This window comes from Bufo bufo, chromosome 9, assembly GCF_905171765.1.
Source record: "Bufo bufo chromosome 9, aBufBuf1.1, whole genome shotgun sequence".
Lineage (NCBI taxonomy): Eukaryota > Metazoa > Chordata > Amphibia > Anura > Bufonidae > Bufo > Bufo bufo.
Window position 1 is genome coordinate 37232616 of NC_053397.1, and position 72089 is coordinate 37304704.

General features: G+C 42.8%; 1 long non-coding RNA gene across 1 annotated transcript; it reads left to right on the top strand.

The window, feature by feature from the left end:
• The first annotated feature begins 39203 nt into the window (after positions 1–39203).
• LOC120979648 lies at positions 39204–54641 on the top strand. The gene is made up of 3 exons (XR_005774349.1): positions 39204–39284; positions 50331–50381; positions 54520–54641. It is a non-coding gene; the product is annotated as an uncharacterized LOC120979648 (long non-coding RNA).
• The last annotated feature ends 17448 nt before the right edge of the window (positions 54642–72089 follow it).

A 72089-nucleotide genomic window follows, 5' to 3' on the forward strand; every position in this document is an offset into this window, starting at 1 on the left:
AGAGAAATTAGAAAAAGAGCAAACAGCAGGTGGCGCTATGCAGATCCTTTTTACTCGGTGGTTATGTAAAATGTTTAATTACATTCAGTTATAAAAGTATTCAGATCCAAGTGCTGGTTCCTGAATCCTGGCTGTGGGACAGCATCTGATCAGTTTAGCATTCATGGACTCCTTTAGCGAAATGGAATTGTCTCAAGAAAATCCTGTTACATTGTAAAAAAAATACCCTGTAACTTTACTTGCAGCATAAATGTGCTGTTTTCTTGTTATCTGCCAAGTGAACTGACTGTTAATGTATTTTTTGACCTTGCAGTTGGATAAGAAATGTGTATACTACGAAGCATTTGAAAAAGAAATGAGGGATTTTATGGTAAGAAGAGCAAACAGCTATTATTAATTATTTTCGAATTAGGGCTGAGTTCACACTTCAGTTATTTGGTCAGTTATTTCCATCAGTTATTGTGAGCCAAAACCAGTAGTGAAGCCTACTGAGAGATCAGGTGTAATGGAAAGATTGGCAAATGTTCCGTGTTTTTGACCCGCACCTGGTTTTAGCTCACAATAACTGACCAAATAACTGAAGTGTGAACTCAGCCTAAGCAGCACATTTACATTTCAATCTCTTTATGGTTTATGAAACTGTATTGAATCCTCTATTATCTATAAATCCAAAATTATTTTTGGGCTCTGTTGTTATTTCTGTTTCTTCAGGCTTTCGTTGTTTTTGACTGTCAGAATAGATAGAAAGGTTCAGTACTGCATTCAGCACAAAAGAAATTCTGATACCTGACTAAGTCTTGTCTGACCCATTATAACTCAATGGAGAAAGCAACAGGTTCTGCCCAATGAGTTATCGCTGATCACAGACTTTACCCCCAGTATCTGTTGTTTAAAACGGCAATATAATCACTTTAAATTGAGAAGCCATACCGGTGTCCATTAGTGTTGGGCACGAATATTCGTATCGCGAATATTAATTGTGAATTTAGCAACTTCGAGAATTTGCGAAGATTTAGAATATAGTGCTATATATTCGTATTCGAGAATATTCTAGATTATTTTTTTTTTTCATTTGAACCCATGATTCCTCCCTGCTTCTTGCTTCTATGTTTCTATTTAGAGGGGCAAAGGTTTAAAAGTAATATCAGGAAGTATTACTTTACTGAGAGAGTAGTGGATGCATGGAATAGCCTTCCTGCAGAAGCGGTAGCTGCAAATACAGTGAAGGAGTTTAAGCATGCATGGGATAGGCACAAGGCCATCCTTCATATAAGATAGGGCCAGGGGCTATTCATAGTATTCAGTATATTGGGCAGACTAGATGGGCCAAATGGTTCTTATCTGCCGACACATTCTATGTTGCTTGTGGGCCAATGAGAAGGCTTTGTCTGAGCTTAGCAACATCCCTAGCAACCAATAGAAAGTTGCCTACCCCTTACTATATAAGAACCTCCCCGGCAGCTATTTTCTAAAGTTTATTGCAGTCATGAAAGAGACAGCAGTGACATTGCTGTGCTCTGTGCTTTGTGTTACTACATTAGACAGTTAACTTATATATATAATTCAGATAGTTCGGCGGAAATAGTCAGTGTAGGTTAGATCGTGATATAGTGTAGCTGATAGGTTCCAGTGCAGGGTGTTAGGTAGTGTGGTAGGTTCTGCTGTCCATCCATACATGCTACAGACATAGTGCTGTGATGTCACAAGTTGCACGTATTGCGCAAAAATATGCGCATCATTAATTGCCGATTTGCCCAATCACTAATATATTGGAGCACTCTATCTGCATATAAAGCTATTGTAATGTTCCGCCCATAAAGCCTTAGCGGAACAAGTGGAACTAACTAAGAGGAACAGTAAAGACCCATAAAGCTCTTTAATTCTCAGACTCCCGGACTTTAACCGTCGCTTTCCTGGATGGATTGGCGCCCCCTGGTAAACCCAGTCGCTAAGGGCAACTTGATTCCGCAACTGTATATTTGAAAAGCCAAACACTGTCCTTTCCATCTTAAACATAAGAAGGCTCCCCCCTACTGGGTACCCTCCTCCTGCACACTGTTTATGGGACATATTCCTTAAAACCGGCGCTGATATCTCGCCTCGCTTTGATACTTTGCTGGACTCTGTTTTATGTCAACTTGATAATATGTTTTCACACTAATTGGGCTTTTTCTTACCCATACTTTTATGACCGTTATGTAACTGTTGATCACCTCTTCTCAGCCGGCTAGTGGCTTATCTCGCCTAACCTCACTAGATAAAATTCAGGGCAACTTTATTAAGACGTTTAATTGGGAGAGGTAGCCAGTCAACTTGCACATACCTTGGGCTTGTGGCAACCACACCTAATTAGTGACTGCTTTATTCCCTGATATGATATGTGCATATTTGTCTGGTATTTGCCTCCTTTTTCTATATGCCAGCCTAACATAGATGGGTGCCCTGTACATATTTGTATATGAGATATAGTCGTCTGGGAACTGTGTTCATAGTCGCAATAGATTGGACCTCATAAAAATGGCGCCAAAATATCGTAAATCAGGTGGTCTATCCCCTCCAAAAAGTGGATCAGGGGGGAGCCCACAAGCTCGGTTAGATACATTTCTGAAATCACCACCCCCCAAAACTAGAGGAGGGGTTCAGAGGTCTGCTCTCCAGGCTGAGATAGGACCTGACAATGCGGAGCGGTCAGAGCAGGGGCCATTAAAGACCAGCTCATCCCATAGTGAAGGTTTTGAGAGTATTAACAAAAAATTGCAGGATATACTGGGAGTAGTAAATGCTACCAGTACTTCGGTTGCAGAGTTGGCCTCTTCCCTTGCAGTAGTACAGGGGGACGTCACTATAATAAGAGATGAAATGTCAAAGCTTAGATTAAAGGTGAAGGAATTGGAAACTACAGTTAATTGTGTCAGTGTAGAGAATGGTATATTAAAGAACAGACTTAAAGAAGTAGACGAAGATCGTATATGGTTAAGAGGGAAAGTGGTAGAACTGGAGGATAGATCACGTAGGTATAACCTGCGATTAGTTGGGTTTCCTGAGGGGGCGGAACAGGATGATACGCCAAAATTTATCCAGAAGTGGCTGGTAGAAAATCTGGGGCCAGAGCATGATATGTCTACCTTCTGTGTGGAAAGGGCCCATAGGATTCCTTTTAAAATACCGCCCCCAGGTGCCCCTCCTAGGGCAATTTTAGCTAAATTTGTCTGCTCAAAGGATCGGGATTGGGTCTTCAAACGTAAAAGAGAAGTATTAGAAACATACTTTGATAATAACCTGATATCGATATTTCCTGACTTTTCTCGAGAGACGCAAAACCAAAGAAGATCTTTCTTTGAGGTTAAGAAAAGACTGATCTCAGCTAACATTAAATATTCAATGTTATACCCCGCTAAATTAAGAGTGGTAGACAAAGATACTGTCTGATTCTTCTCTAGACATGAGGAGGTGGCACATTGGTTGGATTCCAGGGGTTTATGAATTACCATGAAGATGAGGTGGGGAGGGGTGTGGGTGAGGGGAGGTGGCGGGGGGGAGGTTTGGTGGAAGGTGAGAGGTTGATGGGTATTGTAAAACGCCTTGTCAACCATATAGGGGGGTTTTTGGGGGGGGGGTTTAGGGAGGGATTGGCTGCCGTTCTCCGTCTAGTGGTTATGCGTGCCTCTCCGCTGAGATTGTAGATAATCTTACTCATATGAATGCCATGTAACATTTTATGTTGGAATGTGAGAGGGTTGGGAGACAGAGTGAAGAGGACGGTAGTATTTGACCTTGTGACCCGTCATTTGCCCGCGATTGTTGCATTATTAGAGACTCACGCAACAGAAGATAGGATTTACACACTGAAAAAGAAATGGACCTCTCTGGAGTACCACGCTTGTTTTTCATCTTACTCAAGAGGTGTCAGTGTATACATACATAGAGGGACAGAGTTCCAACCGCTAGACAGTGCCATAGACAAAGAGGGACGATATGTATTCCTTCATGGGTTTTGGAAGGGGCAGGAGGTGATACTGGCTTTTATATATATCCCCCCTCCATATAAATCAAATGTTATGTCACACTTAGCTCAATATATTTCTACTAAAAATCAATGTGCCTTATTGGTGGCAGGCGATTTTAATGCGGTACCAGACCCTGAGTTGGACCGGTTCTCTTCACTCTCTGGGCGCGGTCGCAGCGGGTCCCCTTTGACTGCCGTGTGCCAGGAGCTGGCGCTGGTTGATATCTGGCACCACCTCTATGGCAATAAAAAAAAAATTCTCATGCTTTAGCCAGTCATACGGGTCTATGTCCCGTATTGATCTGGCATTTGCTAGTCGGGATCTGTGCAGACGCGTCCGGAGGATGAGGTACGAGCCTCATGGAATTTCGGATCACTCCCCCATGTTGATTGTGTTTGTGGAGGCTCCAACTTTAAGTAGAGCCTTTAAATTGAACTCACACTGGTTTGAGGTGATAGGGGAGCAGTCCAGTGTAGATCATGATATTCAGGAATTTTGGGGCTTCAACGTAGGCTCAACACACATCCATTATGTGTGGGACGCGCTGAAGGCACATATTAGGGGACTGTACTTCAATAAAATTCATAGATTTAGAACGGAAATACGCCGTAGGGAAAAACAGTTGACAGACTCAATAAGGAGTTTGCGTGCCGCATTAATTAACAGCCATGAGGAGCAACTTGTTGCTCAATTAAAGGAGGCCAATTCTCAGCTTAACACAATTCTATATAAAAAAGCACAACATAAGCTCTTCTTTCAAGGTCAGAACCGATTTTGTGAGTCTGGTAAAACAGGTAGATTTTTGGCCCGTTTGGTGGCCAACCAGAGAGAGGTCACTACTATAAAAGAAATCAGGAACTCCCAAGGAATAGGGGTGAGATCCGTAGAGGAGATAAGAGAGGAATTCGTGAAATATTACTCTACCCTCTATAAATCTGACTCTATGTTTAGACGCACGGATATGGATCAATATCTCCAACAATTGGCGCTCCCCCAGCTATCTACCCAGGAGAGAGCGATGTTGGACTCCCCTATTCTTTTGGAGGAACTCCAAGCGACTCTTTCGGTATTAAAATATGGTTCTTCCCCCGGCCCAGATGGGCTACCGTTTGAAACTTATAGATACCATGCCAAATCTCTCTTGCCAATTTTACTTCAAGTCTTTAATGAATCCTGCGTATTTGGCTCTCTACCATCATCATTCAGAGAGGCAGTAATTATCTTGGTCCTGAAAAAGGACAAGGACCCCTGCGATGTGGGGTCATATAGACCCATATCGCTCTTAAATACGGACTATAAGATCTTTGCAAAAATTCTGGCTAATCGCTTGAAGAGGGTTATAGCCGGTCTGGTCCACCCTGACCAGACGGGCTTTATCCCGGGTCGCCAAATTCAGACGAGCATATATAGGGTCTATCTGAATTTGTCTGTTGGGGGTGGTGTTGACCACTCCGTCCTGTCATTAGACGCCGCAAAGGCGTTCGACAGGATGGAGTGGTCTTTTCTCTGGGCTACGATGTCCCATTTCGGCTTTGGAAATCCATTTTTGGAAATGACTCAGATGTTATATGCACAGCCAGTTGCACGTATTAGTGTCAATGGTATGAGCTCCTCTCCTGTGTCGATGTTGAGAGGGATGAGACAGGGTTGTCCCCTGTCTCCCCTTCTTTTCGCTCTCTTTATCGAACCATTGGCTTGTCGGATTCGTTTGGAGAATCGTATAGAAGGCTTCGGGGTGGCGGGAGTGAGCGATAAAATAAGTCTATATGCAGATGATGTGATTCTGTTCCTGGATCAGGGATGGAAAATCCTACCTTATGTCATAGAGGTAATAGAATCTTACGGTAAATTATCAGGATACATGATCAACTGGACAAAGTCATCGTTCCTCCCGCTGAACCGGAAAGCTGTAGATGTGGGGAGCCGAGTCTGTATTTTGGCCCCTAATGATTCCTTGAACTATCTGGGGGTTAAGATCGGGGTTCCAATAAGTAGATTCTACGACCTGAATCTTGCCCCAGTTTTGAATAAAGTTAGAACTAAAGTTGGCGCTTGGCGGAAGCTAATATTGGCACAGACAGACCGAATCGCATTGATCAGGATGATTATTCTACCTATGGTCTTGTTCCCGATGTGTGCCTCCCCTATTTGGATTGACGACATCTTTTTTCATAGATTGGAGACTCTGATTAATGACCTAATCTGGGGAAGGAAGAGGGTTCGTATAAAGCAGAGATATCTATGGCTGTCGGAGGCAGATGGTGGGCTGTCACTACCCTTCTTTCAAGGTTATTATTTTTGTGCACAGATTCAGCGGTGTTGCCATTGGAAAGAGAGTTTATTATCACGATACTTGAATAAAGTTATTGATACACCAATAGAGAACATTTTTGTATGTTTGGAAACTGGTACTATGGGAATGAGGAGGTCCTTGCTGGTCCCTTACTCACTGCAGAGGGTGTGGAACAGGCTGAAGGAGATTCTTAGAGTCTCCGGTCCGCTTGGTTTCACTCCTCTGTGGGGGAACGGGGCGCTGGAGGAGCCCCTCCAGGAGCCATACCAGGGTACTCTTTATACAGAAGAGACAGAGAAGGCAAGAAAGGAGGAGGAGTGGCCCTGTATGTGAAAGATAGCATTAAATCTAACCTAATACAAGTTGGTGAGGCCAACATAGAGTCCGTTTGGGTTACGTTGCAGTTTGCTAACCATGCAGTAACTCGTGTAGGTGTGATATATAGACCACCTGGTCAAGTTAAAGAACTAGATGATCTACTAGTTGAAGAAATAGCTAAAATGACAATGAAAGGAGAAGTTATCATTATGGGAGATTTCAATCTTCCAGATATAAACTGGAAAACCAAAATAGCAAGTTCTACCAGGAGTACAGATATTCTAAATTCCCTACTGGGGTTATCTCTACAACAAGTGGTTGAGGAGCCAACCCGGAGGGAGGCCATTTTGGATTTGGTATTCACAAATGGGGATTCGGTATATGATGTCATTGTAGGCGAAACCTTGGGATCTAGTGATCACCAGTCAGTGTGGTTTAATATAAGAACTGTGAAAGAGTCCCACCACACAAAAACAAAAGTTTTAGATTTTAGAAAAACAGACTTTTCAAAAATGAAATTAGTCATAAATGAGTCCTTATCAGACTGGAACGGATTACATGGAGTCCAGGAGAAATGGGAATACTTAAAAGGTGCATTATTGAAGGCAACAGAAAATTGCATTAGACTTGTCAGTAAAAGCAAAAAAAGGAAGAGACCACTGTGGTACTCAGCAGAAGTGGCCCAAATCATTAAAAATAAAAAGCTAGCATTTTGTAATTATAAAAAAACCCAGAGCAATGAAGATAAGGAAATCTACAGGATTAGGCAGAGAGAGGCCAAGCAAGTTATAAGAACTTCTAAAGCGCAGGCAGAAGAAAAACTAGCTCAGTCTATGAAAAAAGGGGATAAGACATTCTTCAGATATATAAATGAAAAAAGGAAATTAAAACAAGGAATAACTAAATTAAAAACAAAGGACGGAAGGTATGTAGAAGAGAATAAAGGGCTAGCCGACTGCCTTAATGAATACTTCTGTTCAGTTTTTACAAAAGAAAAAGGAGAAGGACCTCCACTAGAAAGGATGACTAATAAATCATTTGATGCATGTATCTTTACAGAGGAAGATGTTCTAAGTTTGCTGTCTAAGGTGAAGACAAATAAGTCACAGGGGCCTGATGAAATACACCCAAAATTATTAAAAGAGCTTAGTGGTGAGCTGGCAAAACCACTAACAGATTTATTTAACCAATCATTAGTAACAGGAGTCGTCCCGGAAGATTGGAAATTGGCAAATGTCGTGCCCATTCACAAGAAAGGTAGTAGGGAGGAATCGAGCAACTATAGACCAGTGAGTCTGACATCAATAGTAGGCAAATTAATGGAAACCCTATTAAAGGATAGGATTGTGGAACATCTAAAATCTCATGGATTGCAAGATGAAAAACAACATGGGTTTACTTCAGGGAGATCATGTCAAACAAATCTTAGATTTTTTTGACTGGGTGACTAAAATAATAGACGGTGGAGGTGCAGTAGACATTGCATATCTAGATTTTAGTAAGGCTTTTGACACTGTCCCACATAGAAGACTTATCAATAAACTGCAGTCATTGAGCATGGACTCCCATATTGTTGAGTGGATTAGGCAGTGGCTGAGTGACAGACAACAGAGGGTTGTAGTCAATGGAGAACATTCAAAACAAGGTCATGTTACCAGTGGGGTTCCACAGGGATCTGTACTGGGACCAATTTTGTTTAATATCTTCATAAGTGATATTGCAAAAGGCCTCGATGGGAAGGTGTGTCTTTTTGCTGATGACACAAAGATATGTAACAGGGTTGATGTTCCTGGAGGGAAACGCCAAATGGAAAAGGATTTAGGAAAACTAGAAGAATGGTCAGAACTCTGGCAACTGAAATTTAATGTGGATAAGTGCAAGATAATGCACCTAGGGCGTAAAAACCCAAGGGCAGAATATAGAATATTCCACACAGTCCTGACCTCAGTATCTGAGGAAAGGGATTTAGGAGTAATTATTTCAGAAGACTTAAAGGTGGGAAGACAATGTAATAGGGCAGCACGAAATGCCAGCAGAATGCTTGGATGTATAGGGAGAGGTATAAGCAGTAGAAAGAGTGAAGTGCTTATGCCGCTGTACAGAACACTGGTGAGACCTCACTTGGAGTATTGTGCGCAGTACTGGAGGCCATATCTCCAGAAGGATATAGATACTCTAGAGAGAGTTCAGAGAAGAGCTACTAAACTAGTACATGGATTGCAGGATAAAACTTACCAGGAAAGGTTAAAGGACCTTAACATGTATAGCTTGGAAGAAAGAAGAGACAGAGGGGATATGATAGAAACTTTTAAATACATAAAGGGAATCAACTCGGTAAAGGAGGAGAGCATATTTAAAAGAAGAAAAACTACCACAAGAGGACACAGTTTTAAATTAGAGGGGCAAAGGTTTAAAAGTAATATAAGGAAGTATTACTTTACTGAGAGAGTAGTGGATGCATGGAATAGCCTTCCTGCAGAAGTGGTAGCTGCAAATACAGTGAAGGGGTTTAAGCGTGCATGGGATAGGCATATGGCTATCCTTCATATAAGATAGGGCCAGGGGCTATCCATAGTATTCAGATATATTGGGCAGACTAGATGGGCCAAATGGTTCTTATCTGCCGACACATTCTATGTTTCTATGTTCTTCAAAATTACAGATTTTGGTTATTGGACACGCAATGGCTTCTACACGGTGTCTCACCTTTTTTACTTAGGTCGATTTAAATCATTTTCGGAATTTGGATTTAATTATTGTTCACCATTGGATGTATTTATGTATACACGTTTGAAACACTTATTTGAAGCCTCTAGGAATAGGGGTTGTATTTTCCCACGAGAGAATATATTTCTTGATTACTGTTATGCCCAGAAGGATGAGAAGGTGAAAATATCTAGATTATACTCTAAACTCCGAATGGCACTGGTGGCTGTGACGCCTTTCAAAAGCCCAAGTAAATGGGAGAAAAAGTTGAATTGCCCCCCTTTAGACTGGTCTACTATTTACAGGAACGTGAGAAGGGCGACAGTTGCCAGTGCACATAGACGAATACAATTCAAGATCCTCCATAGGTTGTATTATACGCCCCAAATTCAAGGAAAATTTCCCCAAAATAGGGGCCGGGACTGCTGTTGTCCTAAATGTGGACATGTTAATGCGAACTATGTCCATTTGCTCTGGAGTTGCAATAAAATTAGAAAATATTGGGATGAGGTTTTCTCTGCTCTACAAAAAGAATCCTCAATGAAATATAACCCGGGGATATTGACAGTGATTTTAGGAGATTATGGTTCGGAAACAGAAGTCCCCCCTCAGGTTAGACGGATTTGGATGAGGGGTTTGATGGTGGCGAAAGCTATATTGGTGAAGTACTGGGGCTCAGCCTCCCAGCCCTCTTCAAGGGAGTGGGATCTATACCTTCAACAAATTAAAATTTATGAGGATATGGAAAGGAAGCGGAGAGTAGCACGCAGAGCCACGTAGACATTTCTAAATGTATTTACTGTTTTGTTGTATCTGAAGAATTGAGGGGAACGACAGCCAATGGGGGGGGGAGGGATATAAGGATATGTATGTCTGTTTTATTATATATACTGATTTATTATAAAATGGTTTATGTATATAAAAAAAAAAAAAAAAAAAAAAGTTACGCCGTGTCAACCATTTTCTCCAGTCTCAGGAAACTTATACCAGCTTGAAAAATGTAGCATAAGTGACCCACACCTGTATTGCGCGCGCAATACGCGCAAATTAGGTTGCCGATAATCGCAATCAAGAATATAATCGCAAATTCTTGAATTTGCATATATATGACGAATATTCTACAAATAGTAAATAACAAAAGCAAAGAAGGGGCACACTCAAAAGGGCTCACTTGAAAGAACAACGATGCACAATTAATTTAACCTAAAAACATATCCCCTAAAATAAAATGTACATAAAATGCAGGCTATATACAGATATATGACCTCTATATAGATAGGAATGAGTCCCGTATATCAATGCACCCGTCCCAGGGTGATTCTTATAGCATGTATGCCGGCTGTATACCATTGAAATGAGGCCCGTGCTGATCAATAGAAAAGATGGTCCATATATGCCGGCTATATAGCACGTGTGTCAGTATACCGCAGCCAGATGTAAATCAATGGACATACAGCACATGTACAGGTGTGATGGTAAAAACTGTGTAGCATTTAATGCCAATGACTTCTGGTCGTTCACAGTTAAAGTCCAATTAATATATGCGGCAATATTCACAGTGGGTAGCACAGCCAAAAGTCACCTGGTACATTCACAATGCCATAATGGGTGCTCCCCAGGAGCTGGGTCTTACCCGTCTTCACTTCCTATTTTGCAGCGCTGATTCCAGGCGGCCGCACACCAGCGGCGTCCCACGTGGTGTGCTAGACCTCAGCGTGGCGTCCCACGTGACCTAGTTACTTAGGAGACCGGGTAAAGCTGAGATGACGTCACTAATAGGCGACCGCTTGCTCAGAATCCGGACAAAGCTGATTCTCCTTTATCTTCTTTTCTTATTGCAGATATTCAGTGCAACGCTCACTCCTCACGCCAGACGCGTTTCGAGGTGCTGTATCTCTTCCTTAGTGGCCAACTGAGTGAGCGTATCCTCACTCTTCTATATGGGACAACTACTCCCATAATGCTTCACATTGTCATGCATTTACTAAACTCCGGAGTGGACCAGGGTCATATTCCTTCTTCCTATCATACTCCCTAACCACCTAGTATAGAAAATACACTGCTCAAAAAAATAAAGGGAACACTTAAACAACACAATGTAACTCCAAGTCAATCACACTTCTGTGAAATCAAACTGTCCACTTAGGAAGCAACACTGAGTGACAATCAATTTCACATGCTGTTGTGCAAATGGGATAGACAACAGGTGGAAATTATAGGCAATTAGCAAGACACCCCCAATAAACTAGTGGTTCTGCAGGTGGTGACCTGACCACTTCTCAGTTCCTATGCTTCCTGGCTGATGTTTTGGTCACTTTTGAATGCTGCCGGTGCTTTCACTCTAGTGGTAGCATGAGACGGAGTCTACAACCCACACAAGTGGCTCAGGTAGTGCAGCTTATCCAGGATGGCACATCAATGCGAGCTGTGGCAAGAAGGTTTGCTGTGTCTGTCAGCGTAGTGTCCAGAGCATGGAGGCGCTACCAGGAAACAGGCCAGTACATCAGGAGACATGGAGGAGGCCGTAGGAGGGCAACAACCCAGCAGCAGGACCGCTACCTCCGCCTTTGTGCAAGGAGGAACAGGAGGAGCACTGCCAGAGCCCTGCAAAATGACCTCCAGCAGGCAACAAATGTGCATGTGTCTGCTCAAACGGTCAGAAACAGACTCCATGAGGGTGATATGAGGGCCCGACGTCCACAGGTGGGGGTTGTGCTTACAGCCCAACACCGTGCAGGACGTTTGGCATTTGCCAGAAAACACCAAGATTGGCAAATTCGCCACTGGCGCCCTGTGCTCTTCACAGATGAAAGCAGGTTCACACTGAGCACATGTGACAGACGTGACAGAGTCTGGAGACGCCGTGGAAAACGTTCTGCTGCCTGCAACATCCTCCAGCATGACCGGTTTGACATTGGGTCAGTAATGGTGTGGGGTGGCATTTCTTTGGAGGGCCACACAGCCCTCCATGTGCTCGCCAGAGGTAGCCTGACTGCCATTAGGTACCGAGATGAGATCCTCAGACCCCTTGTGAGACCATATGCTGGTGCGGTTGGCCCTGGGATCCTTCTAATGCAAGACAATGCTAGACCTCATGTGGCTGGAGTGTGTCAGCAGTTCCTGAAAGACGAAGGCATTGATGCTATGGACTGGCCCGCTCGTTCCCCAGACCTGAATCCAATTGAGCACATCTGGGACATCATGTCTCGCTCTATCCACCAACGTCACGTTGCACCACAGACTGTCCAGGAGTTGGCAGATGCTTTAGTCCAGGTCTGGGAGGAGATCCCTCAGGAGACCGACCGCCACCTCATCAGGAGCATGCACAGGCGTTGTAGGGAGGTCATACAGGCCCGTGGAGGCCACACACACTACTGAGCCTAATTTTGACTTGTTTTAAGGACATTACATCAAAGTTGGATCAGCCTGTAGCGTGTTTTTCCACTTTAATTTTGAGGGTGACTCCAAATCCATACCTCCATGGGTTGAAAAATTTGATTTCCATTTTTTTATTTTTGTGTGATTTTGTTGTCAGCACATTCAACTATGTAAAGAACAAAGTATTTCAGAAGAATATTTAATTAACTCAGATCTAGGATGTGTTATTTTTGTGTTCCCTTTATTTTTTTGAGCAGTGTAGAAACGGCCCATACTACTGCCATCATCTTATACAAGAAATTTCAATGCCTCCATGAATAAAACATTATATATATATATATATATAACATAAATAATCAAACATATATAAAATTGTATATAAAACATACGATGCTGTATACATCAACTGAAATAGGATCTGGAGAAATACGCAAGGTCACACAGTAACCTGCCAAAACAACACACCAAAAACGCATAGGTCACTCATGCTTCCCCATGAAGGTAGCTATCCTGTAGACACTGAGAGGACACATCAATATTCAGCCAGCATGTCGGTATAAGGACCCCAAAATGAAATATGGTCCCAACTATACGTTGTTTGACAGGGACCCTCTGAACATGGAGATCCCCGGTTCCCAGAAGAGGGAGAGGGGGTAACCATATAGCGCACATGTCTAGACAGGAATTGCGAAGGATCTTTGAATATGACACGATTGTTCCGAGGGGCTTGAACGCTGAAATGGAGGTCTTTGGTTTCCTGTGAGGAGTGGGGGGGTTGCCCGGTGGTGATGGGACATCGGAGTCTGGTCGTCTATCGACACTCTGATCTCCCCTCCCTGTGGGACAGCTCTCCCTTCTACATCATCCTCATTCTCTTCTGGGGACCGGGGATCTCCATGTTCAGAGGGTCCCTGTCAAACAACGTATAGTTGGGACCATATTTCATTTTGGGGTCCTTATACCCTTATATCCTTCAGTTGTTTTGCAATGCCGGATCCGGCACCTATGCAAGTCAATGGGAATTAATGCCCGGCATTCCGGCGACTGATCAGACATTTTGGACGGTGTGGGGGATTAGCTCTTTTCCGGGGGGTTGCAATCACACACTTCTTCACAGACACCAGGATTTAGGGGCCAAACTGTGCTTTATTGTGGCACACGACATAAAGAAAAACACACAAAGCCAAAAATAAAATACCTTGCCCGTCTGGGCCCTATCTAAACACACAGGTTTCCCTGACTCACCTAAAGCGTAACACAGTTCACATCCGTGATGAGATGCGGCTTTCCCAGCCCAACCTCCAGCAGCCTCCAGGCTGCTCCCACACCAGTGTCTCTTGGGGGATAGTGGTCTCTCAGCCCTCCCGGCTCAGACCACACAGAGCCACTCCAGCCTTCTGTGTGCAAGTCCCCCAAAGTCCAGGCTATTGCCTAGCCTCGTGTCCCCTCAGCCTTGCCTCGCTGAGACCACACTGACAGAGCCTCACCAGGCCTCTATCTCCAGAGTGAGACACACCCAGGATCCATTAGCAGGATTAAATAGGATCCCTGGACATGAGCATGCCCCAAGTCCCGGACTGGAACCTGGGGAAACACCACCTCAATGTTCACATTGCCACAACGGACATAATACCGCAGCATGCTGCGGTATTATGTCCGGCCAAAATGCCTGACAGTGACTGAACGGAAGGCATACTGATGCAAACTGAACGGATTTCTATCCATTCAGATTGCATTGGGATATGCCTGATCAGTTCTTTTCCGGCATAGAGCCCTTTTGATGGAAGTCTATGCCGGAAAAGAATAACGCTAGTGTGAAAGTACCCTTAGCTTAGCTAAATTGCTCTGTTTGTATTTTCTCGGATATTTGCTATATTGCTATATATTCTTGTTTTAGATTATGATGAATATTCTTAAAACTAATATATAGCACTATATTTACTGCTATATATTCTTTTTTGATTAACTTCGCATTACGCGATTTTTACAATTAGTTTAATTTCAATCGCGAAAATAATCTCGAATACGAATATTCGCAAATATGAAACGAATATTCTGGCGAATATTCGCAAAATATTGCAAATTCGAATATGGGACCTGCCGCTCATCACTAATGTCCATACACATTAGCCACTTGTTGACCAAACAAGCTATTTTACCTAGTGCCCCAGGTCTGCTCGGCTTGGCCAAGAATCCATGTGTTCTAAACAAAGAGAGAGGAGAGAAAGCAGCTGCCAGAAATCCAACTGCCCAATCCTTATTGCCTTTGGGGTACAGTCGGGAGACCGCTATACAACTTAGATCAGGGATCAGCAACCTCTGGCACTCCAGCTGTTGTGAAACTACAACTCCCAGCGAACAGCCCTCCTCTGCGAACAGCCAAACTAGTGTGCATGCTGGGAGTCGTAGTTTCACCACACCTGGAATGTCGAAGGTTGCTAATCGTTGCCTTAGATGGTCGTCTGGTCCTGTCAAAATTACTGGGTTTGACTGATGTACATCTATGTATGCCCAGTATATATTGTAAAGTGAATTTGTATTTAAAGATGACGGGTCTGGTTACCCAACAATTGGGGAACACATTTATGACTGGGTGATATAATTTCTCTTCATCCATTGGGTGTATCTCCACAGTCGTGGCCAAAAGTTTTGAGAATGACACAAATATTAGTTTTCACAAAGTTTGCTGCTAAACTGCTTTTAGATCTTTGTTTCAGTTGTTTCTGTGATGTAGTGAAATATAATTACACGCACTTCATACGTTTCAAAGGCTTTTATCGACAATTACATGACATTTATGCAAAGAGTCAGAATTTGCAGTGTGCGCCCTTCTTTTTCAGGACCTCTGCAATTCGACTGGGCATGCTCTCAATCAACTTCTGGGCCAATTCCTGACTGATAGCAACCCATTCTTTCATAATCACTTCTTGGAGTTAATTAGTAGGTTTTTGTTTGTCCACCCGCCTCTTGAGGATTGACCACAAATTAAGATCTGGGGAGTTTCCAGGCCATGGACCCAAAATGTCAACGTTTTGGTCCCCGAGCCACTTAGTTATCACTTTTGCCTTATGGCACGGTGCTCCATCGTGCTGTAAAATGCATTGTTCTTCACCAAACTGTTGTTGGATTGTTGGAAGAAGTTGCTGTTGGAGGGTGTTTTGTTACCATTCTTTATTCATGGCTGTGTTTTTGGGCAAAATTGTGAGTGAGCCCACTCCCTTGGATGAGAAGCAACCCCACACATGAATGGTCTCAGGATGCTTTACTGTTGGCATGACACAGGACTGATGGTAGCGCTCACCTTTTCTTCTCCCGACAAGCCTTTTTCCAGATGCCCCAAACAATCGGAAAGAGGCTTCATCGGAGAATATGACTTTGCCCCAGGCCTCAGCAGGACAATTCACCATACTTTCTGCAGAAGATCAATCTGTCCCTGATTTTGTTTTGGCTTCTTTGCTGCCCTTCTTGACACCAGGCCATCTTCCAAAAGTCTTCGCCTCACAGTGCGTGCAGATGCGCTCACACCTGCCTGCTGCCATTCCTGAGCAAGCTCTGCACTGGTGGCACTCCGATCCCGCAGCTGAATCCTCTTTAGGAGACGATCCTGGCGCTTGCTGGACTTTCTTGGATGCCATAAAGCCTTCTTAACAAGAATTGAACCTCTTTCCTTGAAGTTCTTGGTGATCCTATAAATTGTTGATTGAGGTGCAATTTTAGTAGCCACAATATCCTTGCCTGTGAAGCCATTTTTATTCAACGTAATGATGGCTGCACGCGTTTCTTTGCAGGTCACCATGGTTAACAATGGAAGAACAATGATTTCAAGCATCACCCTCCTTTTAACATGTCAAGTCTGCCATTTTAACCCAATCAGTCTGACATAATGATCTCCAGCCTTGTGCTCGTCAACATTCTCACCTGAGTTAACAAGACGATTACTGAAATGATCTCAGCAGGTCCTTTAATGACAGCAATGAAATGCAGTGGAAAGGTTTTTTTGTGATTAAGTTCATTTTCATGGCAAAGAAGGACTATGCAATTCATCTGATCACTCTTCATAACATTCTGGAGTATATGCAAATTGCTATTATAAAAACTTAAGCAGCAACTTTTCCAATTTCCAATATTTATGTAATTCTCAAAACTTTTGGCCACGACTGTACACAGTCTGGCGCTGTCAGCAAGGATTGGACATTGTCAATGTTCAGGGACACACCCACAACTGGTAACACCCAGTTATCTATTTATACATTTCGATGAGGAATAACAGAGGAACGGTGGACTGTACTGTAGTTACAAACATTAGATTCTCCAGAATTGTTATTTAATAGGAACTACAATTGCAGCGTTTACTAAAACAGACGTGTCGTGAGAGGTGAGAGGTCCTCTTTAACCTTATGACTAGTGCACTTTTCAATGTAGTGAGATTTCTAGATTTGATACAGTTGAAACCAGAAGTTTGCATACACTATATAAAAAGACACATATGCAGGTTTTTCTCAATATCTGACATGAAATCAGAATAAAACTCTCCTGTTTTTTGTTAATTAGGATTACCATAATTATTATGATTTGCCAAATGCCAGAATAATGAGAGAGTGAGAATGTTTTAAGGCATTTTTATTACTTTCTGCAAAGTCAAAAGTTTACATACATTTCATTAATATTTCGTACTATTGCCCTTAAACTGTATGACTTGGGTCAAACGTTTTGGATATCCTTCCACAAGCTTCTCACAATAGTTCATTGGAATTTGGGCCCATTCCTCCTGACAAAATTGGTGTCATGTTTGTTGGTCGCCTTGCTCACACCTGCCTTTTCAGCTTTGCCCATAAATTTTCAATAGGATTGAGATCAGGGCTTTGTGATGGCGGCTCCAAAACATTGACTTTGTTATCCTTAAGCCACTTTGTAACCAGTTTGGCAGTACGCTTTGGGCATTGTCCATTTGGAAGACCCATTTCCGCCCAAGCTTTAACTTCCTGGCTGATTTCTTGAGATGTTGCTTCAGTATTTCCACATAATCTTCTTTCCTCATGATGTCATCTATTTTGTGAATATTTTGTTTCTCCCTTTTTCCTCCAAACGTAACAATGGTCATTATGGCCAAAAAGTAAAATTTTAGTTTCGTCAGACCACAGGACATGTCTCCAAAAATGTAGGTCTTTGTTCCTGTGTGCATTTGCAAACATTAATCTGGCTTTTTTATGTTTCTTTTGGAGTAATGGCTTCTTCCTGGCAGAGTGGCCTTTCAGCCCATGTTGATACAGTACTCGTTTCACTGTGGATATTGACACAATCTTACCAGCTTCCGCCATCATCTTCCCAAAGTCTTTTGCTTTTGTTCTTGGGTTGATAAGCACATGTCGGGCCAAAGCAAGTTCATCTATGGGACATCTCCTTCCTGAGCAGTATGATGGCTGGACATTCCCATCATGTTTGTACTTGCGTAAAATAGTTTGTACAGATGAACGAGGCACCTTCAGGTATCTTGAAATTGTACCCAAGGTTGAGCCAGGCTTGTGCAAGTGCACAATTCTCTTACTGATATCTACACAAAGCAGCAGTGTGTTTTAGGTGTGCATTTACATACATCCACAGGTGTGTCTCTAATTAACTCAGATGTTGCCAACAAACAGAAGCTTCCAATCACATGACATCATCATATGGGCAGTCCAGAATTGTTTAAAGGCATAGTAATCTTAGTGTATGCAAACTTTTGACATTGCAGAAAGTAATAAAAATGCCTTAAAACATTTCTCTATCATTATTCTGGCATTTGGCAAATAATAATAATTATGGTAATCCTAATTAACCAAAAACAGGAAAGGTTTATTCTGATTTCATGTCAGATATTGAGAAAAACATGAATATGTGTCATTTTATACAGTGCATGTAAACTTCTGGTTCAACTGTATATGTTACTTTGTAACGATGAATGACATATTTCTTTCCCTTGGCAGGGATGTACTGGCTGTTTTCCTGACAAGATGCTTGGTGTCGAAGAGATACTAGTAAGTGACTAAGGGTGGGTTCACATATGCGTTGTACATTCCGGTATACTGTTCCATTATAACAGGGTTATAATGGAATATAACGGAATTTATGGACGAAATGCAAAACAGAAGCCTTTAGAGGCATTCCATTTTGATCCATCCTAATATGGGCACAAATAACGGTTCTGTCTTGTTCTGTAATGTAAGACGGAAAAAAAAGTCCTGCCGAGGGATACTTGTAAAATATCTATTATCTGTTTGTCCTTGAAGTAGGCCTAATTGGTTTAGGACAGGGATGGCCAACCTGTGGCTCTCCAGCTGTTGCAAAACTACCACTCCCGGCATGCCTGGACAGCCTATAGCAGGGATGGCCATCCTGAGGGTCTCCAGCTGTTGCAAAAATACAACTCGCAGCATGACTAGACTGCCTACAGCATGGTGGGAGTTGTAGTTTTACAACGGCTGGAGAGCCGCAGGTTGGCCATGCCTGGCCTGTAGCTATTAGGGCATGCTGGGAGTTGTAGTTTTGCAACAGTTGGAGGGACACAGGTTGAACATCCCTGGTTTACGACATGAAAATTGGGAATTCTGCTATAGATTAAAAAAATAAATGCTTTAACTTATATAGCGCTGACATATTCCAGAGAGCTTTACAGACATCATCACTCACTGTCCCCAGTGGAGCTTACAATCTACATTCCCTATCAGTATGCCTAGGGCAGTGGTGGCGAACATATGGTATGGGTACCAGAGGCGGTACTCAGAGCCCTCTCTGTGGGCACCCACACCCTGGAAAAAGTCTATGGTGCACCAATATGCCTTAGACGATTCCTGCCATTCATCAGCGCAGGGCGCACTATGAACAGCACAGGCAGAGCACAGAATGTAGACAGGCTATTATAGCTACAAGATAAAGTACATGGAAGATATACTATGTTGGACAGTAGTATTCAGGGTAAATTGCTGTGTTGGCACACTGGCCTAGGTTCGCCAACACTGGCCTAGGGTATGGGAGGCAGTGGCGTGCCCAAAGTGTTTGGCACCCGGGGCGGGTCATTTCTCTGGCACCCCTCCCCCCCAATAGTTGACCACATACCTCTTACATCCAGGGACATCTCCTGTCATGTAGACCTTCTCTTTCCTCTTCTCCTCCGTTAGACCGCCATTCTTTCAGCCACATCTAGTCTCTACAGAGTTTGTAACACAGACACGTTAGATTTCTCAATTTTTCCATCAACCTCCCCATCCTGGTGTCCCCACAGTGTCATCCTGCTGTCACCCCCAATACTGTGCCCGTTGTGCCCCCCAATGCCCCAGGTACTATACTGCTGAAAAAATAGTGACCCTAATAGACATAATTGGAGTCCTTTATCAAACTGGTGTAAAGTAGAACTGGATTTCAAAAAGAGCTGTCAAATATGAAAGGTGGAATCTGATTGGTTGCTATGGGCAACTAAGCCAGTTCTACTTTACACCAGTTTGATAAATTACCCCAAATGTCCCTATAGTGTCCACAGCAGCTATAATGTCCCCTAGAGTGCCCCCAGTAATAATAACACCTTATATTGTGCTCCAGGTAATATTCCCTGTATAGTGTCCCCAGAAATAATATAATGGCCCCTAAAGTGCCTCCTTAATAGCAAGCCCCCCATGCTGCCCCCATACAGTAATTTCCCCCAAACTGCCCACAGACAGTAGTGTCCACCACACAGTAATTTCCCCCAAACTGCCCCCAGACAGTAGTGTCCCCCATGGTGCCCCCCACACAGTAATTTCCCCCATACTGCCCCCCACACAGTAGTGTCCACCACACAGTAATTTCCCCCACACTGCCGCCACACAGTAGTGTCCCCCATGCTGCCCTCCACACAGTAGTGTCCCCCACGCTGCCCCCCACACAGTAGTGTCCCCCACACTGTCCCCCACACTGCAGTGTCCCCCACATTGCCATCCCTCCCATAATAAATTGCCCCCCCACTGTGTCTCACAGTATCCCACCATATTCCCCCCACGTCCTCCTGTGTGCACCCCCCTTATGTCCCCCAAAGTTGCCACATTATAAAATAAAAGTTTGCCCCCACACGTCCTCTGTCCACCCGGCCCCCTCATGTCCCCCAAAGTTGCCACATAAAAGAAAAAAGAAAGAAAGAAACCCTAAAAGCTAAATACTTACCTGCACTTGCTTGCAGAGTCCCGGCATTGTGCTGCTGAGTCCCGGCACAGGGGCGCGCAATGACTTCATCACACGCGACTGCGCCCGGATTTCACTACCGCATAGGCTTCAGGCCTACTAGGCCTGAAGCCTATTGCGGTGATCGGCGGCGGGGCAGGGAACTATGCACTCCGCTCTTTGCCATAGTATGTGGGACTGGGTGACAGGTGTCAGCGGTTCAGCAATGAGCGCTTCCATCTGTATTGATGGAAGCGCTCATTGCTTCTGGGCCTGCTGGCACCCCCGTTAGAGCCGGCACCCGGGGCGCACCGCCCCCCCCCCCCCCCCCCCCCCACTGGGCACACCACTGATGGGAGGAAACCCACGCAATCACGGGGAGAACACACAAAGCTGCAATGCACCAGTGCTAACCACTGAGCCGCTATGCTGCCCATTTTCTTAAAGGGAATTTGCCACCAAAATTCATAGACAGATGTTTCGGAGCACTTGCCCCTCATCGTTACAGAGTGGGATTCTGAGTGGCTGGGTGTGGTGCTTTGGATGCATTGGCCAGCACCCTGAAACAGATGTCTATGGATTTATCTCTGGCTTGGCTATTTTCCCTTGTTATGTCCAAAGGCTTGAGCCACTTTCCCAATCTGGCACTGGCAAGGCAGTCCTCTTTCCTTGGGAAACACCTCTTTGCATTTGTTTTCCCACAGAGCAATAAGAGCTAATAAGTCAGAGCCAGAGCCAATACATCTCCATAAGTCTCTCTGCAGAGGTCAGGATGGAGTAGATAAGCTGTGATATCACCTATTGTGAATGGTGGATCCTGTATTATTTATACACATAGGTGATATCTGTCATGGTACTCCTGAGAGTAATGATAAGCAGATAACTGAAGTAAAGTGATCTGTACAGACCAAGAAGTGGTGCCTATTTTTAGGCTTAGTGGCCATTGTGAAAACTGAAGTATTATAGGATTATAAAAAAATAGATATTAACATGTTATGACAATTAAAAATAATCACCAGATATTCTTTAAAATATGTCCAATATAAAAACATGAGTTAAAAACAACAGTAAAACACCTCTCACAAACACAATTTAAAACAAGTCACAAGACATGAAATAACATACACTTGGTAACATCATACCCATAGCAAATTATACAATAAGCTTACAACTTGCTTACTAGGGCAGCACAGTGGCTCAGTGGTTAGCACTGGTGCCTTGCAGCGCTGGGGTCCTGAGCTCAAATCTGACCAAGGAGAACACCTGCATGGAGTTGTATGTTGGTGTATGCTGATTTTTTTTTTAATAAGGTTGACTGCATTTTTTCTCAAATAAAAAAAACTAATATAAAGTGAATGCTATTGTATATGTAGCTACATAAAGAGCCACTGGTCTTATATAAGAAACAAAACTATGGCTAGGGCCACAGGGAACTTGTACGACATTGCAATTATTGGCAATGGAGTCGCAGTACGACATTATGTGACAATTGCAGAAAATCCAACACTGCTGGAATTTTGGTCGGAATCTGCATGTGACTTTGCCATCAGGGACCACAGTGTAACCCTAAGTTCACACCTGAGCATTTTACAGCGCGTTCAAACGCGCTGTAAAACGCTCAACACATGAAAACCAATGCTTCCCTATGGGAATGGTTCTCACCTGGGCGTTTTACAGCGCGTTCGAACGCGCTGTAAAACGCCCGACGCATAATCAAGTTCTTGAGCTTCTTTGGGGCGTTTTGACGCGCGTTTGTGGCCATAGGACACTGCAGTCAATCACACAAACGCGCGTAAAACGCGCGTTTACTATTGCAAAAAACGTGCATAAAAACGTGCGACAAAAACGCGCGTAAAACGCGCGTTTGAGAAACGCTCTGGTGTGAAAGCAGGGTAAGTTGTGTGTGACATAGGACGCCCCTGTGACCTGGCCATGTTGTGTACAGCCAGATTGCAGCTCTAAAGTAGCCGCGGGACAGCAAGTTGCAGACAAATCACTCTTAACCTTGCCGAGGATATACATGTAATATACTTGTCTATTCCTGCAGTATACTCAACTGGATCACAGTAGGCACGAATAAAACGTAACTTTTAATATTTCATGTTAATAAATCCATCCACTTCAAAGAAAAAAAAATAATAAACAGACATATACATAACAAAAATAGCCTTGATGGTATCTAAGGGGGAGAGCTCAACCCTCAGGAACACCCTGGTGGTGGGTGGCCTGTGGTCCCGTACCTGCCCTGACTTTCCCTCAGTACGACCCTAAATTCTCCAACACGTTTCCCCTAGTAAAGGTTCATCAGGGGAGAGATAGTGGGTAAAGTAATAAATCACAACATAAAATAACATTTAAGTCTTAGATATACTGATAGATATCATAAAATCGATGTGTCACCGACAGCTGGGTACAAAAGGTTTGACTAGTCCAAAGCCACAACAGCCATGTCAATCACCAATAATATTAATTATGCGACAAGCTCATTCATCCGTGACCAAATGTTATTATAGGTTACATATACTGTATAAGATAAATCCAGGAATCATAACCAGATAACAAAAACACTTATTGGCCATAGTTCTACAGACCACTTAATTACTTAGATGATATGAACTACTCCACCATGTACAGTACAGATCAAAAGTTTGGACACACCTTCTCATTCAAAGAGTTTTCTTTATTTTCATGACTATGAAGGCATCAAAACTATGAATTAACACATGTTGAATTATATACATAACAAACAAGTGTGAAACAACTGAAAATATGTCATATTCTAGGTTCTTCAAAGTAGCCACCTTTTGCTTTGATTACTGCTTTGCAGACTCTTGGCATTCTCTTGATGAGCTTCAAGAGGTAGTCCCCTGAAATGGTCTTCCAACAGTCTTGAAGGAGTTCCCAGAGATGCTTAGCACTTGTTGGCCCTTTTGCCTTCACTCTGTGGTCCAGCTCACCCCAAACCATCTCGATTGGGTTCAGGTCCGGTGACTGTGGAGGCCAGGTCATCTGGCGCAGCACCCCATCACTCTCCTTCATGGTCAAATAGCCCTTACTTTCAAAGTTTTTCCAATTTTTCGGCTGACTGACTGACCTTCATTTCTTAAAGTAATGATGGCCACTCGTTTTTCTTTACTTAGCTGCATTTTTCTTGCCATAATACAAATTCTAACAGTCTATTCAGTAGGACTATCAGCTGTGTATCCACCTGACTTCTCCTCAACGGAACTGATGGTCTCAACCCCATTTATAAGGCAAGGAATCCCTCTTATTAAACCTGACAGGGCACACCTGTGAAGTGAAAACCATTTCAGGGGACTACCTCTTGAAGCTCATCAAGAGAATGCCAAGAGTGTGCAAAGCAGTAATCAAAGCAAAAGGTGGCTACTTTGAAGATCCTAGAATATGACATATTTTAATTTGTTTCACACTTGTTTGTTATGTATATAATTCAACATGTGTTAATTCATAGTTTTGATGCCTTCAGTGTGAATCTACAATTTTCATAGTCATGAAAATAAAGAAAACTCTTTGAATGAGAAGGTGTGTCCAAACTTTTGGTCTGTACTGTATGTATTCATCACAACCACGTGTATGAAACTGTCGATACCAAATACCACGGGTTATTTACTAATGTACTTAGATAATGATAAATGAGTACATATTAATTCAATTCATCCATTATAAAATCCATATCAATCTCCATATAGAGCTTCACAGAAAAGAATTGCGGTCAAAAGACCTCTTACATATCCTTTGGTGGAGGGGCTGATATATATACGTTACATGGCTGTAGTCAGAGGCACCTATGTGTGGGTGAGCGTCCTGGTAGCAATAGCGCAGACAAGTTACCTGAATTCTTTTTGGTGCATGACTTTTCTGAGAAACGTGTCGCTTTGAACAGCTATGTTAAAAAAAAGTTCTAAAAAATGTTGTGAAGCTTGAATGTGAATAGGCAAAATAAAAATATATTCATGTGCTCAGGGCTACAATTGGCCCAGTCCTCAAGGTGTTAAAAATAATGTTGTGGATTTCAGTCTTGTATTTATTTTAGGGGCATCTTGGAGCTGCAGTTGGCAGTGTTGTTGGAATTTCAGATAAAACAATTGGGGAAATTATTGTAAGTTTTTGTTATAATTGTTTTATATTTGACTGTTTAGTTTGAAGTCAGAGACAATTTAGAAGAAACAGGAAACAGGAGCGTACACAGGAAACAGAAGTGAACATAGGAAACAGAAGCACACACAGGAAACAGAAGTGTACATAGGAAACAGAAGTGTACATAGGAAACTGGGGCATACACAGGAAACTGGGGCATACACAGGAAACTGGGGCATACACAGGAAACTGGGGCATACACAGGAAACTGGGGCATACACAGGAAACAGGGGCATACACAGGAAACAGGGGCATACACAGGAAACAGGGGCATACACAGGAAACAGAAGTGTACATAGGAAACAGAAGTGTACATAGGAAACAGGGGCACACACAGGAAACAGAAGTGTACATAGGAAACAGAAGTGTACATAGGAAACCGGGGCACACACAGGAAACAGGAGTGTACATAGGAAACATGAATGCACACAGGAAACAGAAGCATACACAGGAAACAGAAGTGTACACAGGAAACAGGAGTGTACACAGGAAACAGGGGCATACACAGGAAACAGAAGTGTACATAGGAAACAGAAGTGTACATAGGAAACAGGGGCACACACAGGAAACAGAAGTGTACATAGGAAACAGAAGTGTACATAGGAAACCGGGGCACACACAGGAAACAGGAGTGTACATAGGAAACAGAAGTGTACATAGGAAACATGAATGCACACAGGAAACAGAAGCATACACAGGAAACAGAAGTGTACACAGGAAACAGGAGCGTACACAGGAAACAGGGGCATACACAGGAAACAGAAGTGTACATAGGAAACAGAAGTGTACATAGGAAACAGGGGCACTCACAGGAAACAGAAGTGTACATAGGAAACAGAAGTGTACATAGGAAACAGGGGCACACACAGGAAACAGAAGTGTACATAGGAAACAGAAGTGTACATAGGAAACAGGGGCACACACAGGAAACAGAAGTGTACATAGGAAACAGAAGTGTACATAGGAAACCGGGGCACACACAGGAAACAGGAGTGTACATAGGAAACAGAAGTGTACATAGGAAACATGAATGCACACAGGAAACAGAAGCATACACAGGAAACAGAAGTGTACACAGGAAACAGGAGCGTACACAGGAAACAGGGGCATACACAGGAAACAGAAGTGTACATAGGAAACAGAAGTGTACATAGGAAACAGGGGCACACACAGGAAACTGAAGTGTACATAGGAAACAGAAGTGTACATAGGAAACAGGGGCACACACAGGAAACAGAAGTGTACATAGGAAACAGAAGTGTACATAGGAAACCGGGGCACACACAGGAAACAGGAGTGTACATAGGAAACATGAATGCACACAGGAAACAGAAGCATACACAGGAAACAGAAGTGTACACAGGAAACAGAAGCGTACACAGGAAACAGGGGCATACACAGGAAACAGAAGTGTACATAGGAAACAGAAGTGTACATAGGAAACAGGGGCACACACAGGAAACAGAAGTGTACATAGGAAACAGAAGTGTACATAGGAAACAGGGGCACACACAGGAAACAGAAGTGTACATAGGAAACAGAAGTGTACATAGGAAACCGGGGCACACACAGGAAACAGGAGTGTACATAGGAAACAGAAGTGTACATAGGAAACATGAATGCACACAGGAAACAGAAGCATACACAGGAAACAGAAGTGTACACAGGAAACAGGAGCATACACAGGAAACAGGGGCATACACAGGAAACAGAAGTGTACATAGGAAACAGAAGTGTACATAGGAAACAGGGGCACACACAGGAAACAGGAGTGTACATAGGAAACATGAATGCACACAGGAAACAGAAGCATACACAGGAAACAGAAGTGTACACAGGAAACAAGGGCAAACACAGGAAACATGAACGCACACAGGAAACAGGGGCACACACAGGAAACAGGGGTGTATATAGGAAACAGGAACGTACACAGGAAACAGGAACGTACACAGGAAACAGGGGCATACACAGGAAACTGGGGCATACACAGGAAACAGGGGCATACACAGGAAACAGGGGCATACACAGGAAACAGGGGCATACACAGGAAACAGGGGTGTACATAGGAAACAGGGGTGTACATAGGAAACAGAGGTGTACCTAGGATACAGGGGCACGCACGGGAAACAGTGGCGTACACGGGAAACAGTGGCGTACACAGGAAACAGTGGCGTACACGGGAAACAGGAGTGTACACAGGAGCAAATGGGGTAGAGCCTACGGTTGAAAATCAAATAGCAAGAAACACATTTGTCATGTCACAAATAATCAAAGAGGACTTGTAACTTGTTTTTCTGCACAAGCTCCTCTCTTCTTTGCAGTCATACTGTGGTGCAAAGAAACAGAAGTGTACATAGGAAACAGGGGTGTACATAGGAAACAGGGGTGTACATAGGAAACAGGGGTGTACATAGGAAACAGGGGCACGCACGGGAAACGGTGGCGTACACGGGGAACAGTGGCGTACACGGGAAACAGTGGCGTACACGGGAAACAGTGGCGTACACGGGAAACAGTGGCGTACACGGGAAACAGTGGCGTACACGGGAAACAGTGGCGTACACGGGAACAGTGGCGTACACGGGAACAGTGGCGTACACGGGAAACAGTGGCGTACACGGGAAACAGTGGCGTACACGGGAAACAGTGGCGTACATGGGAAACAGAGTGTACACAGGAGCAAATGGGGTAGAGCCTACGGTTGAAAATCAAATAGCAAGAAACACATTTGTGATGTCACAAATAATCAAAGAGGACTTGTAGCTTGTTTTTCTGCACAAGCTCCTCTCTTCTTTGCAGTCATTCTGTGGTGCAAAGAAACTGAATCTTTTACCCCATTAATTTTTTAATGCTGACACATACCTGCATTTTTTAGGTATGTTTATTTTTCAGCACGGCACGGCACAGGCCTTATTAATCCAGCTTTAGACTTGATGTGTGATGTGGTAAAAACGGTTACATGCCCCTTCCCTCAAATCTATTTATTTTCAGCGCATTTGAACAAAAGCCCTAAAACTGATCCTATAACTAAGGCCTCATGTACATGACAGTGTCCGTATTGCGGTCCGCAAACCACACCTTCCGTGTGCAGTCCTCATTTTTCTTACTCTCATCACTAGAAATAAGGACAGGAATAGGACATGTTCTATAATTTGTGGGAAGGAAACACAGATGCAGACCCATATAAAAAAATGGGTCCGTGTGCAATCTGCAAAAAATGCAGAACGGACACTGATATAAAATCCGGTTGTGTGCATAAGGCCTAAGGAAGTCATTTTGGTAGAGCAGAAAGAAACATTTGTACAGAACTATTATGGTTGGAGCTATATTCCAGTGATGAAATGTATCCCTGCAGAGTAATATTTGTAAATATTAAAATGTCTCATCTTCCCTTGTTGTCCATTTGTGTCTGATAAATTAGCATAATTGATAAATCCATATAGGCAGTGCTAGAAAGTGGAAGATCTGGAAGAATGGAGAGTCTTTTTTGCGTCATTGCTGCTTGTTATATAACATTATAATAATTGTGTAATATTTTTTTTATCTGACAGTTAACTGGGGAACTCATGTCCAAGTGGGCGGAAATGCTATCCAATGTAAGTGTCCTCCATAGACATACTTATTGTTAGGGCTCATTCACACGGAATGCGTGTGGACGCATTCACTTAAATGAGGCCACAAAAGATGCAGACAGCACGCCGTGTGCTGTCCGCATCCGTTGTTCCGTTCCGCGGCCCCGCAAAACATATGGAGCATGTCCTATTCTTGTCCGCAATCGCAGACAAGAATAGGCATTTCTATAATGGACTGCCCATTCCAGTCCGCAAATTGCAGAATGAACATGGGCGGCATCCGTGTTTTGCGCATCCGGTAAAACATGGCGCAGTCGTGTGAATGTGCCCTTAGGGTGTATTCACAAAGCAGAAATTTCTGCAAGGGAATATCAGTTTCCGTTCCGTTCGTTTGAATGGGTTTGTTTAGGCAGCGAACAAGGGGATTTCTGCTCGAGCCATTCATATGAATAGGAAATTTCTGCAACCATTCTTCTGTGTGCTAATATGGCCTTATAAATACAAAGTCGGACATTAAAGTTGCTGACACGCTATAAAGGTACGACTACATGGCTTGTTGGGACACGGCAGTGCTGTGATCAAGAATCACGTGGCCAAACAGGCCTTAATTAAACGAAAGAGACTGCACTGGTTAATTCTTAATGGGCCGTGCGACCCATATAATACAGCGCGGCCATTAACAATGCAGACCTGCTTAAACAAAAGCCGCTTTCATTATAGCCAGGTGTGGCCTGTTTGGCCGCCGACCACGCCGTGTGGTATTACCCTAAGGCTGGGTTCACACGAGCGTGTTCGGATTAGGTCCGGATGCGTCCCGGTGTGTTGCGGCAAACCCGCGCGAGTAGGAATGCAATTGCAGTCAGTTTTGACTGCGATTGCGTTCCGATGTTCAGTTTTTATCGCGCGGGTGCAATGTGTTTTGCACGCGCGTGATAAAAAACCGACTGTGGTACCCAGACCCGAACTTCTTCACAGAAGTTCGGGCTTGGGATCGGTGTTCTGTAGATTGTATTATTTTCCCTTATAACATGGTTATAAGGGAAAATAATAGCATTCTGAATACAGAATGCATAGTAGGTGATCAATTGAGGGTTAAAAAAAATATAATAATAATTAACTCACCTCCTCCGCGTAGTTCCCGGCCTCTTCATTAATGATGAGCTGTCGGCTAAAGGACGTTTGGTGACGTCGATCACATGCTCCAATCACATGGTACATCAACACGGTGATGGACCATGTGATTGGAGCATGTGATCTGACGTCACCAAAGGTCCTTTAGCCGACAGCTCATCAGAAGAGACTGGAAACTATGCGATCAAGAGGAGAAGGTGAGTTAATTTGTTTATTTTTTTTTAACCCCTCCAGCGCTATTTTACTAAGCATTCTGTATTCAGAATGCTATTATTTTCCCTTATAACCATGTTATAAGGGAAAATAATACAGTGAATAGACTGTCACCTAGCAACCATGCGTGAAAATCGCACCGCATCCGCACTTGCTTGCAGATGCTTGCGATTTTCACGCAACCCCATTCACTTCTATGGGGCCTGCGTTGCGTGAAAAACGCAGAATATAGAGCATGCTGCGATTTTCACGCAACGCATAAGTGATGCGTGAAAATCATCGCTCATCTGAACAGCCCCATTGAAATGAATGGGTCGGGATTCAGTGCGGGTGCAATACGTTCACCTACCGCATTGCACCCGCGCGGAAATCTCGCCCGTGTGAACGCAGCCTAACTGTCCACATCATAGTGACAACAGTTATGGCTTCCAGTACAGATATTAGATAAACGTTTAGAACGGCGCAGATTTTCCATCTAAGATTGTGCAAAGTTTAATGATCGCCCCCCTATGAGCGCTGTAAGAAAAAATGTCTGTATTTATAAGACTTGTATTTCTAAAAGTACCGTAGATCTTGAGCTGACACTGTGTCTGTGTGTTTTCTTTAGAGCGATCTTACGTCAAAGACTCGCTCCATGAGAAGCCTCTCCTCCGTGGTAAAAAAAATCAGTAATGAAACCACTGAATTGTTTAATAGCACTGTAGTATTGTGTCACTGTAACAGTGTCGGACTGGGTTTCCTTGGGCCCACCAGTGGAAATTATTCTCAGGGCTCAACCCCTGTATCATCAATAAAGTCTAATAGATTTTTAATCAAAGAAATACACCCTAGAGGCATGTGATTGGCTCCAAAGGCAGCCAAATATTATTTTTCTATTAAACCTTTGGAGGCCACTATAGTATCAGAGACTGGGCCCACCGGAGGATCCTGGTTCTCATTTGCTGCATTCAAATCAACATGAATAGATCTAGCAGAGCTAAACAGCGTCTTCTACCACCCGTAGACCATTGCACTGATATATCCTCTATATGATATTCATCATCCAACAGATGATCCTCCAGGGTGGACGGTACCAGTCCTCTTCTATTTTACTCTGAACTTGTATTAATATCCCAAAGGCTTTTTTCCCACAAACTGAAGATTTTTATTCTAGATTTAAAACCTTTTATTTCAATCTTTTTAAAACATGTTCAAATCAAAATTCAAAAATATGCAAAAAAAAAAATCAAAAATATTTGTATTAATATAAAAATATACTCATGGGATTTTTGCTGTGTTTTATTCCTTACTTGCCATATTTATACAGTTAGGTCCCTTTCACATGAGCGATGTTTCCGTGCGGGTGCAATGCGTGATGTAAACAAAATTGCGCCCGCACGGAATCTGGACCCATTCATTTCAATGGGGCTGTGTACATGAGCGTTGGTTTTCACGCATCACTTGTGTGTTGCATGAAAATCGCAGCATGTTCTATATTCTGCGAGTTTCACACAACGCTGGCCCCATAGAAGTGAATGGGGCTGCGCGAAAATCACATTGCATCCGCAAGGAAGTGCGCATGCGATGTGTTTTTCAATGATGGTTGCTAAGAGATGTTGCTTGTAAACATTCAGTCTTTTCTCACACGCATGAAAAATGCATCAATGCACATTTCACCCGAGCGATAAAAACTGACCACTGAACGCAATCGCAGAGAATGTACGTTTTCCAAATAGCAGGCACTCACCATCTGGTTATATTGAGTAATCAGTGGTTGATGTAGACATTATATCATTTATTATCAAAAAGTAATAAAAGTAGTTTAAAAAACAATCCTGAAATGAAATTTCTACAAAAAATAAACAATATAAAAACATACAATTGACAATGGTTGGTACCAATAATATTGTAGCAGCAGTTGTTAATAGCAGCAATATTTGTAGAAGCAGTTATTAGCAGCAGCAATATTAAAGCAATATTAGAGCAGCAGTTGTTGATAGCAGCAGTTGTCGTTAATAGCAGCAATTGTCAGCAACAGCGGTTGTCAATAGCAACAGCCATCAATAATATTGACTGTTAGTGGTAGCGATTATTAGCTGTGATGTTCAACAACAGTAGTAATAGTCCATTATAATAATGGTCAATAATAGTCACGATCAATTGCAGGATTCAGTTATCCCTGCCACCAACAATTTGAATACAAGGATAATGGTGGTTATAGTAGCCGTGGTATTTGGTGGTAATAATGACTTGTAGCAGCATCTGCTTTGGCACAGTTCAATAGTATAGAGTTCAGTCTATTTAATTTAGCTCTTGATTCTTGCCAGGGATTTGTTTTAAAGCAACCGTGTTGGGTACATTAGTGAGGAGCATTTATGTATTTAATACTCACTGTTCTCGTTGTTTTGTAGAGTTACACTGGTTAGGGTGGCGTCCCACTCGATATACAGTGTACTCACCTCCCTTGATCACGGTGCCTGAGTTGTCGCTCCTGTTTAGTATTCACCTGTGCACTTATGTCTGTTCCTGCCGCGGCTCGGCGTCTCACGTGACAATTGTGGTTCTCGCTTCGAAATCCCGCGGGATTCAAAAGGTTGTTGTAATATTTGTTGACAGCGAAAATTCGACTAACAATTGCTGTTGGTTATATCTCTTGCCAGTAATGTCCGAAAGCTTTTGATTGCTTTTTCGCGATATTTGTGTGGGTATTCCGGAATGTCATCTAAACGCGTTTCGAGGTTTAAACCTCTTCCTCAGAAGCCATATCTGAAACCCCACAATATCAGTCCTTATATAGCTTCTTGTCTGTTGTTTGGAAAACCTGGAATCAATTGTGGGTTATTCCAAAAACCCGGAAAAGCAATTTGATGATTAAAATATAAATAAGATGAAGGATAGAGACATTCATTTAATAAGCCCCAGTGAAAAACTGCAAATCCTACGTGGCAACATTGGATATCTCAACACATCTACACTCTCTGCAATAATGTTTTTGAGAAATACAGAAAAATCGCATAGAAATCGCACATGCGTTTTTTCATATATCGAAAATTTATACTAAGCTATATATATTTATTATATACTGTTACCTGATTTTAAACTTCTGAATCTTATTTATATTTTAATCATCAAATTACTTTTCCGGGTGACTAATGTACGGATATTTCTTTTTATACTTGGTGCTTTTTTGCACTTAAAGAGGCGCTTTCATGGGTCCAGACATTATGAAATAAGTCGCAGGTTAAATAGTAAGCATCTTACATCGATGGACTATGCCCTACATAACCTGCTACCTATTTCATAATGTCTGGACCCCTAAAATGTCCTCTTTAAATAGTTATTGTATTGATTTATTATAAAAGCAATCACTGAGGCTTAGTCATTAAACAGAGACTGAAATGATCTTTTAATCCCAAAATAGGGCTTTGACACTTTTCGGACTTAGTTGCTCACAAATATTGAGACATTTTGCATGTTTTCTCCACTCACTACAGTCTTGAATAGTGAATGGGATTGTTTAGCCCATTGAGCTAATTTAAGCCAGATTTATCAACTGAGGCAATTTAAAAAGTTCCAAAAATTGTCTCAATTTTGCTCCAGTGAAGGTGTGTTGTACAAGGTAAAGAAGATCTCAAGACAGAAATGATAGACTTATAGGGTGTTCATAAGCAGATTTGCACCTATGACACTGGCTGACCTGTTACATGTGCGCTTGGCGCTGAAGGCATCTGTGTTGGTCCCATGTTCCTATGTGTCCGCATTGCTGGGAAAAGTGATGTTTTATTATATGCAAGTGAGTCTCTAGGAGCAACGAGGGCGTTGCCGTTACACCTGATAAAAATTGTTTTAATGTATGCAAATGAACCTCTAGGGGCAACGGGGGCGTTGTCATTACACCTAGAGGCTCTGCTCTCTCAGCAACTGTCGTGGCACCAGATTTGCACCAAAAACTACATGTGTTACTTGCGGTGTTCGGTGCACATTTGATGCAGATTTTCTGCAGATCTCACCCTTTTATTGTAAAGGTTGGAAATGGGAAAGTCCGTATCATAAATCGCTCAAACAATTGCCACGCTGTAGATTTCTAAATCTGCACGACAGGTCAATTTCCACACAGAAAAAGCAAAGTGTACGTGAGAATTGTCTAATTTCTTACACTTTGCTGGCACTGTATTACCCTGTGGTTTATTCATACATCAATCTGCTCTAAAAAGTCTGCATATTCTGCAACGTGTGCAGGTACCCTACTTGTAAAGAAATGTGATAAGTACGAAAACAATATAACAAATGAAAACAAAAATGTTAAAAACTTCCCGTAGCCTTTCCATAACCCCTGCGTGCCTAAACTCCACCTGTAAAGCTAAGGCACTGCAAACAAATCACAATAAATGCTATTATAGGTCAGAGAGGGACTGATGCCAATGCCTGAAAACGAATGAACAGAGAATGTCGATCGGAGTGAAGTGACTTTATTTAACTACAGCTGATTCCTGTTTTTCAATGTTTTAATTCTAGGATTTGGAGGAAATTGTCAAGCTTTTGGTAAGAAAATGTTTTTCTGACGTTTTTGCTATTATAAACCATATTACCAATATATTCCGCAGTACCTACTAGAGAGGCAGGAGGAGGGTACTGCACCGTAATACAACCCTCCTATATAAAGTGCAGGTAGTGAGGGTATAAGAAGAGCATTGGACCTGCTGTGCATATTAACCCTTTCAAGACCCTGGGATTTTCCTTTTTTGTTTTTTGTTCCCTGCCTCTTCTCGGAGCCATACCTTTTATACTTTTTTATTCACATAAGCCTCATTCACACGTCAGTGTTTCACGTACGTGAGCTGTACGTATTCTCCGTGGACATCAAAAAGTCCCCATTCGTTTGAATGTGTATATTCACACATCAGTGTTTTAGCACGGTCCGTGGGTCCGTGTTTCCAGCACGGATGCATGTCCTATCTTGGTCTGTGTTCCCGGATCCCTCACCCCCATTATAGTCTATGGGTCCGTGAAAAACACGGATGCATCATGGATGCCATCCGTGTTGCATCCATATTTCACGGATCATTAAGAAGAGATGCTTTAAAAATAATTTTTCAGCTGTTCAGTGTCAGTTAAACACGGATGCAACACGGACAGCAAAAAACGGACCCAACACGGATCCTTCACGGATGCATCACTGACCAACTTCTCACGGATTTGAGCACTGACACGGACGTGTGAATGAGGCTATAGCCGTATGAGGGCTTGATTTTTGTGGGACAAAGTTGTACTTTCTAATGGCACCATTTAATATTGCACACGGTGAGGAGGGAAGCTGGAAAAAAAATTCAAATAAGGAGTGAAATTGGAATTTTTTTTTAATTCAACCATAGTTTTATGGGTTTTCTTTTTACAGCGTTCACTAGGCGATAAAACTGACCTGTTATTTTTTAATTTTTTTAAGTTACAATGGGTGACCACAGCAAGCAATCATTACATTGTCATTTGTATTTATTAATGGATTTTTATCAGTTACCAAATACAAAAGTCAGTATATTCCAATGCAGTGCTGCCACCTGCAGGCTCTGACCTATCACTACAGGGTAACAGCTTCCCCAATCTTACCCAGAGGAAGCTGTTACTGGTGCTGGAGCACTAGGATCCCGCATTTTAACCATGCAGATGCTGTGGCCACATTTGACCGTGGCATCTTAGGGGTTAAACAGTAGGCACCCTATGGCTATGGTGCTCGCTCCGTTCTAGAGCTAGCCCCATCTTTAATAGTACGGTGGAGGTCGGGAAGGGGTTAAATGCAGAATGCTGAGAGGCCAAAATAATGGAGGAAAGAAACGTTGAGCATAATAGTAACGTACTTCCTGATCTCACTTGCTATAATGATGTCTCGGTGGAGTTGGGGTTTGTTTTAAGTTTTAAGTGATCTTTGTGTCATGAGAAGTTCATACAGTACCACTCCCTTATCTGAGAAAGTACAATAACCATTTCTAATTAGACTGTGTAACAATTCAAATATTAAGTTCTCAAATTCATTTAACCCCTTTCCAGTTTGCATCGACATTCTTTAAAATAATAATTTTTTTTAAAGGTAGCTGTAATTTTGTAATGTATTTCTTTTATCTTTATTGCTCCTACCTCCTGTTCTGGGCTGACTATGTCCATGCAGCTCTTTCTTATTTCCTATGATGTTATGTCCATGGGCGTGTCAAAGCAGCAAAAGTTGCAGTGATGGGGGAGCTTCCATGTAACTGGGTGGGAGGAGCTATAAAGTAGCTGGGTGGAGTTAGGGGCGGTGCCGGAGCTGTGGCAGAGAAAGTGCATCATGCATTACAATATCACGGTGAAAAATTATTTGTGAGGTTAAACTGAAAAAAACAATTGCACTAAATTTTTGGGGCTTGTTTTCACGGTATGTGCTAAAATCACGATATCCTTATTGTGAAGATCAATATGATTACAGCAATACCAAATTCATATTATTTTATTATGGTTTTACCATTAAAAATATAATACTTTGAGAGAAAAAAATTCTTTGCATCGCCATATTCTGACACTCACATGTAGCAGACAGAATAAATACTTTTATAATAATCAGATATTTTCAGATGCAGTGATGCCAATTATTATTATTCATTTTGTTTATTTACTTTTATATGCAAAATTGGGAAAGGCTGATTATTTGAAATTTTTTATATATATATTTTTTTTCATACTTTATTATTTTTTTTACTTTTTAACATTTTAATTCCTCCTTGGGGATTTGGACATTGCTTATAACATAGACTGCAATATTATACTATTGCAGTTTATGGGAATTCTTCTCACTGCCTATTAAGCCATGCCTGAGGCAGAGCTTAAAGGCTATGTACACCTTTGAAGGCTTCTTTTATTATTGCACTGTACTCATTTTAAGCTAAAAATAATTTTTCAGCACCGTGTGTTGTCTACATCTGTAGTCCCGTTCCGTAGCCCTGCAAAAAATATAGAGCATGTCCTATTCTTGTCCCCAATTGCAGACAGGAATAGGCATTTTCTATGATAGCGGCGGCCATGTGCAGTCTGTCAAATGCGGAACCCACATAGGCTGGCATCCGTGTTTTGCGGATCTGCAATTTGCGGACCGCTAAACACTACGGTCATGTGAATGTAGACTTATGGTTACAGTTCAATGAATGAAGATGGAGGCAGCATGTCCGGTACAAAAATTCCCTTTATTGGGAGCCGCTTAGGTGAACAAACGTGCAAAGGGTTGTTACATTTCGGCTAACACATAGCCTTTATCAAACACCATGTGTGCTCTAAAAGATCCTGTTTATAAACCATAAACCACACCCACTCTCACAGCTGTGGCCAATTGCCCACTCAGTAGATTGCTCATTATGTCTCAGGTGTGTACATACGTGCACATTAACAATATGATAATATTCGCCCACTTAGGGCATAAGATCCAGCCATCCACATACCTTCATGGTGCACGTTTCTAGAGCGTCCTCCGAGGAGTTCCGATGTCACCATGATCACTTGGGCGGATTCTGCTTGCGATCACGTGACTCGTGACAGACATGTGATTACATGGCCCCGCCTCCCCAGACATGCGCACTGACTGCTGGGATCCTCCTGACCCGTTTTCACCATGTAAACCAATCCTTCTTTTTTTATTTTTCACCCTGTACGTAGCACTTCCTGTTCCTGTATCCAACCAAACCCATGATGCACTTTTTCTCTTTCTGCCACAGCTCCAGCACTGCCCCTAACAACACCCAGCTCGTTTATAGCTCCTCCCACCCAGCTGGTCACATAGACACACCCCTATCACTGCTCTGCCCATGGACATGACATCACAGGAATTAATAAGGAGCTGCATGGGCATGATCATGTGACCACAGCCCAGAACGGAAGATAGGAGCAATAGAGGTGAATGATACATCACAAAAAATGACAGCTACCTTCATCAATTATTATTTTAAAGGATGTGGATGCAAACTGGAAAACCCCTTTAAGGAAAGCCTGATATGAATATATAAGAAAGTTTGCAGTATCCTGTTTCTAGTGACCTAGCAGTATGGATAGTGTTTGCTTCATGGTGACCTCGATCTAGTGAAACTGAGACAAAATGTGATGTTACAAATGCTTATGGTTTACTTTGCCTTTTTAATAGAAGGCTATTGGCTGCCTACTGGAGGACTCTCTGCGCACTGAAGATACGTTGGTAAGATACGTAAGTCCATACTGGATATAGGTAGAAATAGCATTCTAAAAAATGTATTTTCCCAATGAGCAGGAAACAAATTGTTATTATATACAAGCAGAATTTTATAATTATTAAACATTGTTTTGAAAATAAAAAAATGTAAGACTTTTCTACAATACAGATGACATCACTATAGATGACATCTATTCCTTTCCAATTTTTTCAATGCACTGAATATTAGCTCCCCCTTCAAGAACAGGGAAAGCAATATGACAACTAGGAAAGCTGAGTGACAAGCTGTAAGGTCGCCACTCCAAGGGTTAAGAAACCCTTCTGACACCTATAATGCGCCTCAAGAACTGGGAAAGCTGAGTGACAACATATAACTGAGTGACAACCTAATCTTCCTGCCCAAAGACAGAGACCGCATGATGGATTACAATTACATTCCACACAACCAAACATACAGGAGAATACAACACCACATATTTATTACACCCAGTGATGTTTCCTCTCATGTAGACAATCTCTTTCCTCACCTCCTCCATTCAGATCAGACTGCCATGTTGACTTCCTTCAGCCATATGTTGTCTCTGCAGAGTTTGACATGCAGACATCTTAGTTTTCTACTTTTCCATTATCCTCTCCACCTTCTGAACACCCCATCCTGCCGCCCTCAATGCCGTGCCCACTGTCTTCCCCAATATTATACCACAGAAACAGTCTCCCTGAAAATACTAGTAACACACAGATAGTGCCCCCTTTAATAATTGGCACACAGTGCCCTGAAAGATAATTGCACCCAACAAATCTTACAGTAACAATGCTTCATACATAGTGTCTGCCAAAATAATTGTGCTCCCACCAATAGTATTAACTCTCTGCCAGAGAACACTTAGTGGTAACAGTACCCCCAATAGTAATAATGCCCCCATATTGCCCCCAGTAGTAATAATACATCCTTATAATGTGTGCCAGTGTAAAAAATGCCCCTTTATAATGAACCAGTACAAAAAATGGCCCCTTATAATGTCAGTACAAAAAGTATATGAATTGTGATATGCATTTATATGTGTATATAATATTATATAAAAATTTACATTATCCAGGAAAATGTTACTCCAGACATTGGCGAAGCACTTGATTCACTTATGAAGCCTCATCTTAAAGCAGTGCTGGTAATGTATACTATATTTTCATAATTTGTATCCTAGTTTATTATTTTCTTTAGGAAATGTCTCGTTTGTGAGCTTGATAGGACTTCCCAACCAACTTATAAAGGGATTGCATGAGCGAAGGATCACACTTCATACATTTTCACACACTCATTTATGCATTTTCTAACAATTATTAAAGAATCCCAGCAATAAATTATGTATTAAAGAATCCCACCAATAATTTACATTATATTGCATGTCATTTAACACTATGGGACACTTCTTAAGACCATCATATTGTATGCCGGTTTGGATTCCCCCAGTGTAGCTGGAGGATGAGCCAAATTTATGCAGAGGCAAACTCCTCTCATAGATCTGGCGAATCTTTATGCGACATACGTTAATCTACAGCAGACTTCTAGCTGCCATAGATATGTCTTTACTCACACCAGAAAAATGGCGTGAATAAAGATAACCCACCCACTCCACGCCACGCCCGCTTTTCTCGACACTCCTAAAAAGTGGGTGAATAGGAAAGAGTGCAACAAAATTTGCGACCTATTTAAGCTACAAAAAGTGGTGTAAATAGATTAGAAAACGCTCCCCGATATTATTTTAGAGAGAGTAACACAGGTTGAAAAAAAGACATATGCCCATCAAGTTCAACCCTTCTCAGATAAATTATACATTATGTTACGTTCATATCTGCGCTAGTTATGTCCGTTGTTATTTTCTGTTCAGGGGCGGATTGGCCATAGACCCAACAGGGGGCCACCAAAAGCTCACCTGATGGCCCCAGGCCAGGTACATACTGTAATGATCTGATGCTCAATGGACACAGTTACCCTCCTGAACTCAACTGTATTACCATCCTCAGGACGATGATACAGTTGAATACAGTGGAGAGGGCAGCAGTATATTGTGCTGCACTGTGGTATTTGGTTCTGCAGTGGCGGTACGTTGTGCTACACTATGGTATTGCAGGCCCTGTCTACTTCTGTTGTCCCTGCCTACTTATGTTGCCCTGCCTTCTATCGATTTAGTCCCACCTACAACATGGGGCTACTTTGAAGTTTTTTTCCAGAGCACCTTTAAGTTGCCAATCTGTCCCTGGCTCTGTTAGAGGGGCATAAAAGCAAAAATAAAAGAAGTGCCGGATTTAGCACATAACAGATGATAACAGAGCTGAACAGACCCCATTGATAATTACCCCTTAATGGATTCTGCAGTATTTGTATATGCATTAGTGTGCCAGCTGAGCTCACTCCATACAAGGTGTCCCAGCAGTGACCGGGATTGGTGATGTCGCCGATCCTGGTCATTTAATCCTTCAGATGCAGTTACCAATAGTGACCACGGCATTTCTGGGGTTAGACTGAAGAACGAGTCTCTCCCTGTCCAATGATCGGAGCCTCCACAGCAAAATCATTGGGGTCAGATTAATTGCCATGACAGCTTTGGCCTTGTGAAAGATCCCAAGCCAGCAAAGGAGGCAATATGGACAATCACAATACATTAGTAAGTGCCTTGTATTAACTTTCTCTACATGATAAATGCCACTTGGTGAAAAGAGAGAACCCCTTTATGGGGATAATGTGGTCCTTTCAGTTTCCGTACAGGCGTCTGCTTTTTTTAGCGTAAAAACATCCTGCATATAGGCCTTTTTTTGTCCACTCTTTTTGTCGGAACCTGCACCAGACAGAGCCTCCAAAGTAGATGTGAACAGGCCCTAAATTGTTAGATTAATTATAAGAATGTATAATGATTACGATAGGAGACTACAATGTGGTAATGGATCCACTCAGGGATAGAATGTCTAGCAGAGGGGGAAGAACACAAAATGTAGATTTCTTTAAACTAGCCCAGGAATTTAATTGGACTGATGTTTGGCGCTTCCAGAACCCGGAAGAAACCATGTATTCCTGTTATTCTAAATCACATCAAACCTGGTCAAGAATAGATATGGCCCTAGGAAATAAAAATCTAATGTCTCAAAATAGGATTAAGATAAAGTATTTGCCTATGGCTTTATCAGATCATAGTGCTGTGGTAATGGAACTGGATCTGAATAAAAATAATATTTTGCCATTGTTTAAGTTTAACTCTCACTGGTTATTGTTGATTCCAGATAAAGAGAGTATAATGGAAGAATAAAAAAAAAAATTTCAGGAGAATAATAATTCTGCTAGCAGACTGATTGTTTGGGATACTGCCAAGGCATACTTAAGAGGACTGTTGTTTAAAAAGGTGAATTACTGCAAGAAAAGCACAAGAGAAAGAGGTAATGCATTGGAAAAAAAATCAGAAGAAGCAAGAACAACATGTATAACGCATCCCACTTAATATAATAGGAAAGTATGGGAGGAAGAACAGGAAAAGTTAAAAATATATCAACTAGATAGAAGTAGGAAAGAATTGCTTTTTCAAGGGATCCTGTTGGCTTCAGAGGGAGAAAAGGTCGGTATAATTATATAGTAAAAAATCAAAGAGGGAAATCCCGGATAGGGGCGATTAGAGATAAAAACGATAAAATAATTAGTTCACCGGAAGGAATTAAAGTGTTTCTGGAACATTTCCAGGAACTATATAAATCTAGGGTACAATATTCGAAACAAGATTTGGATCTATATTTAGACCAGATTGCTTTCAGAGAGATATCTCAGGCCCAAAAGGAATATTTAGAAAAATAAATATCGACGGTAGAAATAAACGAGGTTTTGGGCAAGGTGAAACCGGAAAAGGCACCAGGGTGCGATGGCCTTCCCTTCTAAATATACAAAACGTTCTCCCAGGTGCTAACACCAGAACTAAAAATAACACTGAATGAGGCTCATAAAATAGGGGATTTACCAGACTCTATGAAAGAGGCAATTATCACACTAATTCCAAAAAAGGATAAAGAACAATTAGACCCCGGGTCATATAGACCATATCCTTGTTAAACAGGGACGTTAAAATTTTGGCAAAGGTTTTGGCAGATAGGCATTCGAAGGTGATTAAAGTTGTAATACACGAAGATCAGACTGGTTTTATACCCGGCAGAATGATATATTCAAATATAAGAAGGTTGTTCCTTAATATTGAAGCCAATAGATTAGAAACAGGGGAGAAAGCTGTACTTTCACTGGATGCCCAAAAGGCATTCGATTGTATTGAATGGGAGTATTTATGGGCAGTATTGAAAAGGGTCAGTATAGGGAAGCGATTTATAAGATGGGTTCAGCTTATATACTCCAATCCAAGGGCTAGAGTGATGATGGATGGGAGCTTGTCCCTGCCTCTTGCCCTATATCGGGGCACTAGGCAGGGATGCCCTCTCTCCCCACTATTATTTGCTATTGCGATTGAGCCCTTGGCAAGTATAATAAGAAATGATAGAGAGTTTAAAGGCTTTCAATATCCGGAAGGAGAAGAAAAATTATTAATGTATGCGGATGATATTTTATTATTTATGCACAATACTGGGGATCAGTTTAATAGAGTAATAGATACAATAGATAAGTTTGGTTTGTTTTCTGGTTTAAATATTAATTGGGGGAAATCCCACATGATGATATTAGGAGATGCGCAATCACAGGGAGATTCAAGGGTGCATGTGCTTGAAAAACACGAGAGTTTTAAATATTTAGGTATACAAATCTCCGGAAATATAGAAGAATATGAAAAACTAAATGTACTCCCCGTAATAAAAGAACTTAGAACTAAAATGCATATTTGGAAAAGATTACCGATGTCAATACAGGGTCGGGTAAATCTAATAAAAATGGTTTTCCTCCCAAAAATACTCTATGTTCTACAAAATGCCCCATTGAGATTACCGCAGAATATTTTTAAGCTACTCGATAGCCTAATGGGGGATTTTATTTGGAAAGGCGCTATCCCTAGGATAAAAAAAAGAAGTGCTTCAGCTCCCAGTAAGAGAGAGTGGATTAGCTGTTCCGAACTGGTTTTTCTATTACTTAATAATACAATATGGTCAGATAAAAGGTAGCTTGAACTGCTTAGTGGGAAGGTAGGAAGTAAATAAACTGGGTTGGAGAGAGGAATGGAATCACTTAGAGGTATTGGAATCAGGCACACTAGGGAAAAATAATACAGCAAATAGAATATTAAATTCACTGGAGTATATATGGGTGGAAGTTAAAAAAAATATTAGAGATTAAAGGTTTTTTGCACTATACACCTATTTGGAAAAATTTAAATTTAAAAGGAATTGCAAACGATTAGGATTTATATAGATTGGGAAAAAAATGGGGATGAAGGCCAGATATTTGAGGAAGATAAACTGAAGGACTTTAATACACTGGCTAGGGAGTTCGGGATCCCCCAAAAGGATATTTATAAATATTTCCAGTTTAAGAATGCGTTGAGGACAGTGGTGCAGGTAGACAAATATAGAAGGGAAAAATCAGACAGATTACATAAATTTACCAATGGAGGAGAAAAAGGAGGAACAACTGCAAAAAGATATAGGATTTTGATGGAGGGAAAGAAAAAACGGATTATATTACTTGCCGGGAAAAAATGGGAAAAAGAACTACAGTCTTTTACGGAAGAGAAATGGAAAGATGCTCTTAGAAGCTATGCTATGGTGTCAGATATCACAGTTTTTTATAGTGCATAGATTGCATTGGTCCCCTTGGATGTTGAAGAGAATGGGTGTGAGAGCTACAGACAAGTGCCCAAAAAGTAGGGGAGAGAAAGCAGACTTAATACACTGTTTTTGGAGATGCCCTAGACTGTTTAGATATTGGACAGAAATAGCAGAGACAGTATTAGTATTTTTGAAGGTACAAATATTTGAAGATCCAGTAATCTGCATATTAGGGGCAACTGAACATCTGAAGTTAAACAAAGAGACACGACTGGTCCTGAGTAAAGTATTATTTCAAGCTAGACTCCTTATACTTAGGAAATGGGTAAAGGAAGATCCTCCGACAGTGGGACAGTGGCGATAAGCAGTTGTCAACTTGATTAAAGTGGAACGGGTGACGGAGTGCCATAGTAAAAAAATCACAAAAACTTGACGAAATACGGAAAAAATGGTTACTTTAGGGCTGGAAGTTCTTTTTTTTTTTTTTTCTTTGTTGTTTTATTTATTTTCCATCCCCCTCCCTCTCCTTAAGGGTGGTGGGTGGGTATCTGGGATGGAATGGGAGGGAAGGGAAAAAAGAAAAAAAAAGGAAAAAAGGGGAAAAAGTCACAATAATATTTACCAATTTGTAATATGGACTTTCATACTGTTGAATTGTTGTGTTTTGGGTATAAAAGTATATGTTTTTATAAAGTTGAAATAAAAAGAGTTAAAAAAATAATAATTATAACCCTCAATGTTTGCTATTAGATAAGCCTCTAGCCCTTTTTTTAAATGCTGACATAGTATCTGCCATTACTACCTCTAGAGGTAGGATATTCCACAGTTTGACTGCTCTAACTGGAAATAACCCTTTCCCGTATTGATGTCTATATATACCTTCACACCTAATGAACATAGCCTGGTCCTTTGTAAGGTCTTTGGAAAGAATATTAAATAAGATCACCTCTAAGGTGTCTTTTATCCAAGCTGAACAGGCCTGACTATTCAAGCCTCTCATTATAAGGGCTCATTTAGGATCCGTAAAACAAGGATACCAGCTGTGTGCGTTCCACATTTTGCAGAACAGAACGGCCAGGCCAGAAATGCCTATTCTTGTCCGCAAAACTGAGAATAATAGGACATGTTCTATCATTTTGCGGGGCCGCGGAATGGAAGTACGAATGCGGACAGCACACAATGGGCTGTCGGCATCTTTTACTGCCCCATTGAAGTGAATGGACACAAATATGCATTTGTTTGAATGAGCCCTAAGGCTGAGACTACTCAGTGATCTTGGGCGTGTTGGGGCACAAACCCCTTCTCTATAATTGTCGGGGTTCAAATTGAAATGTTCTCATGAGAACTCAGAAGAGCTGACACAGGCGCATCGCTGAATCAGATACACTCTCATACTTTATTCCATACAAGCATATATCTTTATACAGATAATCATAGACAAATCTGGCACACCGCCAAGGGGGTGGAAATCAAAACTAATGATTTGATTGGTTATTCATAAAAGGTAATACTTCCGCACCATACAAAAATAATTCTTCTTAATTAAAAAGTTTCTGCAGCATCAAAGTTAGTATTCGTTAGCAGCGCATCCCGAATTCAGAGAGAACATAACTCTCTTGTATGTCAGACTCTGATAATAAAGCGAGGGGGCTACTACCTTGGTCTTGCAGCTAGGAGCATTTGATCTATATACACAGAGACTCCCTAATCCTACCAGCTGGTTCATTAATTCTACGACATATGTACAAGATGGAGGACATGTTTATACTACAAGAGAAATTTAGACTAGAACCTTCAGAATCACAGGTGCATATCCATGAAGCAAACATAATTACAAGCGTAGAGACCAGCTACATACGTGCTTTTCTCAGAAGTCCCAGGTAGATGGGCGTGTTCTAAAAGAGGCGCTACCCTCAATATATACTACAAGAGAATTTAGACTAGAACCTTCAGAATCACAGGTGCATATCCATGAAGCAAACATAATTGCAAAAAACAGGATGGCTGCACACCATTATTCATACAAACAATAGAGCTAAGAAATGGGGGTAATTCTAAATAAAAGTGGTACAATACACTGCCCTGAATATTGTAGGCTTAAGTAAGTCCAAAGAGAGGCAGTATATTTAGTGTTAGGGACCCATCTGCGGAAGCCACCTTGACGCCAGGTAGATGGGCCCGACACATGTTTGAGCAAATATGTGCGCTAAGAGCTTCCATTAACTCATTTATAGTCGGTATTGTACCACTTTTATTTAGAATGACCCCGTTTCTTAGCTCTATTGTTTGTATGTATAATGGTGTGCAGCCATCTTGTTTTTTTGACATGTTTATACAAAATGGATTCTCATCCCTCACAGGCGCGACATGTGTGAATGAATGGGGTCCCAGCGGGGACTGGGGACTCGCAGCTGCTACCCCGGAATCACAGAAAATCCAACCATGCTGTCACGCCCAAGATCGCTGCGTAGCCCCAGCCTAAGCCTCTCATTAAAGCCCATCTCTGAACCCCTCCTAGCCCTCCCATGTCCATCATTGGATATGGAGTCCAAAACTGAATCCTATATTCAAGAAGTGGCCTTACAAGAGATTTATAAAGGAGTTATATTACATTGGGGTCACTGTTTTTTCTCTCTTTTTATAATATTATATAAATCTTAGTTCTAACTTAACACATGGTATTACAGGGAATCCCTGGGGTTGGTGACCATGTAGCGGGCATCGAATGTACAGTGATAAGTATGGTTTATATGGTTTGTTTATACAATATACCACCTTTTCCACAATACCCAAGGACAACTTATCTTTCTGATATATTTGGTATGTGACTGTTTCATGAAAATGTTGTGAAGTTAGCCTATACATGTGTCATACTATGGTCATTTTCTGTAGAACCCTCAATCACGATGGGTCTGAGCAGTTTGTTGTTTAGCCAATAAAAGATACAGTATAAGTTAAAACAACCCTCAATATCTGCTGTGATCTAAGTCCTAGTCCGGGCATCCATTTATGCAATGCAGATTTGTCATTCGGCATGAGCGACTGTTTAACTACAGCACAACAAGAGGAAAATGTGATACAGGGTAGGAGCTCAGGGAAAAGGACCAGGACGATGTGATACCCACTGTGGTGGTGAGAATCAAATCCATAGGAAGAGATGATATGGTTCAATACCAATATTATAGTTACATATAAATCTATTTTATTGAGAATAAAGAGTATAAACAAGGCAGCATATAGCCATACAGAGTTTTGTGATCAGCAGTATTCACCCATTGATGACGCCACAAATATTAAAGCCAAACAAGGGTGACGCATAAAAGGAAAGGTCTCACATACAAGGGGAGATGTTTTCAATCTGACGTTCACGTTGTAATAGTCCATCCTGGTCTAGAGTCCATGGATAGTAATGCAACAAATGTTTGGCAACTGTATGGATACATCATGACAGCTGTATAGGTAGAGGTCAAGTCAAGAATGCATAACATGGCATATGCCCAAATTAAAATGCCAAGGTGTAGGCCACATCAAAACCCCAAAATGCCAATATTATATTTAACACGTCCACAGATATTGTGTATTAGGGTCCATGTACAGTACCTCTTGTAAGAGTGGACACTGATGTGGTGAGCGAATATGATCCACAACGTCTCCAAGGTTTTGGATCTTTAGATGATTTTTAGGTCCAAAGAGCAATAATACAAAGTATTACTCATAGGCTGAGTTCACATCAGCGTTCAGCCTTTCAGTTCTCCTGCTCCGTTATAGGAGCAGCAGATCTGAAAGGACGGATTCGGCACATAAAGGAGCCTACAGACCCCATAGACCACAATGGGGTCTGTTAGGTTTCCGCTCAGAGGAAGATTTTTGAAGTGGAGACAAAAGTCCTGCCTGCACAACTTTTGTCTTCCCTTTAAAAATCTTCCTCTGAGAGGAAACCTAACGGACTCCATTATAGTCTAAGGGGTCTGTATGCTCTGTTTAGCTCAGTTCTGTGTCTAATCCGTCCTTTCCGTTCTCCTGCTCCATTATAGGAGCAGGAGAAAGGAAAGGCTGAACGCTGACATGAACTCAGCCTAAGAAGTTGTCATGATGGAAGTTCTCCGGTAAATACTTGTGCAGTATAAAAAAAATATTTAATATAACAGGCTCTTCCAGTGGAATAATTATAATATTGTGCCCAAAGGCATAAGTTCTTCATTCCTACAGTATTTTTGTATTTTCCCACATTATTGATGAAGAGAAATTTATCTAGAGAAGAGAAGTTAACTATACATACTCTATGTAACCAAAACTATGTGAACAAAACCAGACCACCATGAGCTTCTTGGCCATCCAATTCCAAAAAGCTTAAGCATTGATATGGAGTTGGGCCCCCCTTTTTGAAAAGGCTTTTCTAAAGATTTTGGTGCTTATGAAAATTTGCTCCAATTCTGCCAACAGAATCTTTGTGAGGCTAGACACCGATGTTAGATGGGAAGGTTTGGCTCGAAATCAGAGTTTCAGATCATCCCAAAGAATATGCAAAGAGGTATCTCCCAGGGAAATAAAACCATCTCACACGCGATACCTTTTGGAAGCGTCCCGCTCTGAATCAAAGTCCGACTTTTTAACAGGACTTGGGACCTGACAAGGGAAAATCGCCAAACTAAATATCACTCTTTAGACAGTTGTCTACGGCCTGGCCTCGCCAACATTTCTGTGTCTGTGAAAAAATGTCCTTGTTTCATTCGTGAGGATGTCTGTGAAGGACCTGTGTTTGGTCTGTGTGTAAATTTTTTCCCTCCGTGTGTCATCTGTAATCCACAGACATTGCTCAGATGAAAATTCATTTCCAGAGCATCAGTGAAAAATGGACACACTACGGCTGCTATCCACGTTGTGTATGTGATTTTCACAGACCCATAGACTTCAAAGGGAGTGTTTAGTCTGCATCACGGACCAAAGTAGTGCGTGTCTCCGTGATTCTTTTACTGACCCACAGTCAGTTAAAATATACTGATGTGTGAACGGACACATTCAAATTAATTGGTATGAGTGCTGTCTGCAGAAAATGGGCACGTGTGCTGCACATATCAGTGAAAAACGGAAATGTGGACGAGGCCTAAGGGTGCTTGCTCCTCATCAGTATAGAGTAGCCTTGGATGCAGTTTAGGCAAGGTTCTGCCTCTCATTAAAGGGGTTGTCCATGCTTTTAATATTGATGACCTATCTACCGGATAGGTCATCAATATGAGATTGGCGGGGGTCCGACACCCGGCACCCCTGCTGATCAGCTTTATGAGGAGACGGGTTTACATACTTTTGACCATATTTTTATTGATCAAATATCAGACAGACTTAAAAACCAGTAATGGCAGCATACATGCACAGGAAAAAGAAAAACAGAACCACAAATAAAGTGGCATGTGCCAAACTACAAGATATTATCCCCTGAGGAAGTGATAAGTGAAACGCGCGTTGGGGCTAGAAATACATTGGTATTATTTTCTACATTATGTATTCCATAATGAATTTTGCATCTATTACATTGCACTAAGCACTTTATTTGTAATGTAGGAAGGTGATTTTTTTCTTTGACTTACATTCGTCCTTAGGCCGAATGCACACGGCCGTGGAACACGGACGTGAGCGGTCCGTGGTATCCCGGCCTGGCATCCTGCTGACAGCAGGAGCGCACGGCGTCATTGGTTGCTATGACGCCGTGCGCTTCATGCCGCCGCTGCACTACAGTAATACACTCGTATGATCTATACGAATGTATTACTGTAGAGCAGCGGCGGCATGAAGCGCACGGCGTCATAGCAACCAATGACGCCGTGTGCTCCTGCTGTTAGCAGGATGCCAGGCCGGGATACCATGGACCACTCACGTCCGTGTTCCACGGCTGTGTGCATTCGGCCTTATTCTCACAAAGGGACTGCACTTTGCAATTTGGGATAAATCCCTTATCCCCCCCTTTTTTGGATAATGTTGAAGGAGACTTAATATGAATACTATTTATCAATGGGTCTTGTAGTTTGGCACATGACACTTTATTTGTGGTTCTGTTTTTCTTTTTTCCTGTGCATGTATGCTGCCATTACTGGGTTTTAAGTCTGTCTGATATTTGATCAATAAAAATATTCATTATATTATATGCTGTGTATTCCATTTTGGGGTGGTGGATTTGAGTCTATTATACACAGCAACTACTCTACTGGAAACTAGTGCAACTTTTGATGTGATACTTTTGACAATCCAGTGCCGGCCAATGGTCCGATGTCAGAGATGAGCAGAACAGATTTTCAGCCTCTGGTTATATACAAGGATATCTCCTTTCTGTAGAATCAGCAATGAGCTTGTAAATTGTAAGGAACAGAAACAAATGTCTATTAGTGGCATTCTTTTTCACGTCACCTAATAATAATTACTTTATATAATGATGAAAATGTTATTTCCCTTTATATAATTCAAGTATTTATTTCCTACAGCCGGGAGGTGATGTTCTTGGCGGATAGACAAAGAAACATAATACAGTTGTGGTAAGTAAGCGCCTTAATCTAGCTCCTATGGGTGCCAGTACACAGGGCTGCATCTGTACTCGCCATTGTTTCAAGTGTATACGTACAGGCAAATCCTTGCATTTAATAGCAGTCTGCATGCGGATCTCGCGGTCAGCCTGCACCCTAAGGCCCCTTGCCGACGAGCGTGTCCGGTTTAGGTCCGGATGCGTCCCGATGCATTGCGGCAAACCCGCGCGAGTAGGTACCCAATTGCAGTCAGTTTTGACTGCGATTGCGTTCCGTTGTTCAGTTTTTATCGCGCGTCTGCAATGTGTTTTGCACGTGCGTGATAAAAAACTGACTGTGGTACCCAGACCCGAACTTCTTCACAGAAGTTCAAGTTTGGGTTCAAGGTTGTGTAGATTGTATTATTTCCCCTTATAACATGGTTATAAGGGAAAATAATAGCATTCTGAATACAGAAGGCATAGTAAAATAGGGCTGGAGGGGTTAAAAAAAAATTACAAATAATTTAACTCACCTTAATCCACTTGTTCGCGCAGCCGGCATCTCTTCTGTCTTCATCTGTGAGGAAAAGGACCTTTGATGACATTACTACGCTCATCACATGGTCAGTCTCATGATCCATCACCATGGTGATGGATCATGTGACTGACCATGTGATGAACGCACAAAGAGGAGCATGCTGTGATTTTCACGCAACGCACAAGTGATGTGTGAAAATCACCGCTCATGTGCACAGCCCCATAGAAATTAATGAGTCCGGATTTAGTGCGGGTGCAATGCGTTCACCTCACGCATTGCACCCGCGCGGAAATCTCGCCCGTGTGAAAGGGGCCTAAAGTATGGATTTCAGAAATGCTTTTAGAGACAATTTGTCCACTTCGGCCTAAAGCCACATGGCCATATGGACGAAAACGGCACAGGATTTGCTAGATAACAACCTTCCATTGTTTTCAATGAGAGTCTGTGTTGTCATTGATGTGGCCACGGAAACCATGGTGGTGTGTGCACTTGCAGATTAACCCAGTGGAATAGGGTTAAAGCCACAATAGCATCTGCCAAATTCAAAAGTCCAAACTGTGTATTTCTGGTGCCATCTTTCTGATGTGTGGGGTGCTGGAGCCCCATCGAACAGATAGTGATGGCCTATCCTGAGTATAAGGCCTCTTGCACATGACCGTATGGCTTTTTCAGTATTTTGCGGTTCGCAAAAAATGGATCAGCAAAAAATACAAATGACGTCCGTGTGCATTTTTTGCGGAGCGTTACAGCTAGCCCCTGATAGAACAGTACTATCCTTGTCCGTTATTCGGACAATAATAGGACATGTTCTATCTTTGAACAGAACGGAAATACGGAATTGGAATGCATACGGAGTACATTCCATTTTTTTTGCGGACCCATTGAAATGAATGGTTCCGTATACGGAATGCAAAAAACGGAACGTAAAGGAAAAAATAAAACTTTTGTGTGCAAGAGGCCTAAGACATCCATATTAGGAGTTTTCTGGGAATACAATATTGATGACCTATCCTCAATATAAGTCATCACTATCTGATCGGTGGGGGTCCTACTCCAAGTAACCTACCGATCAGGTGTTTAAAAAGGTATATTGCCCGCCCATTAGTGTCAGTGACGTAACTGGGATAACTGCTAGGCAGAAGCCTTCCCCTGCGCGATACAGTGCAGGGCAAGGGAGAGCATCGGAGCATGAAATTCATATCAGAGGGGCCGCAAGTGCGAAAAGGAGGATGTCCAGGTTCAGCTCTGAACCAGGACAAACCCTTTAAAATGCTTGAAAACTTTGGAAAAAATTAGCATGAGAGTGTGTATTGCCCCCTGAGAGCAATTGGAAGCTGTTGGTGGAGTTTGGACATGTATTACACTACATAAAGTAGGCTTTTTTGTGCAATATAATATGCAGCGTTCATGGATGTGAACATAGCTTCAGGCTTCATGCACACAACCGCACATTTTTGGTGGATGTCTGATTCACATTTTTTGTGGATCACATACAAACCCATTTATCTCTATAGGTTCCATAAAAAAAAATGTACAGTCGTGGCCAAAAGTTTTGAGAATGACACAAATATTAGTTTTCACAAAGTTTGCTGCTAAACTGCTTTTAGATCTTTGCTTCAGTTGTTTCTGTGATGTAGAGAAATATAATTACACGCACTTCATACGTTTCAAAGGCTTTTATCGACAATTACATGACATTCATGCAAAGAGTCAGTATTTGCAGTGTTGGCCCTTCTTTTTCAGGACCTCTGCAATTCGACTGGGCATGCTCTCAATCAACTTCTGGGCCAATTCCTGACTGATAGCAACCCATTCTTTCATAATCACTTCTTGGAGTTTGTCAGAATTAGTGGGTTTTTGTTTGTCCACCGGCCTCTTGAGGATTGACCACAAGTTCTCAATGGGATTAAGATCTGGGGAGTTTCCAGGCCATGGACACAAAATGTCAATGTGTTGTTCCCCGAGCCACTTAGTTATCACTTTTGCCTTATGGCACGGTGCTCCATCGTGCTGGAAAATGCATTTTTCTTTACCAAACTGTTGTTGGATTGTTGGAAGAAGTTGCTGTTGGAGGGTGTTTTAGTAGCATTCTTTATTCATGGCTGTGTTTTTGGGCAAAATTGTGAGTGAGCCCACTCCCTTGGATGAGAAGCAACCCCACACATGAATGGTTTCAGGATGCTTTACTGTTGGCATGACACAGGACTGATGGTAGCGCTCACCTTTTCTTCTCCGGACAAGCCTTTTTCCAGATGCCCCAAACAATCAGAAAGAGGCTTCATCGGAGAATATGACTTTGCCCCAGTCCTCAGCAGTCCATTCACCATACTTTCTGCAGAATATCAATCTGTCCCTGATGTTTTTTTTGGAGAGAAGTGGCTTCTTTGCTGCCCCTCTTGACACCAGGCCATCTTCCAAAAGTCTTTGCCTCACTGTGCCTGCAGATGCGCTCACAGCTGCCTGCTGCCATTCCTGAGCAAACTCTGCACTAGTGGCACTCCGATCCCGTAGCTGAATCCTCTTTAGGAGACGATCCTGGCGCTTCCTTGACTTTCTTGGACGCCCTGAAGCCTTCTTAACAAGAATTGAACCTCTTTCCTTGAAGTTCTTGATGATCCTATAAATTGTTGATTGAGGTGCAATTTTAGTAGCCACAATATCCTTGCCTGTGAAGCCATTTTTATGCAACGCAATGATGGCTGCACGCATTTCTTTGCGGGTCTCCATGGTTAACAATGGAAGAACAATGATTTCAAGCATCACCCTCCTTTTAACATGTCAAGTCTGCCATTTTAACACAATCAGCCTGACATAATGATCTCCAGCCTTGTGCTCGTCAACATTCTCACCTGAGTTAACAAGACGATTACTGAAATGATCTCAGCAGGTCCTTTAGTGACAGCAATAAAATGCAGTGGAAAGTTTTTTTTGGGATTAAGTTAATTTTCATGGCAAAGAAGGACTATGCAATTCATCTGATCACTCTTCATAACATTCTGGAGTATATGCAAATTGCTATTATAAAAACTTAAGCAGCAACTTTTCCAATTTCCAATATTTATGTAATTCTCAAAACTTTTGGCCACAACTGTACAGGACACATGGATGCGACCGGACCACAAATTATAGAACCAGTCCTATTCATACTTTTGTGGACAATAATAGGCTTTTTTTTTACAGTAGGTCCTGTATAAATTGCGGGATACACATGGACCGCATTCAATTTCCGCAGTGTGCAGGAGGCCTAACAGGGATTTATCTCATCACCTTTCATCTAAAGGGTGTCCAGACTTTCAGCTAAGGCTATTTTCACTTCTGTTCTTCGTATTTTCAGTCTTCTGCTTCATTATAGAACAAAATAATGGAAGTGCCAGATTCGGCAAATAACTGAGGCAAACGGAGCCTGGGAGACCCCTCTGACTATAATGGGATCTGTTTGTTTTCCATTCAGAAGAACGGTTTTGTAGCAGAGAACTAAGTCCTGCATCCAGGACTTTTCTCTCCACCATTTTTAATGAATTCTGTGACAGAGGTCCCTGATCTGAAAGGAGCCTTAGCACATTATTCACATTATTCCATGATAATATGTCTAATATATGTAATATACTGTACACTCCTTTATTCTCCACAGGAACTCAAGCTTCCAACATGGAGGAATCTGAAAAATGAAAACTGACAAAATGAATCCTTTTCAGTCTTCTGATTTTCTGAAATGCTTTTTTATCATCTTTTTATAGAGATTTACATATTGTTTGTTTCTATTTTTTCTCCTTTCTTCAAACCATACAATAAATTCCCTGCAGATTAAACCTGTGTTCTCTTTTTTTTTATAAAACAGTTTTTTGTTTATAAAACTAAATTGTGTAACCTGTGAAGCTACCGAAATATGTCACATAATATCTCCTCATTATATGCTACCGACAGTGGTAAAACTGTATGTGAATCAATGATCATAGTACCGATCATTCATCCCCCTACAGTATAATGATTGCTGCGTGTAAATGGAGGTAAATGAGCTGTATTGTTGATCAGAGTTCATTAACAACAGATCAGTGACCCATGTAAATTGATCTTAAAAGGGACAACCCAAGCAAGGTTGATGAGCAGTGTCGTTCTTTTCATGACAGTATCATCCACGCCATCCAATCTTTTAAGACATGACAGTAATCATCCACGCCGCATGCTTGACTCCTTACCTTGGAGCCAGATGCTGCGTGTGAGACGAGTGGTATCTGATGATGACATGTTCATGAACCGCATTGATGTGAGATGTGTAATACATTTTCCAACAGAAGATATCCAGGCAGGTTGTTACACAGGTCGAGGACCGGGATCTCCTTGGTTGACAGAGTGTCCACCTTTCAAGCTTCTCCTAGGAGAAGGAATGTTGGACGCATCCCGTTTGTATCCACTTATGGTAATCACAGTGCTCACATAGCACAGATTCTGAGAAGGGAGTGGCATATTTTACATAGGGGCCTACTTACAGTAAGTGAATTTGACAACCCGCCATTGATGGCATACAAGCGGGGTACTAATTTGCATGACAAGCTTATTAAGACCGACATTGGTGATGTTAGTAGAGGGGGTCAGACTTATCTGAAGCCCAGAAAGACAGGGAATTTTCCTTGTTTGGGTTGTTGCAATTGTGGTAATATGCTAAAAGGGAACACTTTTGTTCACCCATATAGTGGAAAAAAATGTAATATCACAGAATATTATACGTGCCGGTCTAAGTTTGTCATATACATGATCGTTTGCCCCTGCAGTTTGATCTATGTGGGAGAAACGACCATGGAAATTAGAGAGCCGGGCATTTTCCATGCGCTCCAGGACATTCTCCTTAGCATTGAGGAGACGCCTTTGATGCTCCACTACCCAATCAGTTTTTGGTAGTGGATTGATGACATCAGGCACCTGTACATCCAGGGAGTGGTCAGCAGGCAACTTCCCTTGGCGGCCGAACATCAGATAAAAGGGCGTGTACCCGGTGGAGCAGTGAATTGTATTGTTGTAAGTATACATGAGTTGTGGCTGCAGATTAGGCTAATTACCCCTTGTCTCAGGGGGTACTGCTCTCAACATTTCAATGAGAGTTGGCTTATATAGAACCTACCAGTAGCCATTTGGCTCCAGGAGAAGTATATGGTGGGCTCAGCATGCATGTTGGTACTTGCATCCCTGGATCCGATGAAAGCTGCAACCCAAAGTCCAAATGCTATGAAACTACAAATGGGCGGACCCCTAGGTTAGTTCTGCATTGTGTGAAAATATTGAGCAGATATCTCTATTTTTACCTGCAATATTACAGTGAGAATCTTGCTGTATTTTTAGCTAAAAGTGGGAAGGTGATAGCCGTTCCATATATGGCGCAGACTAAGACCTTCACACTAATTCCTTGTTAAAGATATGGCCTGACAGGCCTTGCTTGAGCATTCATATCTCCCCAGCCAATGGTCCAAAAGTTCTAAAACTTATGGTGTATGATAGGCTGGACAGGACCTTCATGCTGGAGAAATATTGTTTCTCTAGTCCATTTGGACCGTGAGTAATTTACATCGGAACCGGGGCTATGTTTACATTGATGTCAATGGAAAAAGCAGCCAATAGACGACCATGTAAAATAGCCCATATTTGACCCAGTACATATTCTTAACCCAAAGTCCAAATGCTATGAAACTACAATTGGGCGGACCCCTAGGTTAGTTCTGCATTGTGTGAAAATATTGAGCAGATATCTCTATTTTTACCTGCAATATTACAGTGAGAATCTTGCTGTATTTTTAGCTAAAAGTGGGAAGGTGATAGCCGTTCCATATATGGCGCAGACTAAGACCTTCACACTAATTCCCTGTTAAAGATATGAACTGACAGGCCTTGCTTGAGAATTCATATCTCCCTAAGTTGGACCTTCAAGCTGTGTAAAGGGTTTTACTGGGTTGCCTTTGTGCTGTGAGATATTTGGATCAGAACTGAAGCTATTTTCCCATTGACAATAATGAGAAAAGCAAATAAACTAGGCCCCACTTAAGAACTCATATCTCCCCACTCAAAGGTACAAATTCTATAAATCTCCCAGCAGGCAGAGGTCTAGGGGAGGTCTACTTTGAGTTAGAATATTGAGCTGATATCTCTAGCTTTACCTTTAGATATTGGAGTGAGAGTTTAGCCTCATTTCCTATAGACGACAACGTTAAAAAAAAAAATTAAAGGTGGCCACGGACTAGGTGGGTGACATTCCCGATTAGAAAATCTCCCTGAGGAGCCCTCCTTGGAAGTCCCGCCGAGTGGCCCCCATTGGGGCTACTGACCCCAGACTTTCAGGGGTAGCAGAGAGGGGTCATGGCTTCTAGAGGAGACCCTAACCAAGCCGGAGTCACCCTCCCTCCCAGCATGGCAGTGGGGCATATTAGATGACACAGAATCATTTTCCCCAGTGGCAGATTTTCTCCTAAGTGCCCTTCCTAAAGTCACACATTCGGTGGACATTTCCTAAGGTTCCTTTAGGGGTACGGACTCCAGACTTTCAGAGATTGCAGAGTGGGGTCATAACTTCTAGGAGAGACCAACCAAGCCTGGGCCTCCTTGCCTCCGGGAATGGCAACGGGTCAAAGTTTGCTACCCTGCAGTTTGTGTGTTGGGCTCAGACAGCAGCCCCCACATGGCAAGTCTGCTAAGTAAAGTTTCACACCTCGCTCAGCACGGCCTATTGTTCTAGGTAAGCTAAGAAAAGTTTCACACCTTGCTCAGCATGGCCTATTGTTATATGTAACTGACAAACATTCCACAGGCCATTGGAAAAGAAAAGCCTTGAGAACTGACACCACAGATCCCCCTGTAAACATTATGTGGGCCTCTAAAAATTATTTTATCTTCCTCATAAAATTGCAGCTAGTGGCCCAGTGTTGCATGCCTTTCTAATGCAGTTAGACACAGCCACTCTGATCCTAATAGTCTCTCTCTTTTCTTGGTTACACACCTGAGACTACTCAATAAAGGCTTGTAATAATTTTAAGTCATACAGCAGGGGTGCACAAATAGTAGAAGTCCAGCTGTTGCAACACAACAATTCCCAGCGTCCTCTGCTAGACTGAGCATATAAGGTCAGTCTTAGGATTTTTACAATCTTATTTGCAAGGGATGCTAGTACTTGTAGTTTTGCAACAGACGGAGATCTACTTTTGGGCAACCCTGTCATACAGGAACATATGTACACTTCATATTAATATCCTGTGTTAAAAATTCAATTCACTTGTATTGAACTCCACCTCTGCTGCATCAGAGTTTGAGAGCTAAAATCTACCTTCATTTACACTCAAACATGCAGAGACCATGAGAAAAACCACCATTAAGCCCCCACAGACATAACCTGAGAAGTTTTTAGCATGCTGAACACTTACAGAACAGTGGGGTTCCCCTAGCCCCCCAAAACTGGGGGACACCTAAGCACGCCCACAATCTTAAAATCACAATCCCGAGTCAAGGTCTGGACGCCCAGAGTACTTTAAAGATTTTAGGGTACCCCTACACCCCAAACCAACCCACCCTCTGGCATGTTTTTGGGAGACTTCCAGAAACAGCACTGTACCAACTATGACTTCCAAAGTCGTATAGTAAAACATAGAAACACCATAGAAGCATCCAGGGTTAAACCTGCCGTTGACATGCATTGAACCCCACCTGTGCTACATCAGAGTTTGATGAGCCAAAGTGTCCCTTCACTGACACAAACATGCAGAGACTATTAGAAAAATATTATAAAAAACGACCATTAAGCCCCCCCCCCCCATATATAAATCTGAAACGTGCTGGTTTTAAAGGGCTAAGTTGGACCTTCAAGCTGTGTAAAGGGTTTTACTGGGTTGCCTTTGTGCTGTGAGATATTTGGATCAGAACTGAAGCAATTTTCCCATTGACAATAATGAGAAAAGCAAATAAACTAGGCCCCACTTAAGAACTCATATCTCCACACTCAAAGGTACAAATTCTATAAATCTCCCAGCAGGCAGAGGTCTAGGGGAGGTCTACTTTGGGTTAGAATATTGAGCTGATATCTCTAGCTTTACCTTTAGATATTGGAGTGAGAGTTTAGCCTCATTTCCTATAGACAACAATGTTAAAAAAAAAAATTAAAAGGTGGCCACGGACTAGGTGGGTGACATTCCCGATTAGAAAATCTCCCTGAGGAGCCCTCCTTGGAAGTCCCGCCGAGTGGCCCCCATTGGGGCTACTGACCCCAGACTTTCAGGGGTAGCAGAGAGGGGTCATGGCTTCTAGAGGAGACCCTAACCAAGCCGGAGTCACCCTCCCTCCCAGCATGGCAGTGGGGCATATTAGATGACACAGAATCATTTTCCCCAGTGGCAGATTTTCTCCTAAGTGCCCTTCCTAAAGTCACACATTCGGTGGACATTTCCTAAGGTTCCTTTAGGGGTACGGACTCCAGACTTTCAGAGATTGCAGAGTGGGGTCATAACTTCTAGGAGAGACCAACCAAACCTGGGCCTCCTTGCCTCCGGGAATGGCAACGGGTCAAAGTTTGCTACCCTGCAGTTTGTGTGTTGGGCTCAGACAGCAGCCCCCACATGGCAAGTCTGCTAAGTAAAGTTTCACACCTCGCTCAGCACGGCCTATTGTTCTAGGTAAGCTAAGAAAAGTTTCACACCTTGCTCAGCATGGCCTATTGTTATATGTAACTGACAAACATTCCACAGGCCATTGGAAAAGAAAAGCCTTGAGAACTGACACCACAGATCCCCCTGTAAACATTATGTGGGCCTCTAAAAATTATTTTATCTTCCTCATAAAATTGCAGCTAGTGGCCCAGTGTTGCATGCCTTTCTAATGCAGTTAGACACAGCCACTCTGATCCTAATAGTCTCTCTCTTTTCTTGGTTACACACCTGAGACTACTCAATAAAGGCTTGTAATAATTTTAAGTCATACAGCAGGGGTGCACAAATAGTAGAAGTCCAGCTGTTGCAACACAACAATTCCCAGCGTCCTCTGCTAGACTGAGCATATAAGGTCAGTCTTAGGATTTTTACAATCTTATTTGCAAGGAATGCTAGTACTTGTAGTTTTGCAACAGACGGAGATCTACTTTTGGGCAACCCTGTCATACAGGAACATATGTACACTCCATATTAATATCCTGTGTTAAAAATTCAATTCACTTGTATTGAACTCCACCTCTGCTGCATCAGAGTTTGAGAGCTAAAATCTACCTTCATTTACACTCAAACATGCAGAGACCATGAGAAAAACCACCATTAAGCCCCCACAGACATAACCTGAGAAGTTTTTAGCATGCTGAACACTTACAGAACAGTGGGGTTCCCCTAGCCCCCCAAAACTGGGGGACACCTAAGCACGCCCACAATCTTAAAATCACAATCCTGAGTCAAGGTCTGGACGCCCAGAGTACTTTAAAGATTTTAGGGTACCCCTACACCCCAAACCAACCCACCCTCTGGCATGTTTTTGGGAGACTTCCAGAAACAGCACTGTACCAACTATGACTTCCAAAGTCGTATAGTAAAACATAGAAACACCATAGAAGCATCCAGGGTTAAACCTGCCGTTGACATGCATTGAACACCACCTGTGCTACATCAGAGTTTGATGAGCCAAAGTGTCCCTTCACTGACACAAACATGCAGAGACTATTAGAAAAATATTATAAAAAACGACCATTAAGCCCCCCCCATTTATAAATCTGAAACGTGCTGGTTTTAGAGGGCTAAGTTGGACCTTCAAGCTGTGTAAAGGGTTTTAATGGGTTGCCTTTGTGCTGTGAGATATTTGGATCAGAACTGAAGCAATTTTCCCATTGACAATAATGAGAAAAGCAAATAAACTAGGCCCCACTTAAGAACTCATATCTCCCCACTCAAAGGTACAAATTCTATAAATCTCCCAGCAGGCAGAGGTCTAGGGGAGGTCTACTTTGGGTTAGAATATTGAGCTGATATCTCTAGCTTTACCTTTAGATATTGGAGTGAGAGTTTAGCCTCATTTCCTATAGACGACAATGTTAAAAAAAAAAAATTAAAAGGTGGCCACGGACTAGGTGGGTGACATTCCCGTTTAGAAAATCTCCTTGAGGAGCCCTCCTTGGAAGTCCCGCCGAGTGGCCCCCATTGGGGCTACTGACCCCAGACTTTCAGGGGTAGCAGAGAGGGGTTATGGCTTCTAGAGGAGACCCTAACCAAGCCGGAGTCACCCTCCCTCCCAGCATGGCAGTGGGGCATATTAGGTGACACAGAATCATTTTCCCCAGTGGCAGATTTTTTCCTAAGTGCCCTTCCTAAAGTCACACATTCGGTGGACATTTCCTAAGGTTCATTTAGGGGTACCGACTCCAGACTTTCAGGGATTGCAGAGTGGGGTCATAACTTCTAGGAGAGCCCCCAACCAAGCCCTCCAAAACTGGGGGACACCTAAGGACGCCCACAATCTTAAAATCACCCCAAATCACAACCCTGAGGCAAGATCTGGACACCCAGAGTACTTTAAAAATGTTGGGGTACCCATACTATACTGGTTTATGTGCACACAGTTGATAATGCTCTTTGAAAAAGTTAATGTAGCTGCCTATGCCAAGATGGCTTTCATAACAAAGGCTAAGACCATATATGTTTTAGATCAAATTTTTATAAATATATATATATATGCACACACACAAACACTTTATATTTCACAGTTTGTGTAATGGACTCTGTGTGTATGCAGCCATCCCTCACCTGGCTAAGAAAGTTTCAGAGCAATTTCTGGACAGACATTACCATGTCTATTGTTCTATTAAAGTTGATCTAACAAAGAATAGACACAGATCCCCCATCTCCCAGTGAGCTAAATCCTTAAAAGGCCAATAGTGACACCCAGTGGACAAATGCAGAGACCTTGAGAAAAAACTCCATTGAGCCCCCACAGACATAACCTGAGCAGTTTTAAGCATGCTGAACACTTCCAGAATAGTGAGGTAGACTTCCAGAAGTAGCACTGTATCAGCTATGACTTCCAAAGTCGTATAGAATCACATAGAGCTACAATAGAAGCATCCAGGGTTAAACCTTCCATTGACATACATTGAAACACACCTTTGCTGCATCAGAGTTTGAGAGCTAAAATCTACCTTACACTCAAACATGCAGAGACCATGAGAACAACCACCATTGAGCCCCCACAGACATAACCTGAGCAGTTTTTAGCATGCTGAACACTTCCAGAATAGTGGGGTACCCCTTGCCCCCAAAACTGGAGGACACCTAAGGACACCCCACAATCTTAAAATCACCCCAAATCACAACCCTGAGGCAAGGTCTGGACACCCAGAGTACTTTAAAATTTTTGGGGTACCCCTACACCCCAAACCAACCCACCATCTGGCATGTGTGTGGTAGACTTCCAGAAGTAGCACTGTATCAGCTATGACTTCCAAAGTCGTATAGAATCACATAGAGCTACCATAGAAGCATCCAGGGTTAAACCTTCCATTGACATACATTGAAACACACCTGTGCTGCATCAGAGTTTGAGAGCTAAAATCTACCTTACACTCAAACATGCAGAGACCATGAGAAAAACCACCATTGAGCCCCCACAGACATAACCTGAGCAGTTTTTAGCATGCTGAACACTTCCAGAATAGTGGGGTACCCCTTGCCCCTCAAAACTGGGGGACACCTAAGGACACCCACAATCTTAAAATCACCCCAAATTACAACCCTGAGGCAAGGTCTGGACACCCAGAGTACTTTAAAATTTTTGGAGTACCCCTTCACCCCAAACCAACCCACCCTCTGGCATGTGTGTGGTAGACTTCCAGAAGTAGTACTGTATCAGCTATGACTTCCAAAGTCGTATAGAATCGCATAGAGCTACCATAGAAGCATCCAGGGTTAAACCTTCCATTGACATACATTGAAACACACCTTTGCTGCATCAGAGTTTGAGAGCTAAAATCTACCTTACACTCAAACATGCAGAGACCATGAGAAAAACCACCATTGAGCCCCCACAGACATAACCTGAGCAGTTTTTAGCATGCTGAACACTTCCAGAATAGTGGGGTACCCCTTGCCCCTCAAAACTGGGGGACACCTAAGGACACCCACAATCTTAAAATCACCCCAAATTACAACCCTGAGGCAAGGTCTGGACACCCAGAGTACTTTAAAATTTTTGGAGTACCCCTTCACCCCAAACCAACCCACCCTCTGGCATGTGTGTGGTAGACTTCCAGAAGTAGTACTGTATCAGCTATGACTTCCAAAGTCGTATAGAATCGCATAGAGCTACCATAGAAGCATCCAGGGTTAAACCTTCCATTGACATACATTGAAACACACCTTTGCTGCATCAGAGTTTGAGAGCTAAAATCTACCTTACACTCAAACATGCAGAGACCATGAGAAAAACCACCAATGAGCCCCCACAGACATAACCTGAGCAGTTTTTAGCATGCTGAACACTTCCAGAATAGTGGGGTACCCCTTGCCCCCCAAAAACTGGGGGACACCTGAGGACACCCACAATCTTAAACTCACCCCAAATCACAACCCTGAGGCAAGGTCTGGACACCCAGAGTACTTTAAAATTTTTGGGGTACCCCTACACCCCAAACCAACCCACCATCTGGCATGTGTGTGGTAGACTTCCAGAATTAGCACTGTATAAGCTATGACTTCCAAAGTCGTATAGAATCACATAGAGCTACCATAGAAGCATCCAGGGTTAAACCTTCCATTGACATACATTGAAACACACCTGTGCTGCATCAGAGTTTGAGAGCTAAAATCTACCTTACACTCAAACATGCAGAGACCATGAGAAAAACCACTATTGAGCCCCCACAGACATAACCCGAGCAGTTTTTAGCATGCTGAACACTTCCAGAATAGTGGGGTACCCCTTGCCCCCCTAAAGAGCCAGACTCCCAGGGACCCTCCCAGTATTTTAAAATCAACCAATGATATATCTGCTGCAAAATCTGGAAAGTAAAAGCAATTTAAAAAAAATGGGGTTCCCCTGCACCCCATATCTTAGGAAGACCGCAGGGTCTAAAAGGACCCCCCCACAGACTCTTTGGGGTCAGATCCAATTGATTCCTATGGGTGCTGCAGTCACACTAAGTCATACACCTATGAAGCTGTATGTTTTACAGCCTCAGTGCTGCTCAAGATGAGGTCTTGCAGCTTTAGAGCTGAAGAAAGATAAGTCTTTCACCTTTGGTGCGACACAAGGGTAAGTCTTTCACCTTTGGTGACGCTCAAGTTTAGTCTTTCAGCTTCGGTGCTGCAAAAGATATGTTTTTTTTAGGCTAGTTTAACCTCAATGACTTCACACGCTACCGTGCATTTCCAAGTCTAATTCTGTCCGTAAACGTATACCTGTCATCCAGCGCCTAAATAATAGGCCTAAAATTTATATTCAGCTAAATCTGTGTTTATTGCTGAGGCTGGTCAATTCATTTAGTGTCCGCCAAAGCACAGTTTTTGTTCTGGTTTGAAATACAATTCCCAACTTAGCAATTCCCTAAATCAGTGGTTTCTGCTGTTTCAGGCCAACTTTAAATCTATCCATAAAAGGGTATATTAGATTGAAGGTGCGGATAGGGTCATTCTCAATAACTTCACACGCTACCGTGCATTTCCAAGTCTAATTCTGTCCGTAAACGTATACCTGTCACCCAGCGCCTAAATAATAGGCCTAAAATTTATATTCAGCTAAATCTGTGTTTATTGCTGAGGCTGGTCAATTCATTTAGTGTCTGCCAAAGCACAGTTTTGGTTCTGGTTTGAAATACAATTCCCAACTTAGCAATTCCCTAAATCAGTGGTTTCTGCTGTATCAGGCCAACTTTAAATCTATCCATAAAAGGGTATATTAGATTGAAGGTGCGGATAGGGTCATTCTCAATAACTTCACACGCTACCGTGCATTTCCAAGTCTAATTCTGTCCGTAAACGTATACCTGTCATCCAGCGCCTAAATAATAGGCCTAAAATTTATATTCAGCTAAATCTGTGTTTATTGCTGAGGCTGATCAATTCATTTAGTGTCCGCTAAAGCACAGTTTTTGTTCTGGTTTGAAATACAATTCCCAACTTAGCAATTCCCTAAATCAGTGGTTTCTGCTGTATCAGGCCAACTTTAAATCTATCCATAAAAGGGTATATTAGATTGAAGGTGTGAATAGGGTCATTCTCAATGACTTCACACGCTACCGTGCATTTCCAAGTCTAATTCTGTCCATAAACCTATACCTGTCATCCAGCGCCTAAATAATAGGCCTAAAATTTATATTCAGCTAAATCTGTGTTTATTGCTGAGGCTGGTCAATTCATTTAGTGTCTGCCAAAGCACAGTTTTGGTTCTGGTTTGAAATACAATTCCCAACTTAGCAATTCCCTAAATCAGTGGTTTCTGCTGTATCAGGCCAACTTTAAATCTATCCATAAAAGGGTATATTAGATTGAAGGTGCGGATAGGGTCATTCTCAATGACTTCACACGCTACCGTGCATTTCCAAGTCTAATTCTGTCCGTAAACGTATACCTGTCACCCAGCGCCTAAATAATAGGCCTAAAATTTATATTCAGCTAAATCTGTGTTTATTGCTGAGGCTGGTCAATTCATTTAGTGTCTGCCAAAGCACAGTTTTGGTTCTGGTTTGAAATACAATTCCCAACTTAGCAATTCCCTAAATCAGTGGTTTCTGCTGTATCAGGCCAACTTTAAATCTATCCATAAAAGGGTATATTAGATTGAAGGTGCGGATAGGGTCATTCTCAATAACTTCACACGCTACCGTGCATTTCCAAGTCTAATTCTGTCCGTAAACGTATACCTGTCATCCAGCGCCTAAATAATAGGCCTAAAATTTATATTCAGCTAAATCTGTGTTTATTGCTGAGGCTGATCAATTCATTTAGTGTCCGCTAAAGCACAGTTTTTGTTCTGGTTTGAAATACAATTCCCAACTTAGCAATTCCCTAAATCAGTGGTTTCTGCTGTATCAGGCCAACTTTAAATCTATCCATAAAAGGGTATATTAGATTGAAGGTGTGAATAGGGTCATTCTCAATGACTTCACACGCTACCGTGCATTTCCAAGTCTAATTCTGTCCATAAACGTATACCTGTCATCCAGCGCCTAAATAATAGGCCTAAAATTTATATTCAGCTAAATCTGTGTTTATTGCTGAGGCTGGTCAATTCATTTAGTGTCTGCCAAAGCACAGTTTTGGTTCTGGTTTGAAATACAATTCCCAACTTAGCAATTCCCTAAATCAGTGGTTTCTGCTGTATCAGGCCAACTTTAAATCTATCCATAAAAGGGTATATTAGATTGAAGGTGCGAATAGGGTCATTCTCAATGACTTCACACGCTACCGTGCATTTCCAAGTCTAATTCTGTCCGTAAACGTATACCTGTCATCCAGCGCCTAAATAATAGGCCTAAAATTTATATTCAGCTAAATCTGTGTTTATTGCTGAGGCTGATCAATTCATTTAGTGTCCGCTAAAGCACAGTTTTTGTTCTGGTTTGAAATACAATTCCCAACTTAGCAATTCCCTAAATCAGTGGTTTCTGCTGTATCAGGCCAACTTTAAATCTATCCATAAAAGGGTATATTAGATTGAAGGTGCGGATAGGGTCATTCTCAATAACTTCTCACGCTACCGTGCATTTCCAAGTCTAATTTTGTCCGTAAACGTATACCTGTCATCCAGCGCCTAAATAATAGGCCTAAAATTTATATTCAGCTAAATCTGTTTTTATTGCTGAGGCTGATCAATTCATTTAGTGTCCGCTAAAGCACAGTTTTTGTTCTGGTTTGAAATACAATTCCCAACTTAGCAATTCCCTAAATCAGTGGTTTCTGCTGTATCAGGCCAACTTTAAATCTATCCATAAAAGGGTATATTAGATTGAAGGTGCGGATAGGGTCATTCTCAATAATTTCACACGCTACCGTGCATTTCCAATTCTAATTTTGTCCGTAAACGTATACTTGTCATCCAGGGCCTAAATACTAGGCCTACAATTAATATTCAGCTAAATCTGTCGTTACTGCTGTGCCTGTATTAGTGTAATATGGTACCTAAATAGATAGCCAGATATTGTTAGGTGTCTGTAAAAAAAGGGCTGAATTTGAATTCAATACATTGGGCCAAATCATTTTTTTCTTATTGTGGTGAACGGTAACAATGAGGAAAACATCTAGTAAGGGACGCGGACGCGGACATGGTCGTGGTGGTGTTAGTGGACCCTCTGGTGCTGGGAGAGGACGTGGCCGTTCTGCCACAGCCACACGTCCTAGTGAACCAACTACCTCAGGTCCCAGTAGCCACCAGAATTTACAGTGATATTTGGTGGGGCCCAATGCCGTTCTAAGGATGGTAAGGCCTGAGCAGGTACAGGCATTAGTCAATTGGGTGGCGACAGTGGAGCCAGCACGTTCACATTATCTCCCACCCAGTCTTCTGCAGAAAGCGCACAGATGGCGCATGAAAACCAAGCCCATCAGTCTGTTACATCACCCCCATGCATATCAGGGAAACTGTCTGAGCCTCAAGTTATGCAGCAGTCTCTTATGCTGTTTGAAGACTCTGCTGGCAGGGTTTCCTAAGGGCATCCACCTAGCCCTTCCCCAGGGGTGGAAGAGATAGAATGCACTAACACACAACCACTTATGTTTCCTGATGAGGACATGGGAATACCACCTCAGCACGTCTCTGATTATGACGATACACAGGTGCCAACTGCTGCGTCTTTCTGCAGTGTGCAGACTGAACAGGAGGTCAGGGAGGAAGACTGGGTGGAAGACGATGCAGGGGATGATGATGTCCTAGACCCCACATGGAATGAAGGTCGTGCCACTGACTTTCAGAATTCGGAGGAAGAGGCAGTGGTGAGACCGAGCCAACAGCGTAGCAAAAGAGGGAGCAGTGGGCAAAAGCAGAACACCTGCCGCCAAGAGAGTCCGTCTGCTACTGGCCACCGCCATCTGGGACCGAGCACCCCAAAGGCAGCTTCAAGGAGTTCCCTTGCGTGGCAGTTCTTCAAACAATGTGCTGACGACAAGACCCGAATGGTTTGCACGCTGTGCCATCAGAGCCTGAAGCGAGGCATTAACGTTCTGAACCTTAGCACAACCTGCATGACCAGGCACCTGCATGCAAAGCATGAACTGCAGTGAAGTAAACACCTTAAAAACAAGGAACTCACTCAGGCTCCCCCTGCTACCTCTTCTGCTGCTGCTGCCGCCTCGGCCTCTTCCTCCGCCTCTGGAGGAACGTTGGCACCTGCCGCCCAGCAAACAGAGGATGTACCACCAACACCACCACCTCCGTCACCAAGCATCTCAACTAGAGATGGGACGGGGGATTCGTCGAATCCACGAATCCCTCGAATCTTGCTGGATTCGTGGGATTCGTGAACTCGAATCCAGACGTAATTTGCCTGAAACGAATCCGACGAATCTGGTGGGAGGGACTGGGAGGCGGAGCTGGGGGCCGGTGCGTTCACTGTGCTCCGGCCCCTCCGCTCCAGTAGTTATATAATGTGTAATTGTGATTAATCATGCTGCCCCCTCTGTGTGTAGTATTACATTCAATAAATCTTACTTACAGGGCTAGTACTGCTATCGTAACAGGCCGGCCGGGCAGACGAGCGGCAGCGTCACTGACTGACGTCACCTGCTTGCGCCGCTTCATTCATAAAGCAGGCGGCTCAGGCAGGTGATATCAGTCAGTGACGCTGCCGCTCGTCTGCCCGGCCGGCCTGTTACGAATCTAGCCGGCTGTAAGTAAGATTTATTGAATGTAATACTACACACAGAGGGGGCAGCATGATTATTAATCACAATTACACATTATATAACTACTGGAGCGGCAATGGGGAGGGTCTGTGGATGACACTGTTAAGGGTTGGGTGGTGGGTCTGTGGATGGCACTGTTATGGGGTGGGGGGGTCTGTGGATGGCACTGTTATGGGGTTGGGGGGGGTCTGTGGATGGCACTGTTATGGGGTGGGGGGGTCTGTGGATGGCACTGTTATGGGGTGGGGGGGTCTGTGGATGGCACTGTTATGGGGTGTGGATGGCACTGTTATGGGGTGTGGATGGCACTGTTATAGGATGGGGGGGTCTGTGGATGGCACTGTTATGGGGTGGGGGGGTCTGTGGATGGCACTGTTATGGGGTGGGGGGGTCTGTGGATGGCACTGTTATGGGGTGGGGGGGGTCTGTGGATGGCACTGTTATGGGGTGGGGGGGGTCTGTGGATGGCACTGTAATGGGGTGGGGGGGTCTGTGGATGGCACTGTAATGGGGTGGGGGGGGTCTGTGGATGGCACTGTTATGGGGTGGGGGGTCTGTGGATGGCACTGTTATGGGGTGGGGGGGTCTGTGGATGGCACTTTTATGGGGTGGGGGGGGTCTGTGGATGGCACCATTATGGGGTGGGGGGGTCTGTGAATGCCAGGGGGAGAGGTGAGAGGCACTATGATACTACTGGCACATTGGGGGGAGGCACTATGATACGGGCACATTATGGGGGGAGATGGCACTATGATACGGGCACATTATGGGGGGAGATGGCACTATGATACGGGCACATTATGGGGGGAGGTGGCACTATGATACGGGCACATTATGGGGGGAGATGGCACTATGATACGGGCACATTATGGGGGGAGGTGGCACTATGATACGGGCACATTATGGGGGGAGATGGCACTATGATACGGGCACATTATAGGGGGAGGTGGCACTATGATACGGGCACATTATGGGGGGAGGTGGCACTATGATACGGGCACATTATGGGGGGAGATGGCACTATGATACGGGCACATTATGGGGGGAGGTGGCACTATGATACGGGCACGTTGGGGGGGAGATGGCACTATGATACCGGCACATGGGGGGAGGAGAGAGGCACTCCGCACTTGATACTGGCACATGATTAGGGGGGCATCTATGGGGACACTTACTGGCACATTATTGGGTGGCACTGTGGGGGCATCTACTAAGGCCACAAAGAAGGGGTAATTTATACTGGGGGCTCTGTGTGGTACTAGTATTATCAGGGGTAATTTCTGCAGTATAGTATTGGGGAGCACAGCGGCACAGTATTGGGGGTGTTAGAATGATTTGTCCAGAAGATGGGAGGATGATGGAAAAGTAGTAAACTAAGATTTTTTTTTTTTTGTCAAGCTGCAGAGATGAAAAATGGCTGAAAACTGGTGTCTGGTCTGAAGATCTGAAAGGAGAAGATGAGGAAAGAGAACATCTACAAGAGACGTCACTGGATGTAAGAGGTATGTGGCTGTATTACCCTGTATGTTTTGTAGTGATAGGAGCAGGGGTCATAGCAGGGGTCATCGCGGTCATATAGGGTGCGACCGTGACTGGGAGGTGGAGGTTCAGACAAACTGACGCGGTCTGACTTTGTTTCTTACACCGTGCGTTCACACAATTATGTACAGGATTCGTAGGATTCGAGATTCGAAAGATTCGATATATTCGAGAACCTTTTCGGATTCGGATTCGGATTTGGATTCGAAAAAATTTGGATTCGTCCCACCTCTAATCTCAACCATGTCACACGGCAGCGTTCAGCTCTCCATCTCACAAACATTTGAGAGAAAGCGTAAATTCCCACCTAGCCACCCTCGATCCCTGGCCCTGAATGCCAGCATTTCTAAACTACTGGCCTATGAAATGCTGTCATTCAGGCTGGTGGACACAGACAGCTTCAAACAGCTCATGTCACTTGCTGTCCCACTGTCATGGCCATGGCTATGACCGTGACTCTTCAACCGCATGCGATTGTCAGCGGTTTTGTTTTGTTGTCAATCACAGGTGAGGGCAGTGGTATTTGCCTCACCTGTGGTTGCCGCTGACAACGCTTACTTGTGGCAGCTTTCCTGCTGTGCATGCGGTTGCACCTAGCAACCCCTATGTTAGGTGTGTGTGTATTGTGTTCACTGTGTTGTTTGTCTGTGTGCACTCTGTGTAGTGTGTTGTGTGCACTGACACTTTTCCTGCACTGTGGTTGCCCGTGGCAACATTTGGCTGTCTGTACATGTGGTGGCAGTGTCCCGGCCTCCGGGCTATTCCCCAGGACACGGTTGCCACCCATGTCGTGGCCAGCGGCAACAACCACAGTGGCTTGCTACTGTTGGACACTTTCCCTTTAATGTTGTGTTTTCCCTTCCCGGGTGTTGGAAGGGTTAACTTCCTTCCCAGTGTGTGTGTGTGTGTCACTGGGTGTGTCCGACTGTGGGGTGTGGCTTCCTGGCCTATATAGCCTCACTGTTAGCATGGCTCTGTGGGTTGTTTCAGCCATGCTTGCTGGAGCAGCCTCCTGTGTTACTATCTGCCAGTGAGAGCCACCCCTGTGGTCATAAAGATATTGTCCTTATGTTTATGTCTGCTGTGTGTTGATGTTGTATGTTATGTTCTGTTGGGAAATTTCTATGTGTTTGGTGCAGCTAACGGTTCTGGATTCCTGTTTGCGCAGGGATCCAGTCAGCAAGGCTGTGACAGGTTGGTGGAACTAATAGTTCGCCTGTCATTCCCGTAAAGCTGTATGAGTTCCCCTATTCCCAACAGCTTGGCCAGTGAGACTCCTGCTCCTCCGTGCCTAGGAGGAGTAGGTCGTCTTACCCTGACTCCTAGCGCAGGGACCGGACGGAGGGTGAGTTAGGGATCCGAGGTTCCTGCGCATGGGTCCTCCTACCTTTAAGGTCGGCCCATGCAGTTAGGAGTTAGGGTCAGGGTAGGGACGCTGTAGGAGGTGACCTGCTCCCTATCCTGTTCTCCTGGCCGAGTAGGCCTACAGCACATAGCATCGCACGGCTGAGGATTTCCCCCATCCTCAGCCGTGACACCCACAGTATGTTGTTCCCAGCCGCCACTACTTCTCCAAGAGAGCCGTGCCTTTCCTGCACAACCAAGTATCCGATAAAATCAAGTGTGCACTGCGCAACGCCATCTGTGTCAAGGTCCACCTAACCACAGATACGTGGACCAGTAAGCACGGCCAGGGACGCTATATCTCCCTAACTGCACACTGGGTAAATGTAGTGGCGGCTGGGCCCCAGGCGAAGAGCTGTTTGGCGCACGTCCTTCCGCCGCCAAGGATCGCAGGGCAACATTCTTTGCCTCCTGTTGCCTCCTCCTC